Genomic DNA, 60,108 nt, shown 5'->3' on the forward strand with positions numbered 1-60,108 from the left:
CCAAATGATCATTGGATGGAGGCTATGGCTTTGGGAGTTATCATCGCAACAAGGTACAACCTTGTATTGCATACATTTGATGAGGATGTTTACGGTTGTTTTACTCATTTGCCATTGAGGTCCCCTCCAGTTCCAGTCGAATACCGTCGGGAAATTACTATTGCCCATGTTAACAACTATCACTTCGTGCAAGTTTTCTTAGAACCTCATTACCCTGTACCACCCATCCCAATATGGTGGAAGGAACATGCATCGGACGAAGCTAAAGGATGGGCTGCCAGTTATGGAACACGTTTGCAATTATGGTACGAAGTAATCGGTATAAGCACGCCGGGAGCAGCATTTGAAGGAGATATTGATTAGAATTTGTGTTTTTATGTGTTTTAATGTTTTGACAATATGTACTCAATTATAATAAAATGAAATTTTATTTCAATTTATTACTGTTCATTACAAGTTATTTTTATTATTCATTGTTAAGACTAATTAATTAACTAATTAAAATAATGTAAATTTGTTAAGTATAAAGTCAATTTTAATTGAAAATAGAATTTGAATTAACCAAAAAAAAAAAAAGAAAGGAGGTAAATGGGAAAAGAAACAAATAAAGAAAATAATTGAAAAATAAAAAAAGGATTCAAAGTGGAAGGAAATAAAAGGAAATAAAGAGGAAAAAAATGGGAAAAAAAATTCAGCCGAAAAGAAACAAAAGAAAATAAAGAGGAAAAAGAGAAGAAAAAAAAATAAAAGTAAATGGGGGGGGGGTTGGGGCGGCGGGCCTCGTTTGTTTTCTTTTGTTCGTGTTTGACGTTTTTTTTTGTTCAATTGTAAATTTGTATTTTTCTATTTTAAGTCTTTGTTTTTTTTTTTTCATTTTGTGCTGTGTATCTTCTCAATAGATTACCTCACACCAGTCTTAATTTTCAGATTCCATATACTTTGTTGTTTCACACATCTCCTGACTATAATTTTTTAAAACCTTTTGAATGTTGTTGCTTTCCTTGGCTAAAGCCTTATACGTCTCATAAATTGATGACCAAATCAACACCTTGTTTTTTCCTAGGGTATTGCCCTCACACCAAAGGATATAGGTGTTTTGAACCTAGCACAAACAAAGTATATGTGTCTAGGCATGTCAAGTTCATGGAAACAGATTTTCCTTACCCAACTTTTACTACCTCTTCTATTTCTTCTCCTACATCCTTTCATGTTCCTTTAACTGCGTTTGAAGAAATTACTATTCCTATTTCTTTATCTGATCCTGTTAACCTCCCTGTTACTCCTACTCCTCCTCTTATTGTTTTTTATGCTAATCCCTCTATTCCTACAGTTTCTATTTTCTCTCCAACTATTCTTGACCATCCTAGTTCTGTGTCTCCTTCAATCTCTCCAATTATATCTTCTGCTCAACCTTCTTCTTCCCCTTTGTGTCTTCTCTCACTGTGTCCCATTCAGAATCTGTTATTTCTGATCTTGGGAACAGTTTTCCTCAGTCTGCTGAAACTTTTGCTCCAATCTTATCTTCTCCTCTTGCTATTCCTAGCTTATCTCCCTATCATTCTATGGTTACCAGATCCAAAAATGGCATTTTCAAACCAAAAGCTGTTTTTAGTTTGAATGTAGTTGATGTTCCTGTTCCTTTGCTAGACAAGGAACCTGTAAATTTTTCTGAAGCTATTTGATATATTGTTTTGGCAACAAGCTATGAGTGAGGAATACACAGCCTTGGTCAAACAGGGAACCTGAACTCTTGTCCCTCCTCCTTTGGGTGCAAATGTAATTGGATGCCAGTGGATATTCAAAATTAAACGACATTCTGATGGAACTATTGCAAGATATAAGGTCAGATTAGTTGCTAATGGTAATCAACAACATGAAGGGATTGACTTTACAGAAACTTTTAGCCCTGTTATTAAACAGCCAACAGTTAGGGTCATTCTAAGCATGGCAGTTCATCATGCTTAGCCAATAAGGCAACTAGATGTGTCAAATGCTTTCTTGCATGGAGTTATTGATGATGATGTATATATGAGGAACCCTTAGGGTATAAGGATCCTAATCATTCTCAGTATGTGTGTAAGCTCTCTAAAACTCTTTATGGATTAAGACAAGCACCAAAAGCATGGTATTCTGGCTTTTCTGGTTTTCTTCTTCAAAGGGTGTTTCATCAAAGCAAAACTGATTCATCTTTGTTTATCAAGCAAACACCTACAGGTCTGACTTTGGTTTTAATATATGTGGATGATATTTTGATTATCGGAAGTGATTCCTCCTATATTACAGAATTCATCTCACTTCTCACTTCTAAGTTTGTGATGAAGGATCTTGGTGCACTTAGTTATTTTCTAGGGATTGAAGTTCTATATCATGGTTCTGATGTTCTTTTGTCTCAAACTAAATATGCCTCTGATCTCTTAAGCAAAGCAGGCATGTTGGACTGTAAACCCAGCCCTTCTCCTTCCTCATCCAAACCAGCAATTTATGATCCTGATCTAGATTTTTCTGATGTACATTGGTTTAGAATTATTGTGGGCTCTCTTCAATATTTGACTCTTACTGATCCTGAGATATCTTATGCTGTAAATGTTGCATGTCAACACATGCATAGCCTAAAGCATAGTCATTTTGTGGCTGTGAAACGAATTCTCAGGTATATCAAAGGCTCACTTCAACTAGGCCTGGTTTATACTCCCAGAAGTTTGTGTTTAACTGCATTTTCATATGCAGATTGGGCAGGAGATCGAATAGACAGAAGGTCAACTACTGGTTATTGCTTGTTTTTGGGCTCTAATCTTGTTTCTTGGAGTGCCAAGAAATAACACACTGTTGCTAGGTCTTCCACAGAAGCGGAATACAGATCCTTAGCTCAGACTATTGCTGAAGTTACATGGGTTCAGAATTTGTTGCTAGAACTTGGTATATCTGTTTCTGTTCCTCCAACAATATTTTGGTGTGATAATTTGTTTGCAATTGCCCTAGCTGCTAATCTTGTCTATCATGCTAGAACGAAGCATGTAGAAATTGATTATCATTTTGTTTGAGAGAAGGTTTTAGCCAAGCAACTTCTAGTTCATCATGTGGGCACTTAAGATCAAGTGGCAGATGTGTTTACCAAATCTTTATCTACTGCTCGTTTTCTTTTTCTTAAACACAAACTCATGGTTGTTGACACACCCATGAGTTTGCAGGGGCATGTTAGTAAGAGTCATTAAGTGAGTTGGTTAGTCGATTAAAACCATTCTAATATTAGTTAGTAGTTTGTTAGTTTGTTGAGAAAACGGTGCTGAGCTGTAGTCAGTTAGTGGAGTTGGTATATAGGGTGTTTGCTTATCTTCCTCTGTAATCGAGAATGACACAACACAAATTCAGAAAATTAAAGTTCAGTTTCTTTCTCTCTTCTCTAGATTAGGGTTTATATTTTCCTCAGTGACGATTGTGGTCATAACTCCTTTTCGCAACATTGTGGGGCTAGTGTATACATTTCTCTGCTAGGGGGTTTAACTGGCACCAATACTACACCTCCTTAATGGCGTTGCACTTCCTAAGCAGCGACGGTTCGCTTGTCGCCGACGTTTTTTTTATCTTACGGCGATAACACAAGTTTTACTTTTTTTTGTTATTAATAAATTTCTTACGCTTCCAAAAAAAATAAAATTTGGGCCCAAGTATTGAAATGTCATTATCTATGACATTGACAAGAAATAAGTATATAATAATTCTATAACCACAAACACTTACACAAACATTTACAGGGTCGTGTAGATCTACAATTATTTTATAACCATAAACACTTACAAAATCTAGAATGGTTTGTGCGGCAAACCAATTTATATATGACACGTCACCTAGTGGCCCATTTCAATGTAAAACGGCAGTTTTCCCTCGCTAATACTGTCCCTCTTAGGCTTCTGTAGAGCAAAAATTTATGTTTTGTTCTCTTTGCAATTTAGAAAGAATTTTCCAAAAAATTCCCCCTAGACTTCCCCTACTTTCAACATTTCTCTTTCTATCTCTACTTTCAACATTTCTCTCTCTATCTCTCTCCACTTATTACCCCTACTATTTTTCAAAAAAAATTTCAAATTCCAATCCAAACAAAGAATTAATTATGAGAGCCCTAAGGACAAAAATTAATTATGACTTTTTAGGATAAAATGATCATAAAAATAAGATCTTCGCACCGGTTCAAACAAATTGAAAATTAGAGCAGTTAATTTTCCCTCATTTTTTTAATATATAAACAGTTCGGAAAAGTTAATTGTTTTAATTTTCAATTTGTTTGAATCGGTGCAAAGATCTTATTTTTCAGATGATTTTATCTTAAAGGGTCCTAATTTATTTTTGTCCCTAGGTCTTTCATAATTAAGTTTATGCTCTACAGGGCCCTCATAATTACTTGGACTTTTATATTTTTACCTTGCACGAGTAACTCAACGCCGGCAATACTAAGAAAATTTTAATTTATATATGAAAAAATAATAAAAATTAGTGCATTTTTTGAACCCTTGAAACCTCTGGATTACATGTGTAGCCGCCTCTATTCCTAAGCACTCTTGAATAAAAGATGGCTGTTATATATTACTCCATCCGTTTATTTTTATGTATCATGCTTCGTAACTCCAACTTATTAAAAAAACATCATCATTACACCTTTCACACATCAATTTTTTCTTCCACTTTCTCTACTTACCTATTATTATTACACTTTTATTCACTAACTTTTCAAAATGAAATATAGTTTTAGGGGCAAAATAGACAATTCATCAATTTTTACCTCCTAACTTTACAAAATGGACACTTATTAAGGGATTGCCCAAATTAAAATATTGGACACTAAATACGGGATGAAGGGAGTAGATTTTTTTGTCGTTTGTTATAATGAAACCGAAAATTAAGCCAAAACAATGCCACTATTCTATCCAAATCTTATAGGAATTACTTTCCATTTTCTGAACATAAAAGTAAAAAGCCCTAAGTATATATATTACTCTCACACTACTTTAGCCGCCTATGTTTACTAATATTCCTAACTCGTAGCTGTCACACCTCTCTAGCTAGCTAGATTCCTAAGCTACGGCGGTTCATAAATACTAATTTTTATTTGATTGAAAATAAATTGAGTCCGATTAATTTTGTTTGGTTGTTATATACTAACTATATATTTACTCACATATTTAAATAAATTTTCACTTACATTGGCTATACTCAAATGACCTAGTGTAACAATAACAAATAATAATCAAATTACATTAAAAAATATAAAATCTTAGTGTATTTTCTTAACCCAATTGGTTCACTTGAACCCCCTAAAGTATTAGTAAAGCTGCCCATTCTTACGTCATATGATTGTAGCGAAGTTTTTTATGTATTCGTCGTAAACATAAGGGGAAAAAAATTTGTTTGTTACTTACGAGAAAAAAGAATAGTACTGGAATTGTTGATTTCATTTCGAGACCATGAAAGATATTTTGTGATAATTATGCCGCAGTTTCTTTTTCTCGAAACACTCATGCTCTAAACATATTGACATTAACTACTTGTTGTTCGAGAGGAAAATTATGTCATCTTTCATAAATGTTGAACACATTTCCACAGAGCAAATGTTGGTTGACCCACTAACTAAAGGTTTGGTTCCTAAAGTGTTGCAAGAGCATGCAACTCATATGGGATTAGTTGAGTCTTCTGTTGTTTTTGCTTAGTGGGAGTTTTGTATATTGTAATCAGCTGCTACTGTGTTAATGGTTATATTTTGGTTGATCATATTCTTGAGAATTTTGTATGCATGCTATGATCAATGTTTTGTTGCCATATTTGTTGTGCGCACAATTTTGTTAATTATGGCATTATTAGTGCTAGAATCTGAGATATTTTGACCCAATCTCAGTAGGCATAGTATCTTGGGCGGACACATGGATATTATGGAAATTTGATGTGTTGATCACCTTTGGTATATTTTCCACACCACACTTTCATACTACCATCTATGTCACAGGTTGTAAGTGTTTTGTTGTGTACTTTGCATCCTGTCGATGCATTGATTTACATGACCGGATACTTATGTACCCCTTATGGACATGGGAATGGGTTTGGGGTGCTGACTCACATTTGATAGTCTATGTTGTGGCCACTTGTTAGCTAATCCGGACATATGCTTATATAGTTATTTGGCACTTTTGTTACATAATGACATGCATATGTTGTCCAAGTGGGAGAATCTTAGTTTATTCCATATTTTGTGGACTAGCATATTTATTTATGTCAATAGTTCCGGATTAGTTCGACTATCAAATATATTGGAGTATTTTTTAGACCCATTTGGTTAGTGATCACCATTTTGTAATGGGTCATTTTGATGCACCAATTTTATTAGTATGTATTTTATTAAGTGTGAGCCTAGTGCTATATGGTTAATTTGGATCCATAATGAGTTGGGCAATTTTATTAAGCACAAAAGGAGTATCCTGCCCTCATCCTATATATATGTGTGTTTTGGCCTACTAAAAACACATGCAATATAGAGAACCAGGGTAAGGCCATCCATAGGGGTATAATAAAAAATGGATAACCAAAAGTTGACACATATCAGCTTTTGATTATTCATTTAAGAGGTTGTTAAGCTTAATAATGTTGAGGTTCACAATGGTAGCTTCTTGTCCATATCTAAAATAAAGGGTCCATAACAATTTCACTCTCTTTCTCCCTATTTGTTTTCCGCCATTTACGATCTCTTCATTTATGTTTTTTTGGGCAAAAATATATCGATGGAAAGAGGCCCACTGCTTTGAAAAGTTGCAATCCATGTTTGAACAGTTTGACATAAATGCCCAAGACATCAAAATGGAAACGGTACAAGACATTCTTACAAGTCAAGTATTTATGTAAAGGAGATCATGTCAACGAAAAGGGGAGACTTAGCCATAAGTCTTTAGCCGTCGTAAAAAAAATGGGCAATTCCAAGTTTGCGAAAATGATAAGAAATTTCACCTTGTAGACCACCGAAGCCGACGTCTTTGGTGACTTGTATTCGTAGAAAGGGGAAGCAATTAGTTGAGGGATCAGATCGAGAATCATTTTCTTAAGAAAATTAAGAGAGAAGGGATGATGAAAAAGATCAATATGTAGAGAGAACCAATTGATTGGTCAAGGTTTTCGGAAGTATTTTTGGTCATTTTAACGAATTTCATGTTTTCACTTTGTTTTAAAGCTCAATGGGTATAAGTAAAGTATCCAATAATGAAATGCAAGAGGTATAAGTTAAAAATGATTAAATTATACGGAGTGCAAGTAAAAATCGAAGGGTAAACTGGGCATCTTTGGATTCCCAAAATTTTGAAGCAAACAAAAAAAATCAAGACAAGAGAAATATTATACAAACATTAATCAGTTGTAAATTTAGTCCAAAGTCTCCAAGCTCGGCTATTGCAACTAGAGAGAAAAAAGAAAAAGTGTAATGATTGGGACACACCAATCAACAAAAAATGATTGGGGCATAAATATATCCGATGTTGTCGTTTGTGTGTAAGTATACATGGATCTTGTGTGGCCTTGCGCATCGTACGGCTTAGAAATGTGTAAATAGCATTTAAAATGAATATCTTTTCAATTTTGGCGGGGGTATTTATAACTTCATGCTTCCATCAAATACCTCGGCGGCAAATAAAGTCCATCATTCCTCCCTCGTACTAATAGGTTACATTACATGATATCGCTCTTAAAATTTGGAAACTCGGGAGTTCTCTGTCATACCTGATCCATGAAAGCACCAAAAATTTCATTGAGGAGCAACAAAAGCAAATTGGCTGAACGCGCGCGGCTCGTATCCATCGGCTAATAGTATAGGCCGTGATCCAGAAAAACAAGAGGCATCCATTAGAAAATCAGATGTAAAACACAACAGTTATGACATTTTTCAAACGGAAAAACAAAAACAAAAAAAATTCAACACCCATGCTTTGTCAGGAATCATTTAAAGGTTATGAAAGATATGGATAATAACCATTATATATTTATTGGACATTGGCATAAATCTTCAGCTGTACTAAAGATTTTGCAATTGTGAACGTAAAAGTTACTAAGAAACCGTTCAAATTAAAGATCTTTGAAGTGTCTAGGGATCACTATGTTCTTTCTGTTGGGAAAAAATATGCGGAATTTCCCACGAGTAAATCACGAAGGAAATAGAATAAATTCAGCGAACGTAATCCAAATGCGCAAATTACAAACCAAACGAACACAAGGAATTTTTACGTGGTTCCTCCAAAGTGTGAGGTACGTCTACGGAATCGGAGTCCGATTCCACTATCAATAAAGGTTCTTACAAATGAGTTTACAAGAGATACAAGATCTCAATAACACCCTAAGGTGTATCCAACAAATACAACAACTAAGAGGAGAAGACCTCACCAAATATAGATGAACCAAAACCCTCCAAAACAGAGCTGAAATGGAGAGCCCAAGTCTGACCAAATCTGCCGCAAATTAGCACGTACAAGATGCCGAGATTAGGAGTGAAAGCTGCACTTGGAACTTTTGCCCTTTTCCACCGAACTCACAAAACACACACAGTGCACAGCCGTATTTCTTTCTTTTCTAGAAGCTACAAATGCAATTCCTTTTTTCCCCAGGAGACTTGATCTCTTTTTAGCTTCCAAGAGAAGCTTACAAATCATGTGCCAATCATGTGCCACAAATGTGTAAAATATTCTACCCAAATATTAGCCCACACAAACAAATGATCAATTAGGCCAAACACAATTATTATTGGGCTAACAAAATATTGGGCTTCCACTAAGGAGGGAACCCAACATTCTCCCCCTTCCCGACTTAAGTGGAAGGATCGACCAAACCCGACAAAGCTCGAAATTTATCATGTTTGTCCTTAGATAAAACCTTAGTCATCATATCCGAAGGATTATCATCCGTGTGAATTTTCTCAAGTTGCAACAACTTCATGTCAAGCGTGTCCCGAGTCCAATGATATCTAACATCAATGTGCTTTGATCGAGAATGGAAAGTGAAATTCTTGCTCAAATGCATTGCACTTTGACTATCACAAAAGAGAATTTTCATGTGGAAACTTTATATCCATCTCAAAACTAATTGGCAATGAGTGGAGAGGTCTCAAATGTTATTAAGTGATCACTCATTCCACTCCTAAGCAATGTGGGATTCATTTCCTTAACACATACCTCACTTGATTCAAACCCAACTCTTGCAAGAATTTTTTCAACCACAACAACTCCTTGCAAGCTTCGGTAATTGCAATGAACTCCACTTCCGTAGTCGATAGAGCGACACATTTTTGCAATCTTGATTGCCAATTGACAGCTCCCCCTGCAAAGGTCATCAAGTACCCCGAAAATGGACTTCCGAGAATCAACATCACCCGCCATGTCGGCATCCGTGAATCCATCCAACACAGCTTTACCATTTCCGAAACACAAACAAACTCTAGAAGTACCCCGGAGATACCTGAGAATCCATTTCACAGCTGCCCAATGTTCTTTGCCTGGATTTGAAAGAAACCGACTAACAACTCCAACTGCATGACCTAAATCCGACCTAGTACAAACTATAGCATACATCAAAGAACCAACCGCTGAAGCATAAGGAAATTTTTCCATCTCCACCTTGTCTTTTTCACTTGTAGGACATTGTTTCGAACTGAGCTTGAAATGATTCGCAAGCGGACAACTAACAGGCTTTGCCTTACTCATGTTGAACCTCTCAATAATTTTTTCAATGTAGCTTTCTCGAGACAACCAAATCAGCCCCTTCTTTCGATCACGAGTAATTTTCATGCCTAAAATTTGCTTTGCCGGTCCTAAATTTTTCATAGCAAAGGATTTACTCAACTCCAACTTCAACTCGTTGATCTTCATATAATCTTGTCCCACAATGAGCATATCATCGACATAGAGCAAGAGAATAATAAAGTTCCCATCCGAAAACTTTTTCACAAACACGCAATGATCCGAAGCGGTTCTTGAATACCCATGCTTCATCATAAAGGAATCAAATTTCTGGTACCATTGCCTCGGTGCTTCTTTCAAGCCATACAAGCTCTTCTTCAACTTACAAACAAGATTTTCCTTTCCCTTTACTTTGAAGCTTTCGGGTTGCTCTATATAAATCTCCTCATCTAGATCACCATGAAAGAACGCGGTTTTCACATCAAGTTGTTCAACCTCAAGATTCAAACTTGCGGCCATACCAAGAACAACACGAACGGAGGACATTTTCACAACGGGCGAAAAAATTTCATCAAAATCAATACCCTTTTTCTGCCCAAACCCTTTCACCACGAGGCGTGCCTTGTATCTCAAATTTTTGCCATCATGCTTCAATCGATAAACCCATTTGTTTTTCAACGCTTTCTTACCCTTAGGTAATTTCACCAAATCGTAAGTGCGGTTGTCAAGCAAGGACTTCATTTCCTCTTGCATAGCCTTAGCCCACTCATTTTTCTTGTCATGCTCCACGACTTCTTGGTAGCTCTCGGGCTCCCCCTGTTCCGTTACCATCACAAATTCATCAGGAGACTACTTTCTTGACGGTTGCTTGTCTCTAACGGATCTTCTCAACTCCGGTTGCGGTGGTGGCTCTTGAATTGGTTACTCCCTCTCATTTTTCAACTCAACTTCATTCGGAACATCAACATTTTCACCAACTTCAAGAGGTGGCTGCACATCCTCCTCATTTTCGTCATGTACCGAAGGTGAAGGAATTGGCTCCATGTCAACAAGATCACTAGCAATTTCCTCCGGTTGATCATCCTTGTCAAAATCTTTAATTGTTTGATCGTCAAGAAAGACAACATCTCTGCTTCGAACGATTTTCTTGTCAACCGGATCCCACAATCTATAACCAAATTCTTCATGCCCATAGCCAAGAAAAATGCATTGTCTTGCCTTGTCATCAAGCTTGGACCTTTCATCTTTCGGAATGTGAACAAATGTCCGGCAACCGAAGACTCTCAAGTGATCATAAGTGACATCCTTGCCCGACCAAAATTTTTCTGGAACATCGCCATTCAAAGGAACCGAAGGAGACAAATTAATCAAATCAACTGCCGTCCTCATTGCCTCCACCCAAAAAGACCTTGGCAATTTTGCATGTGAAAGCATGCATCGCATCCTTTCCACCATAGTGCGGTTCATCCTCTCGGCGACTCCATTTCGTTGAGGAGTTTTCTTAACGGTCTTTGGTGTTTAATGCCTTGGCTACGACAAAATTCATCAAACGGCCTAAGATATTCACCACCATTGTCGGAACGAACACATTTCAACTTCTTCCCGGTCTCTCTTTCAACCTTGGCCTGAAAATCTTTAAACATATCTAAAACTTGATCTTTAGTTTTTAACGGATAAGCCCATAATTTTCTCGAATGATCATCAATAAAGGTAACAAAATAAATTGCACCACTATGAGATCTAACTTTCAAGGGACCACAAACATCCGAATGAACCAAGTCCAATACATTAGGTTTTCTAGTAAAAGATTTGAAACGAAATGCAACTCTATTTTGTTTACCGGCCAAGCAATGAACACAAGTTTTAAGAGGAGTACCTTTCATACCGGGTAAGAGCTCTTTCTTGGCAAGAACGTGCATCCCCTTTTCACTCATATGCCCAAACCTCTTGTGCCACAATTCGGTAGAGGAGCCATCGTCAAGTGTATTTACAAACCACTTGCTAATTTTTCCTTTCATCGTGTAAAGTGAGCAAGTTTTGTTTCCTTTAGCCACTACAAGAGAACCCTTCGTGAGCTTCCATTTTCCATTACCAAAATGGTTATTGTAGCCTTCATCATCCAACTTTTCGGTAGAAATCAAATTGAGACGAATATCCGGTACATGCCTCACATCTTTAAGCACCAACTTGCATCCAATACTTGTTTCCAAACAAATATTACCCATGCCAACAATTTTCGACAAACCTTCATTTTCCATTTGAACACACCCAAAATCTCCTTCATTGTAGGAAGTGAAGAAATTGGCTCTTGAAGTGACATGGAATGAAGCACCAGAATCAATCACCCAATTAGTATCTTGGCTAACCAAATTGACACAACTCTCATCACATACAACCACAAGTTCACCATCGGAAGAGACTGCCGTTGTGTTTTCTTGCTTCTTATCACCATGCTTCGCACGATTTTCCTCCTTGAATTTGAGATTTAGGCATTCCCGCTTCATGTGGCCTTTCTTTTTACAATAATGGCACTCTATATCTTGCTTTGACGGTGATCTTCCCCTCAAACTCCCACGGCTTTGATCACGATTGTGAGGAGTGCTACTTCTACCTCGAGATCTCCCTCTTGGGTTAACAATAAGTGCCTCCGAATGAGAAGAACCAGTGGATTTCCTTCTCGTCTCTTCATTCAACAAACTACTAGTAACTTGGCTCATGGAAACAACTCCATCTGGCGCCGAGTTACAAATTGTCACAACCAAAGTTTCCCAAGTCTCAGGTAGAGAACTAAGAAACATCAAAGCCTGCAACTCATTATCAAACACAATCTTCATAGAAGCAAGTTGATTAACAATGCTATTAATTTCATTCAAATGTTCCGCAATAGACTTGCCCTCTTTAAATTTCAAATTCACCAATTTTTTGAACAAGAATGCTTTGTTAGTGGCCGATTTTCTATCATAGAGACTTTCCAATTTCTTCCACAAATCATACGCCGAAGTTTCGATGGAGACATGATGAAAAACACTATCGTCAATCCATTGACGAATAAGCCCAACAACTTTTCTATTCAAAATATATGGTCCAATCCTCACGTTTCATATCGATGGGTTTAGCCGTATCACCCTCTATAGGCCCATGTAAGTCTCTACAATACAAGAGGTCTTTCATTTTAATTTTCCAAGTCACCCAATTGGTTCCATTGAAACTAATCATTCTACCCACATTTCCTTCCATGATTTACACCAAATTAATAAACCCTAGCCAACCGTAGGTTCTGATACCAGTTGTTGGGAAAAAATATGCGGAATTTTCCACGAGTAAATCACGAAGGAAATAGAATAAATTCAGCGAACGTAATCCAAATGGGCAAATCACAGACCAAACGAACACAAAGAATTTTTACGTGGTTCCCCCAAAGTGTGAGGTACGTCTACGGGATCGGAGTCCGATTCCACTATCAATAAAGGTTCTTACAAATGAGTTTACAAGAGATACAAGATCTCAATAACACCCTAAGGTGTATCCAACAAATACAACAACTAAGATGAGAAGACCTTACCAAATATAGATGAACCAAAACCCTCCAAAACAGAGCTGAAATGGAGAGCCCAAGTCTGACCAAATCTGCCGCAAATTAGCACGTACAAGATGCCGAGATTAGGAATGAAAGGTGCACTTGGAACTTTTGCTCTTTTCCACCGAACTCACAAAACACACACAGTGCACAGCCGTATTTCTTTCTTTTCCAGAAGCTACAAATGCAATTCCTTTTTTCCCTAGGAGACTTGATCTCTTTTTAGCTTCCAAGAGAAGCTTACAAATCATGTGCCAATCATGTGCGCCACAAATGTGTAAAATATTCTACCCAAATATTAGCCCACACAAATAAATGATCAATTGGGCCAAACACAATTGTTATTGGGCTAACAAAATATTGGGCTTCCACTAAGGAGGGAACCCAACACTTTCACATCCATTTGCCAATATGTTTTTTGCTGTGGTTTGGTAACATTCATTCTGAGTTCCAATTTCCAACTATCAGATGTCGCAGGTGCAGTAATGGAACATTGATAAGTCAAATTTGTCCATCAAAATTTAACAACTTCCCTGTGCATGTACAAAAAGTTTACAGTCAGAATACGTACGTACACAAGGATATACCATGATAAAGGAAAAATTGGAATGCAAGCCAAAAAGTGATTGTTTAAATCAGAACTCACCGAGACATGGTTATGTTCTGAGAACCTCACGGAGACATGGTTATGTTCTGAGAACGATTCTGAATCTGTCTGCTGTATATATCCATATCTACAATGGTGAAGCCAGCACCTCCAAACAAGGTTGACAAAAATTCTTCAGAGAAGTAAAAAGTGCTCTGAAGTGTAAACGGTCAACCGTCAAACCAGCTATACAAATTATTCAAGAAAAACAACAATGCCTTGGATATGGAGCACTTAGAGCATCTCCAATCCAATACTCTATTTAAGAGTATCAAAATACTCTATTTTATTCATAAAGTGATTTTAGAGGAAATTACTATTTATATTTACTCCAACCACAAACCCTCTATTTATTCATAAAGTGATTTTAGAGGAGATCCTCCATATTTTCTCCCATCCTTTAAATATGGAGGATCAAAATCTCATCCTCTCAACTAGAGGAGGCTTGAGAGGATGGGTTGGAGGAATTTCATACTCTCAAATAGAGGAATAGAGCATGGGTTGGAGATGCTCTTACAGTACCATCTCCCTTAATTTTTGGGGGGGAAAAGGAAAGAAAGAGAAATAGTTTCTGGGTAAAGTGAAAAATATATAGAGTTACCAATTGAAACATGCGTGTATACAAATTTTAAAACTAGTTAACTTATGTGATGTGGGGTCGATAAATTTTGATTATTGAAAAATGTTGCTAGTTTTGGTTATCCAAAGCTTAAAATTTGATTATTTCTAAGGATATTGTTAAGTTTAATTATATCATTGTAAACCATTTTTTGTACAAGCATTGTTAACTTTAAAAATAATTAGCTTTTAATTATACCACTGTGGATGGCCTAAGGGATAGTCTCTCTCTCTTCTCTCTAAAAAGGGGAAAAACATTGTCTGTGGTATTCGGCTCTTCATGATCGGCTCGATCGCTTCATAGCAGCAACTTGCCGTTACACTCAAGATGATGGGATCTTCATTTCTCACAGGTATGTTCTTGGGTTTTAAGGTTTATTCACATGCCATGGATTGGAGCAAGAAATTAGGACTTGTTATTGTGTAATTTTTCTAACATTAAATACTCAAAAAAAAAAAAAAATTTGTATTGAATGCTCAATGATCCATTGATCGTGTACATAGTACTCCAAGATACAAAGCAATGAACACTCTAGGGTGTTTCTGGCCTTCAAACCCTCAAGACGGCTGCTACGATACGCTCCACAAATGTACCTAAGTGATATATATATATATATATATATATACACACACACATATACAGAAATCTTTAGGTAAAGACCTTAAAATGAGGACCTTATATGCGGACCTCCAATTTCTCACCTTTCCCGATCGGACTTCGATGATCCGAGCCGCTCAATGTGTTCAGAACGTGATTTTAAGAATACTCGTGAGAAATCGGCAAAAAAAATGACCGGGAAGGACTTGATTTGAGCAGTTGTTATTTGAACCGTTAGATAAAAAACAAACAAAAACTGCTCGCATGAAGCCCTTTCCGGTCTTTTTTTTGCTGATTTCGCGCGGATACCCTTAAAATCACGTTCTGAACACATTGAACGGCTTGGATCATCAAAATTTGATCGGGAAAGGGAGGTCCGCATTTTATTAAAATAAGGTAGTCCTTATAAGAAGGGGACTCATATATATATATATATCGGGACGGTTCTAGGGACACCTAAAAAATATCTAAAAAAACACCTTAAATCTCAATCTCATAGTTTCCGATCAAATTTTTATAATCAGAATCGTTCAATGTATGTAGAATGTGATTTTAAGGGTGTACGCCAGAAATTAGCAAAAAATATGACTGAGAAGTGCTTGTTTTGAGCAGTTTTTAATTGAACCATTCATCAAATCTGAGCTAAAAATTGCTCAAATCAAGCTTTTTCCGGTCATTTTTTTTTGGTTGATTTCTCAAAGTACTCTTAAAATTACGTTCTGATTACATTGAGCGGCTCGAATTATCAAAATTAAATTGGGAACTATGAAATGTTTTTTTAAGTATCCCCGAAACCGCTATATATACGCGAAGAAGTTGCTCGAGCCAAATGTCCAGTAACTTGCAATAAGAACAGTGGGCTGGAAATGGGTCTGACAGTGGCTCAAGCCACTTCATGGAAAACCAAAATGATACTTCGATTGATACTTCTTGATGTCCCAAACCACGATGCACACTATGAACTATATCACCGCACTCATACACTCAATACATGTTCGAAATGATTTCTTTCCATGTAATCCCTAAACAAACTCGCTAAAATGTAAGTAAAATAAAATAGAACTTGATAAACGGGATACAGAGAATGCGTGTATTGCTAATAGAATTGCCGACACCAAAGAGCTCGGCTTTTTGGATCAGCTACACAAATTATTACTGAAAAGTCATGCAACAGGAAAACCCAAAAAACATCAAGTTCCTTGATCATGGATAACCCCAAAGCTATATAGAACATTCCCACCTTTTAAATCATTCACCTGCACCCTGCATAAACTCGAGAAGGCAAGCGTGGAGCGAGGACGACTTCAAGCGGCATTGCTTTGACATTGGTCAGTCCAAAGCTCTCCGTCATATCAACAGGCTCATTATCTGGTGTCGCAATCTCAAACGCATGTACCAAACTAGCGAGCGCGAACTGCACAATTTGAAGCCCTAAAGAGATTCCAGGGCATCCTCTCCTTCCGCTCCCAAACGGAAGCAGCTCGAAATGCTTCCCCCTCAGATCAACATCTTTGTGAGTCGTCAAAAACCTTTCGGGCCGAAACACCCACGGGTTGGGCCATACTAGGGGATTGTGATGAATCTTCCACAAGTTCACAAATAGGGTGGTGCCCGCGGGGACGTGGTACCCGCCCACTGTGCAGTCCTCTATGCTTTCCCGTGGGGGCATGAGTTGGGTCGGTGGGTACAAACGCAGGGTTTCCTTGACAATGGCTTGGATGTAGACTAGGTTTTTAATGTCTGATTCTTCTACTTGCCTTTGTCCACCAGTTTGGCTGTCTAATTCTTCTTGGGCTTTCTTTAGCACATGGGGATTGTCGAGGAGCAAAGCTACAGCCCATGTAAGAGTAGTGGTTGTGGTATCTGTGGCCCCTAAAGTAAGACCCTTCATATAGGGCCGTGAAAATGGAATTAAAAGTTATGCTTTTGTCTTGACAAGGGAAATAAAAGGATGGGGAATGCTGTCAAGCATTACCATGCAAAGCGGTCAATCCAATCACTTATCTCGGCAATCGGCAGCTCGGATCTTTACCGAGCAATGGACGATTTAGATTTATATTTGATTTGTATACTCAGATTTGATCCGAGCCATCTGTGATGAGATAAATGGCCGGATTAGCCGCTCTATACCCGCTCGGCAGGGAGCTGCTCAACAGCATCCTCTGATCGGGGAAATAAAAAACTATTGAAAGATATTGTCCGGAGTTATAAAATCCAATACCGACGAGTAAAAAGACTCAAAATTTGTCTTTTTCAAATTAGTTTCTGGTTACTGATCGGGTTTTTTTTTAAAAAACTTTTTTCATTATTTTTTACCGTTACACCGAATGACAATGGTAGACATAAAAAATGACATCTCACTTAATTTAAGATAGGAAATATGATCAAATAATCTTCTTCTTCTTTTTTTTTTATCAAATAATCAATATATATAAGGAAAAAACATTAAAAAAAAATTAAAGAAGCATTTTGTTTTTCATAAAAAAGAAATTAAGTGTTTCTTAAACATTTCCAAAAGGATTATCTTACCTGGCATGTAGCCTTGCTGACTGTATCAGCATCAAATTTGAGAGCATTATTTGTGCCACTATCAAAAATTTCCAACATCACGTCCATGAAATCTTTAACCGCCTCCGTCGCCTCACCAGAAATTTTTCGCCGTTTATGCTCGTCTAACCATTCTTGAAGAAGACCATCCATTTTCTTCCCAGTTCTCTTCATCTCCTTTTCGTAACCTCCCAAATCCAACCATCTTAGAAAAGGAATCGCATCTCCCACAGTAAACGCCCCCATCAACTCAAAAAATGCCCTAAACGCCTTCCGAATATCCTCATCCACCTCCGGTTGTCCATTTCCTGCGATAATTAATTGTTTTCCTGCTGGGTAAGAAAAGGGTGAATTGATAGAACGAAAATAAAAAAAGAAACCTAATCTCCTCCTCCCTTCTTTTGATCCATTTTGGAGATGTCACATGATTTCAAATACCAATTTTTCAAAGAAGTAAAGCTAGGTGCACGAAAGTAGAAAATCATATCCTTCCCGTACCTGACAGGGTATTCGACTTCCCACGTACCATACTCACTTCTAAGGGTAGAAGATCGGGTAATAATCTCAGTGGCGGCTCCAAGATTTTACAGAAGGGTGTTCAAAAATCACTTCAATTTTAGTAGCTCTATTACCCAATATTTGCTATTATTACTTATGGCGTGATAAAATTTTTTTTTTTAATAAGAATTGTAGTCCTGAGTTCTCATATTTTCAGCTACGCAGTATTAAAGAGGTACATTATTTCACTAATATGTCTTTATATAGAATATTGGGGTGAATAGGTTTTTTTTTGTTTTTTGATTTCTTGATCAACAAAGAATTTTATTAATCTTTGCCATGGACTTTTTTTGAGATATATTTCCTTTTTTTTTTCCCTACGTATTATTAGACTTATACGACAATATTTTTTTTTCTTTGCCATGGTCATAAATCCAAATGAAAATTGTTCAAGTCAACATGCAGTAATTCGCTTAGAAAATCCGCTAGTATTACTATCAACAAAAAAATTCGGCGAAGATGAATCTTACAACGTAGTTCAAAATAAAGATACTAAATCAATACATTTTCACCGTAGGCAATGTATATTGAGTCGATTGTTGGTTTTTTTTTTTCCTTTTTCTCGGCAAACGAAACTTTTATTAACTCAAAGAGGGTACATCGAGAGATCAAGTAAACGAAAAAAACAAAAACAAAACTATCCAACAAAAAGTAGGACGTTACACCACCTGAACCGCTACTAAATCCTTAGTTTTCGAATTCCATCCAAATAACCCTTAAACTCCTCCATTGTATATATTTTAATCTCAAACGTAGACTTCATTCATATAGCCACTTTAGTCTTCACAAGCTCACCCACCTCCCCAATACTTGTTATAGCATTGTTAAACACATAATCATTCCTTACTAACCACAAGGACTAGAGAGTTGCAAAAAAGGTAACTTCCCACATATGTTTCTCCAAATTTCCAAACCTGCTATCGAACCACCATAGTGCCAAATCTATCATAGCACAATACCGATACCTACAGATTTTATATTTTCTCTTCATTTAAATTTTTTCTAAAGAGTGTGAACTTTGTTTGAGCTAATGTAATATTATGCGTTTAACTATGAGTTACCTGGAGCAATGAGTGTCCATAATTCATTGAACACTATGTTCAAAAAGAACCTCACATAGTTATGTATAACTAGTATACCACTCCTTCCATTCATTTTTTTAGAGTTCAGTATTTCATTTATGGTTGTTCCTTAATAAGTGTCCATTTTTGTAAAGTTGGGTAAAAATTGGTATATTTTCATTTGGCCTCTAAAAGTATATTTCATTTTAAAAAGTTAGTGAATAAAAATGTAATAATAATATCTTCATAGAGCGTAAGCAAAAAATGGAGGTAAAGTTGATGTGAAAGATATAATGATAAAGTATTCTTAATAAGTTGGAATTATGAAATTGGACATTTAAAGAGGGACGGATGGAATAGTAAATTTCACGGAAGGGAAAAAGTTTAGTGAGTGTCCGTCAACTTATTTATAAAAAGTGAATCAATCAAATGAGTCTTATCCAATCTGATCTAAAATATTTGATTAGTTTAAAGTTTCAACACTATAAGAATAATCGTGTCGACCCAAACACGACACGGGTTGATCACACGATTACACAAAACTACCTTTGCTTTCCATTGACCTGTTTACATAACCCGATTGCAACTATTTGTCTTTTAAGTTTTCAACCAATTTCAATCCAACAGTTGGCCATTCTCAACCAATTTCAATCTAACAATTAGCCATTCTCAAGAACTGAATGACACTAGTGCTTGCATATTTCAACATTCAAGAAAAAACTACTGACTGACAATATATATAATGAATGAACCGGTTTGGGTTAACGTGTCAGATTTTGGGTTAAAAATGAGCCGACACGAATAGATAAATTAACAGATTAACTGTGTCATTTTCGGGTTTTGCGAGTTGAATCTGAACCCAATTCGTTAAGCAATCGTGTTCTCGGATCGTGTCATATACTTGTTTCCTATCAGAAATAATTAATTTTAACCTGCTAACTTCGTCAAAGGTAGATCCAATGTAGGCACAACATGGTCACGTGACCCTAGCTCCTAAAATTATTGGGATTTTTTGTGTGTAAAGCAAAACAATAAGTATTATATATTAAACTTGTTGCAAAAATAAGGACCAAACCAAGAACATAAACACACACAAGACAAGATTTACATGGTTCCCTTATGCATAAGGTACGTCCATGGGAAGGTGCAGGCGGATTTCTATTATAGAGGAGGAGGAGGATTACAAAATCACTCGAACTCACACTCATAGATTGATACAAATGCATATAAATGCTGCTCTCAAACTCTCTATGATTTTCAGATGTTCTCTCATTCTCTTTTTTGCAGATCCTCATAGGAGGAGCTTGTCTCCCTTTGTTAGGATCGACACACGCACACGATTTACGAGTATAAATAATAAAGAATCAACACAGAAATATACGTGGTTCTCCAAAACCGGGTACGTCCACAGGAGTGAGAGCGGTTGTTGTTCTTTATTATCACAGTATGAATTAGGGTTTACAATATAGAGTATTTATATTGACTCTATTTTAATCCTAATCTGGTATTTGGTCTGTATCCCAAAAATACCCATGTACGAATCCTACCGTACAACGCCCCTCGCACCCCCCAATAACATATGAGCCATAGTTCTAACAATCTCCACCTTGGCGAATTCACTCTCGCCCCTTCAGAAGATAACCATCACTATCCAGTAAGTTTGGGGGATGCCTCCCTTTTCCTAGCATTGGGAGACATTAACCAAATCCAAGCAATGTTCGAACTTGTCTGTAGTAACCGTCTTTGTCAACATATCAGCTGCATTCTCAGAAGTGTGCACATTTTTCAGTATCAAATCTCCTGCATCAATCAACTCTCTCACCTTGTGAAATCTCACGTCGATATGCTTGGTTCGAGCATGATACACCTGATGCTTTGCCAAATAAATGGCACTCTGACTGTCACAATGCAACTGAACTCCACCTTGATCTATGCCAAGCTCCTTAACAAATCCTTTCAACCACAATGCTTCCTTGGCTGCCTCAGTCACCGCCATATACTCAGACTCAGTAGTGGATAAAGCCACCAGAGGTTGTACCATGGGTCTCCAACAAATAGGCCCACCTACAAGTGTAAACACATAACTAGTTATAGACCTTCTGTCATCCAAACCCCCAGCATAATCCGCATCCACATACCCAACAACTGAAGTCTGACCCCGTTGCCTACCAAACATAATTCCACTATTTGAAGTACCTTTCAAGTATCTGAACATCCATTTGACTGTCTTCCAATGCTCTCTGCCTGGTTTGGCCATGTACTTACTGACTGTGCTAACTGCATGTGTCAAATCAGGCATCGTACAAACCATTGCATACATTAAGCAACCCACTGCACTTGCATAAAGCATCCTTGACATATCCTCAATTTCTTCATCTGACACCGGACATTGAGCTCAAGATAATCTGAAATGACTTGCCAATGGAGTGCTGACCGGTTTGGCATTATTCATACTAAACCTCTCCAACACTTTCACCACATAATTCTTTTGAGATAACCATAACTTACCAGTTGACCTATCTCTGCGAATCTCCATCCCAAGTATCTTCCTAGCAACTCCTAAATCCTTCCTGTCAAACTCTTTACCCAATAAAAACTTCAACATGTTTACCTCAACCATACTCTTTGCAGCAATCAGCATATCATCCACATAAAGAAGCAAGAAAATATAGGAACCATCATCAAGACTCTTAACATAAACGCAACAATCATACTCATAACGTATGTACCCAATCCATATCATGAAAGAGTCAAACCTCTTATACCATTGTCTTGGAGACTGTTTCAGTCCATAAAGGGACTTCTTCAACTTACAAACAAGATACTTAGTCTTTGACTGCTTGAACCCCTCAGGCTGTTCCATGTATATGACTTCCTCCAAATCACCATGGAGGAATGCCGTTTTCACATCCATCTGCTCCAACTCCAGATAATAGCTAGCCACCAATGCCAAGATAATCCTGATTGACGTATGCCTCACCACTGGAGAAAAGACCTCATCAAAATCAATCACCTTCCTCTATGAATACCCTTTTGCCACTAACCGAGCATTGAACTTTTCCCTCTCCTTTTCTGTTGCTGCCTCTTTCCGTTTGTATACCCACTTACAACCCACTGGCTTCTTTTCCTTAGGTAGTTCTTTCAACTCCCAAGTCTTATTCTTATGCAAAGACTTCATTTCCTCTACCATGGCTTACATCCATTGGTCCGTTTCAGAACTCGTAATAGCATCCTGAAAAGTAGATGGATCCCCACTAGTAGTAGTCAATGCATAAGAAACCAAGTCATCAAACCCATACCTCACTGATGGCTTGATAGTGCGCTTGGTTCTCCCAACGGCCAAGCTTTGCTGCTGCTACTGCTGCTGCTGTTGATCAATCTGTTCATTTGGCTGAGTATCACTTATATCCAAACTCTCCAGCTCAATCTATACGCCCTGCTGTTTGCTGTTCACTTCCTCTGACTCAGAATTTTGAACCCTCTGATGTACCTTGAACATAGAGTCCTCATCAAATATCACATCCCTACTAATCACCACCTTCTTTGTCTCTGAATTCCAAAGCTTGTACCCTTTGACCCTTTTCTTATAACCAAGAAAAATACACTGTCTAGACTTCGCATCAAGCTTTGACCTCTCATCACTGGGAACATGAACATAGGCCGGACACCCAAAAATTCTCAATCCTGAGTAGTCAACTTCTTTCTATGTCCATATCTCATCAGCTACCTTTCCATCCAAAGTAGCACTCGGTGACCTGTTTATAACAAAGCATGCCATACTCACTGCTTCTGCCCAAAAAAGCTTCAGAAGTCCTGCATTCAATCTCAAACACCGTGCCCTTTCTGCATTGGTTCTGTTCATTCTTTCTGCCACCTCATTCTGCTATAGTGTCTTCTGAACTGTAAAGTGTCGCTGAATCCCATGTTCCTCACAAAACTTCAGAAAAGGCCCATTCTTGAATTCTTTCCTATTATTTGTCCTGGGGCACTTAATCTTTTTCTCTATCTGGTTTTTCACTTCAACTTTCTACACTCTGAACTTAGGAAAGACTTCAGACTTGTGCTTCATGAAGTACACCCAAACTTTCCTCGAAAAATCATCAATAAAGGTCAAGAAATACAGAGATCCTCATTTCGAAGCTACCCTCACTGGCCCCCAAACATCTGAATGAACGTAGTCAAGAATTTCCTTCGTTCTGTGAGTTGCATTCCTGAACTGCACCTTACACTGTTTCCCAAGAACACAAAACTTGCAGAAATTCAATTTACACGATTTAACCTCTTTCAGCAGATTCTTTTTATGCATCTCTAACATCCAACGCTCTCTCATATGTTCCAACCGCATATGCCAAAGCATAGTATCATCAATATCGTCTGTTGTAGTGGCAGCATCTATTGTAGTGGCAGCAGCTCCACCTACAACTGTACTCCCTACCAACTTGTAAATATTATCAGAAACTTTATAAGCCTTCATCATCACCATAGCATCATTCGTTATCTTCATGACTCCACTTTCTGTTTTACACCCACAGCCATTGGAGTCTAAGGTTCCCAATGAAATTAAATTCTTTCTCAATTCTGGAACATGTCTAACATCCCCCAAAGTCCTCACAATACCATCATACATTCTGATTTTAATTGTGCCTATTCCTATAACTTTACACGATGCATCGTTACCCATAAGAAACATTACCACAATCCACTGACCTGTATGTGTTGAACCATTCCTGGATAGGAGATATGTGAAAAGAACATGCTGAATCCATAATCCACGAATCTACCATGTGATCTGAACTTTCTTAGACCGAAAGCATATCACCATCATCTGACTCCTGCTCCACAACGTTTACAGAAGTTGATCCATCTTTCCTCTCCCCTGCCTTTCCCTTCTTTTTCCAGTCAGTTCCCTTACTCTTCTGCGGACAGTCTTTCTTCATGTGCCCTGGTTCATGACACCTGTAATACTTGAACTCAAACGTGCCCTCGGACCTGTTCTTTGACTGAGACCTCCCATGCCCGAAACTGATTTACCCCTCTCATTCTTCCTGCCATGATCCCCGTACCCCATAACCACCAAACCTTCACCCTGCAGCAATTCTGTTTGTTGCTTGCGTTGATTATACGCCAGAAGAGCTGCAGTAACTTCCTCCAGTTCTAGGATTTCTTTCCCCCAGAGTAAGGTTGTAACTAGGATTTCAAGAGAAATCGGTAGTGAACACAGTAACATCAGCGCTTGGTCTTCCTCCTCAAATTTTACGTCAATCCGTTGCAGGTTGCTCACAACCTGATTGAATGTGTTGATATGCTGAATCAGATCAGCACCCTCGGCCATCTTCAACCCAAACAGTTTCTGCTTTAGAAACAGTTTGTTCGCCAACGATTTTGACATATACCTGCTCTCCAGTTTAGTCCAGACCCCAGCCGGCGATTCATCACCCAACACGTGATACATAACTTCATCTGCAAGACACACACAAATCGTACTCACCGCCTTCATATGGAGTTCTTCCCAATCGTCGTTAGACATGGCTTCTGGCTTTGACCTTCAATCCCTTGTACAAGCCCTACTGCACCAACAGATCCTTTACCCGTTGTTTACCCGCTGTTGCCACAATCCGAAATTCGAAGTTCCATCGAACTTCATCACATCGAACTTCGAAACAGACGAACTAGATGACATCGTTCTTCTGTGTGATCTAAAACAACCGGTAGCTTTGATACCACTTGTTAGGATCGACACACACACGCACACGATTTACGGGTATAAACAATAAAGAATCAACACAGAGATATACGTGATTTTCCAAAATTGGGTACGTCCACGGGAGCGAGAGCAGCTGCTGTTCTTTATTATCACAATACGAATTAGGGTTTACAATATAGAGTATTTATATTAACTCTATTCTAATCCTAATCTGGTATTTGGTCTGTATCCAAAAAATACCCCTGTACGAACCCTACCGTACAACGCCCCCCGCACCCCCAATAACATATGAGCCATAGTTCTAACACCCTTCCGAAGGAGGAGCCCTCACACTGCTCTACTCTCTCTACGCTGTCCGACTCTCTTTTATGGTCTCTCACTCAAGAGAGATACTAAACCCAAAGCAGAGGACTCCAATTTATAGCCAAAACTTGGAGCCCTGTTCATGCTCAGGCTCATTTACTGCAATCCCGGTATTTTCCAGATATAGGTGTGCCTTTTGAAGGCTGCCATGCCAATCCAAAACCTTGACTTCAATCACCTATACTTGGGTGAATTTCAACAAGTGAACAGGAGTATTGGAGCCAACAAAATCAACAAAGGCTGCCAATCTTTATCCAATTTTTGACCAAGGAGAGGATTTTGAGCCACATATTCCAACAAAACTACCCCAGATATATTGGGCAGGACGCTTAAATCAAGTGGTAAGGTCTTCAGTTTTCCACCCGATTGGACGTGTGTTTGAAACGTGGTACCGCCTTTGGTTATTTCTTTTTAACTGACTGCGTTTGTAAAAAAAAACTATCTCCTAGTTGGGGTTGAACCAGGTTCATTCTAGTTCTAGGCTTAAGTAGTTGTAATACCACAAAATCAAACCATACAATTCTACCGATTACTCAAATAAAAATGTGATAAACGAGTAAAAACACTAGTGCATTCATTTTTTATTCTCGTTATCTTATTTTTGAACGGATATTCTCTTTATATATTAGATTCTGAGTATTTTATTAAGTTTATATATATGCTCGAAAGGTGACCCATCTATCCGAAATTTCTAGACCTACTACTGAACTTCGTGTCGAATTCTTGTCGTGTTATCGTATTCGCATTATGTCATATATATTCTCACCCTACAGCACGTGACTCCTACGAGTGTACGTACTATGAAATTCACATGCATCAGACACATCTGCATGTGAATGTTTTCATCTGAAGCATTATTACATTACGAGACAACTGAAAATGAAAAAACTCAAGGAAAACGGAAAAGGGAACGTAATAGTGAATCAGTACGTAAACGAAAAGTAATGGGACAGAACTCCTGTCCAGTTTTTGTAATTTTCAGTCCGGTCCAGTTTTGGGTCTTTATTGGCCCCACTTAAGCGTACAAAAATGATCGGAATCATTTATTTTTAAGAGCTCATCGAGTAAATTATTCACGTTCAAAATTTTCTTGATTGAACATTGATATGTATATGTGAAGGAAACAGATTTGTTCAAGAAAAAGGAGATGACAAAAAAATAATTTGAAAAATAATTTTGGCCAGGAGAGATAATTACTCGACGAGTTTTCAAAAATAAACTTTTCCGATCATTATTGAGGGTCCGACAAAATCGCCCAAAATTGGATCCAACTGGACATGCACCACAAAAACTGGCCAGGAAGCAGTCCAAAGGAGTGAGGCTCAACACAAAACCTGCAATAAGTCGAACAGCCAATTTCAAGATCATGTCCTCAAACCATCTCTTCATCTCCACCAAACAACTGCCCTCCTTCACCCACTTCTCATACACCTCCTTCACCGAATTTTTCACCTCCGACTCCCACACGTGGCTAAGCATCGCGAGCCGGTGGTTTGACAGAAGCTCGAGCATCGCGATCTTCGGCACCTCGCGCCAGTAGGGCCCATACGGGCTCAACCCGAGATTTGCGTAGTTATGAGACAAGTGCACCGCCGCTATGGATTTCGGCCGGTTCAAGAAAACCTTGTCGTTTGAACCGGTGAAGCATTCTCTGGCTATTTCCGAATTGCTAACTACGATGGCTCGGCGGGCCCCGAGGCGGATTGTGAATATCGGCCCGTGTTTGTCGGCTAAGGCTCCCAGCACCTTGTGGGCCAGTTTGCGGCCAGCTAAGAGGGGGAGGTGGCCTATTATAGGCCACCCGCCCCCGGCTTCCGGTGGAGCTCTTTCGTTGGTGGTTGTAGTGTTTTTGCGAAGGAGGTAGTAGATAAAGAGAAAGGAAATGATTATGGAAGGTATAAGGGTGATTTGGGATGGAAGGAGGAACTCCATATATGGGTGGTGATTTAACTTAAGGTTAATGAGATATGTGGTCTGTTTCGTGTGCTTTTAGCTAGTGACATGAATTTATAGCAATCTAGTAAAGGAGAAATTTCTGGGTACCGAGTGAGTATCACGTGGCCGTGCCCATCACGTAGTGTCCGAGCAGCCCATCTAAATCGTACAAAAGTGTGTTGAATGACCACCAAAAATGTGTTGAATGACTAAGATTGAAAACTTCTCTCCTCTCACACCACCACTCTATCTCCTCTCTCTCTCTCTCTCTCTCTCACTCATGTTTCTCTCTCCAAATCTGAGCTGTCCAAAATCAGAATAGACGGTGCAGATGCATCGAGCAGGCGCCACGTAGTAGCCACCATGAAAAATTTCTCCAAAGGGAAAAAAAATATGGCGTCAAGTAAAGAAACGAGAACATTTCAGAACTGCTTAAATCATCTTGGGACCCATCAAGTGTTAGTGATACCTTCTTTTTGCAGAGTTTGATAATTGGTCTTTGGCGATACAGTCATGCTATTATCAATATCAAAATGTTGTTGTTAAAATTAATAATGTTTGTTTGAAAAAGTGTTCGTATTGAAATAATTAATTAAACTTAATAACTTCTTAGCAACTTATTAAATTTTGACTTTTGAATAATCAAAGCTAACAACCTTTTATCAATAACCAAATTTTATCTTTCTTAATAAAGTACACCATAATTACAAAAAAACCTTTTCTCTCTCTCAACAATATTTTTAAAAAATAATTTTATCTCTCTCAATTAAGTACACCATCATCATATGCTACTAACAACCCCAAAGAGAGGGATTGGCAAGAGTAACATGTCACCCACAATCGTACTTACCATATGTAGTAAGTTCTTCAATTGCTCTCCATTTAGCTGTTTGGATTATTTCGAAAATGGGAAGAGTAAATTTTCTCTTGGTCCAGGGACCATGTTTGGTGTTGTCTCCATTAGCTAGAGCCTTTCAATTTTGACAATGGACGACTCAGATTTTATTTCAACAATTAACAGATGGACGATTGAGATATGTTCAGCTGAGAAGAAATTTGAGCCGTCTATTGCTGAAATGGACAGCCCAGATGGAACCAAGTTCGGTTTTAAAAAGTATGTTTGTTTCTGGTTTTTTTGGTGGTTACCATGTTTTTTAAACTTGAATTCTTGATAGAGGGTCGGAGTCAAACTAACGAGTTGCAACAATAACTTGAAGAGGAGACTGAGGAGTTGCTTAGAAAGGTTTTAGTCCATCAGTGATCACTCTCAAGTCGTGAAAACTAGGAAATTGTCCGTTATTGAACAATTCAGATTTGGTAAAATTGCCATTACAAAATACTTATTTAATTTGAGCATATATAAATCTATGGCGACCATCCATTCAATATCACCATATTGCCAGGTACTTTATTGTACCTTATTTTATTATACTCACTTCAACTATTCATAATGAGTAGGAGCCAAACGATGTGCAACCAGTACTTCAAGGGGAGTGGCTTTCTTATTCGTTAGTCCAGCGCTCTCAGTCATGTCAACCAGCAGCACATTGTTCGGTGTCGAAATCTCAAACCCATGGAGTAACGTAGAAAGCCCAAAGTTCAACATTTGGATGCTATACTCAATCCCAGGGCACGCCCTTCTACCCGCTCCAAAAGGGATCAGGTCGAAATAGCCCATTCACATCGACATGTTTGTGTGTCGTGAGAAACCTCTCGGGCCTGAATTCCAATGGGTCCGCCCATATCTTTGGGTCCCTTTGGATCTTCCATAGATTTAGAATAAACCGTGCGCCTTTGGGAATGTAGTAGCCGTCAATTGTACAATCTAGCTTCAGTGAATTCTCTTGGGCCTGATAATTGACCCGGATACAAGCGTAGCGTCTCCTTGATTATGGCTTGGAGGTAGAATAGTCTGCTGATGTCTGATACTTTGCACTTGCCTTGCCTTGCCAACGTGGATTTCCAGCTCTTCTTGTGCCTTCTTTAACACGTGGCGGTTGTTTATTAGGAGTGAGAGTGCCCACATCAGCATCACTGAAGGGGTGTCGCCTCCCCCGACGATCATATTCTGCAAATTGTAAAGCCAACAGCACTTGGGAAATTAAACTTTTTACTAAATGAATTTAAATTAATTCCAATTTTGCGATTGGTTTGGTTCCTATATTATTTTTTTGTCAAAATGTCTATAAACATAACTACGTTCAAAACCGTGTGATGGATGCGTACTCATGTACATCCAACAACAGCTTCGAACACAGTTTTGTCCGGAATTATGTTTTCTAAAGTAGTGTTGGTATCTTTGCTCAAAAAAATTACGCACCAAGCATGTAGCTTTGTTGATGGTTTCTGCGTCAAAATCAGCAAAACCCCTTCCTTGAAGAGTTGAAAGCATGGTGTCCATAAAGTCTTGATCACCCTTATAACCTCCGCCGGCCAAGTTCTCTCCTCTGTCGATGTTCCTCCAAAAACTCAGAAATCAAGCTATTCATTTCTTTGAAAGCTTCTTTCATGGCCTTTTCGTGTCCACCTAAGTCCAACCATTGCAGAAATGTAATGGCGTCGCCAACTAGAAACAATCCCATGAAGTAAAAGAAGTCCTTGAACACCTTCTGGAATCGCCGCCCCTCCTTTCCATTGCCGTCAGCATCTACGCCAAAGTACCTCTTCCCGACGACTATCTTGACCATCACGTTCATGGTCAAGTCCGCAAACCACTGCTTCATCTCTACCAAGACATGTCTGCTAGAAACATTATGGGGAAAAACTCAGCCGGACATTTTGGGGCCTCAGGCAAAATTAGCAAAAGTAATTGTGCTTGTATAATCAATTTTCATCGGATCGACATGCTCATTTTGAATGAATATAATTCTACAGAGTAATATTTACTTAATACTATAAATTTTTTTGGAGCCTCCCATTTCAGTGAAATTTTGGGAGTCGATCGCCATGTTGGCCTTTTGCTTGTTGGGTTTCTCCCCATGCTTCCTTGTTTCCTTTTGTCCCTTTTCTGCCTATATGTATGAGAGACCAGAGAGAGGTGAGATAGAGTGGTGCAGCCATGTGAGCGAGAGGGTGAGGAGAGTGCGGGGAGCCACAACCTGCTCTCCAGAGTGGAACTAGCTAGTTGTGGTTCCCGGAGAGTTTTTGTAGCTTTGTATATATATGAGTTATATATAGATCGAGTGATTTTCGCTCAATCTCTCGTGCATGTGTGTTTGTGTGCGTAGAGGTATGGATCGGAGTCGGTCTCGACCCAATATTGCTCATGGCCGGCACTGGAAAAGCTGACATAACATAAGACCATGTATGAGGAAGTAACAGGAAGATTCAATTTGGCCTTTCTTTCTGTATTTTTGAAGTGAAATTGTATGAAGAAACCAGCCAAAAGGATCGAGGGAATAGCCTTGGAAAATTCCAACAAACAAGCACCATAACCAAATAAATTACCACCAAAGGTCAAACAGCCAACAAATGAGACATACTCAACAGACAACGATAACTAAGCCATGGCTAAGCTAAACTATTTACTACCTCCGTCCCATAATATTTGTTCGATGTGCAAAATGAGAACAAAAAAATAATACAATTTTGACAAGAAAAATTCGAGGTGATTTTTGCAAAAGTTATTAATAATACCTTGAGCTGATTTCTCTCTCTGTCCACTGCTTGTGAAGCTTTTTCATAGAGGTCTTAGTTTCAGAGACTCGCACATGCTCGAGCAACACAAGCTGACGGCTCCCCAGTAAATTGGTCGAGACTATCTTGCGTAATTCACGCCAGTACGTTCCGCCATACGGAGAGAAGCAGAACATGGCGTAGTCCTAGCCCAGATGATAGCTGGCTAGAAGTTTCGGCCGTGACAAGAGAGCGTTACAGTACGTAGTGAAACATTCCTTGGTTATTTCTGAATTACTCACCACCACGGCTCGGTGCATCCCGAACCTGAGAGTGAAAATGGGTCCGTATTTATCTGCCATGGCTCCCAAGGTTATGTGGGGGAGCTGATCAGAGGTTCCTAGGAGGTGGAGGTGGCCTATTATAGGCCATGCGCCGCCAGCTTCCGGTGGTGGAATACTTTCGAAGTTTTAGATCTACTAAGTACAACTACATAGTAGAGAACCACAAGTAGAGGGATGAGTCCGGCTATGGCAGTGTTGATGTGTGGGAAGAAGAATTCCATGCTGGCTTGAAGCAAGCAGTTGGAATGATGTTGGTTTGGTTATGAATATGGTACTCCCTCCGTCTCATTTTATTCTTCGAAAAGTTGAAAAACAAACCTGTCGTGATCTTGTCGCAGCATAAGTACCGCGATATCGGCGACTTAGGTTGGTTGGAGATTGTTGTTCTAAAAAAAAAAAAAAATTCCTTTGCGATTCCCCTTTCGTCGTTCACTCTTGAGTTGATGTGACAAAATTAGTTCTCGTAAAGTTCAAGTTTGTAAAATGCATATTTTCTTTATTTTTGCATTCATTAAAATAGACAAATAAAATGGGACGAATGGAATATGGTTTTGTTGCATTAGCGCGTGATTGGATTCACTATGCTTTCCAGCTTTGGTTGGATGTATTCTTTTTTCAATGATGCTGGTTTTCTCCCAAATAAAACAAAATTTTACCTATAAAAAAATTATTTATACTCAGGATGAGTGTGGGGTACATGAGAGTATTGGAGGTTTGTCCGCTCGTTAACGTTAAGACTCCAAAATTAATCGAGATAAACACAAGTTGACACGCAGATCCGGTTATAAAAAAAGAAAAAAGAAAAGAGTGCTACGTAGGGCTTACATACAAGCATTCATGAAACCGGCAGGCCTCTACTCTGGTCTTAGCTTCAGTTTGAAAGTGAAGGAGACTAATTGTACAATCAGAAGATTCGAAATATATAGATTTGATCGAGATCTATACTTACAACCATGCACAATTTTATTTATTGTTAAAGAAAGACAATTAGGTTTATGTCATCAATGCTGAATCAATTTCTTTTTCTACATCTGCCGCTTTGTCTTTTCTTTTTTAATGATGTCTGATTTCCCATCTTTTTTTTATAAGCAACAAAATTTTATTAGAATTCGACAAAATTTTATTCTGATTTCCCATCTTACTACTTAGTAGTAGTTAATTTAATTAATTCTCTTTCTTCAAATTTTCGTGAACCCGAAAAGAATCGCACTCTATATGCAAAAAGTTGCATCTTTGTTCATTATCGGCTAAAATAACTAAATAAGTACACATTGAATTGTGTTGAAAGACTAGTGTGGATCAGCGAAAAAAAAAAATTAGATTTTGAGATTTTAGATTTTAAAAGTTATTGTACATTTTGCTCAAAAATTCTTGTGACAGATTTTTGGGATTCTAGAGATTTTTAGAAGCCGAAAATGGTTCTAAATCTGATTCTTGAGAAATTGGATTTTAGATGGCTTTCGGATCATATTTTCATTCCAACACAGCTCAAGAGAAGTCATATCCTCATGCCAATAGCACAATAGAAACAAATTAAATCACTTCAAAAAATTGTTCTAATCAAATAAAAATAATTTTAGTATATCTTTTCAATGAAATAAATCCATCCAAATGGTTTTTTTCAAATGATAGTTGGCACTGGAAGGAAAAAAATGGAATTCTTTTTTTAATTTAAAAATGAATACTGTACACGTGATACGGATACAATCAAGAATTCAAGATGAGATTAAATTATTTACACCGCCGGGGTAAATATTTGCTTCCTCCAAATCAATTATATTGCGCCACATCATTAAAACAGTGGTCCCAATTATTTGAACATGGTGACGTGGCGTGGAAAAAATAAATGTTTACACCGGCGGTGTAAATAATTTAATCTCATTCAAGATCTATCAATCCTAGATGTCGAAAAAGAAAAGGATGACAGGCACCCCCCTTATCTATCATGCTTTATCTCTAAACAGCCCTAATCTAATATTGGTTTTCTGTTTTGTATTATTTTTTTATGATATGGAAACCTTTTTTTGGTGATAAAAAAAAAAATCGACATTTTTTAGATGAGGGGTGTTTAATTAGTGATAAAGTTTGATAGAGGGGGTGTCTGATCGTTGGCCGGCCCATAGAGCAAATTACAATGGAGTTCTTATTATTTGATTAAAAAAGGAGATTTAGACATGATAAAAACAAAAGTAGAGTTGACGTATGATATGAATATAATCAAGATACCAATCCTGAGATAAGCAATCAAAATCAAATATCAGTCCGTATTTTTATTTTTTTATTTTTGATAAACAACAAAATTTTATTAAGAACTCGACAAAGGGTATATCGAGGAGAGACCAAATACACGCCACGGAGAAAGAGATACTGTAAAGGCCTGCAAAATCAAATATCAATCTGTATGTTAGTCAACAGATAGTTGGCTGGCCCACAGAGCAAATTAAAACTATGGAGATCTTTGGCTAATGATTATAAACTGGCCTTGTTAATTTGTTTGGGAATTTTGAGGAAGGTTTTTTTAGAGTCATAAGTGAAGAGAGATGAATAAAGGCAGTTTATAATTAGAGACCGTGTCTAGGGGATTTGAGTCCCCCAAACGAACAAATATTATACTGAAGCTACTTAATTGTGAAAAAGGTAATATTTACAAAGATTGCAAGTCTTATAAAAATAGATGTATTAAAATGTTATGCAAATCACTATGAGCATACGAGCAAACACCAAAGGTGGTTATGATAGAAAACAAGATTTGCCTGGTTATGATAGAAATAAACTATTTTCAAAAAAAAAAGATAGAAATAAACTATTCTTCTTGACCAACCAAGTATTAAAAGTAAACTAAATCAACTATAATTGATAAACTAATCACTATAAGATACATGCTTCCCTAACTCGAAGGCTCACAACAAGATATTGAAATCAAATATACTAGTTTCTTAATTAATAGAATACTAATTTTGAAATGATAAACTAAAAACTCCTACATTTTTAAAATAATTAAAAGATTAACCTGCATCGCCTTAACTATTGATGAAGACTAGGAGCTAAACGAGGTACAACAAGTACTTCAAGAGGAGTGGCTTTAGCATTTGTTAATCCAACGCTCCCAGTCATGTCAACTAGAGCATCGTTTGGCGTTGAGAGCTCAAATTCCTGGAGTAACCTAGCCAGCACGAAGTGCAACAACTGGACACCTAACGCGATACCAGGGCACATTCTTCTACCTGCCCCAAACGGGATCAACTCAAAATGTTTTCCCCTCACATCAACATCCTTTTGTGCCGTGAGGAACCTCTCGGGCCGAAACACCGACGGATCATCCCACTTCATTGGGTCCCGATGGATCTTCCACAAGTTTGAGATCAGCTGTGTTCCTTTGGGGATATGGTAGCCACTTATTGAGCAATCTTCTGCGAATTCCCTTCGGCCTAGGGGCCCTGCTGGGCATAATCGTAGTGCTTCTTTGACTACGGCTTGGAGATAGAAAAGTTTGGTGATATCTGATTCATCTACTTGTCTTTCCTTGCCAATGTAGAGATCCAATTCTTCTTGTACCTTTTTTAACACTTGGCGGTTGTTCAATAGGAGTGAGAGTACCCACGTCAACATCACTGAAGTGGTGTCGGCTCCAGCCATGATCACTTGCTGTAAATTGTAAAGCCAAAAGCACTTGGGTCGTTTAGGTACTGTAAATTAGTTCATTTTGATGAGATGAGTCAATAATCCGTAAAATATTTTTGAAAACTTGGTCCAGATTGCAAAAAGTACGTACTAAAGGTTTTGCATGCTTACATGTGCAAATAGATACGCTAAAAAGAAAAAGCAGTACATTATTCGTACCAAGCATGTAGCTTTGTTGACGGTGTCCGCATCGTAACCAGCAAGACACTGCCCTTCAAGAGTTGAAAGCATGATGTCCATGAAGTCTTGATCACCCTTATAACCACCTCCCGGTTCTCTCCTCCGACGATGTTCCTCCAACCACCCGGAAATTACTCGATCCATTTCCTTGAATGTTTCTTTCATCGCCTTTTCATGTCCCCCCAAGTCTAACCAACGCAAAAAAGGAATGGCATCCGCGGGCAGAAATAGTCCTCCATAGTGAAAGAAGTTCCTAAATGCCTTCTGGCAACGCCTCCCCTCCTCCTCATCAGCGTCGGCAGCAACACCGAAGTACCTTTTTCCGGCAACCATTCTGACCAGCACATTCATGGTCAAGTCAGCAAACCACTTCTTCATCTCCACCAAGACATACCTATGAAGAAGATAAGAGGATAAAAATGAACCCATGGCATATATGGCGACACAAAATAGAGACGGAGCTAGGATTTAGAGAGGAGAGGCTGCGACTTAGAATCCCACATATTCACATTGTTTTTTATTTTTTAGTTTTCCTCACACATAGGAGTAGTTACTGTAGTTTAAAATTCAAGCATGAAATCTGAGAAATAAAATTCTACATGCAAGAAAAATAGTGACTTTGTATTCATACTTTTGCAAAACACACATATACAGATAAAAGAAAACTAAAGAAGCTTTTCCATCCATAGTGGCTACTGGCTAACCATTTTTTCTGTTATAAATAGTAGAATCGGGTACGTAATGGTATCGTTCACAGTGTAACGGTACTATAAGAAGTAAGTATTAATACATAGCAAGAATCGGTTGTAACGGCAGTAAATTTTTGGAATAATTTTTTTATAACATAAGAAACTTTTGAAAGTGCTTAAATCAGCCTTAGGGGTTGAGTTTCGGTTATGCAGTTGTGAACCGATCCGTGAGTCATAAATTAACAATCTGTTATCATGTATTGGGAACCAAGGGATACGTACATGCCATTTTTCAATCTCACTGAGCAAAACAGTGCAATATAGGCCAATGCGCTACGTAATAGCCTATATTTAAAACCTTGGTTTGCCCTCACTAGCGGTCAGATGTAATGGAAATTTATTTAATGCCGCTCTTCGACTAAAAGAAAACATCTCAACTTTTAATTTGTAAATGACACCATACTTATAAATTCCTAGAGTCGCCACTAGCTGCGCGTGAATAAAATGGAAAATTCTGGGAATCCATAATTAGTATGGAATGAAATGAGAAATCATTTAATAATATTTGGACCTCCCTTCAAAAGTACAATTCCGTCAATAAAGTGAAGAACAACGTTGCTATAAATATTTAACTATAATAATACTAAATACATCCAACTAAATTGTTAAAAACCACATAGAATGCAGTCTAAAATCAATAAATAAATAAAAATTGCTTTATAAAGTTTACTAATAATGCGTACCCAGAGTTGGTTTTGGCCTCTGCCCAAAGCTTATGAAGCTCTTTTATAGAGTCCTCCGTTTCAGAAACTCGGACGTGCTCGAGCAACTTAACCCGGCGGCTCCCGAGCAACTCGACCGAGATTATCTTGCGCACTTCACGCCAATAAGCACCATAGGGAGAGAAGCTGAACATGGCCTTGTCGTAGCTGAGATGATCGGCAGATATAAACTTGGGCCGGGACGTGACAACCGTGTCATGCGTAGTGAAACACTCCTTGGCTGTTTGCCAATTACTCACCACCACGGCACGTTTCAACCCAACCCGGATGGTGAAAATGGGTCCGTATTTATCGGCCATGGTTCCCAAGTATACGTGGGTGAGCTGATCGGACATTAGGTGGTGGAGGTGGCCTATTATAGGCCACGCACCGCCGGCTTCGGGTGGCGGAATATGTTTTGGAGTTTTAGATTTCCCTATGAAATAGTAGAGAAGTACAAGTAGAGGAAGGAGTCCGGCCATGACAGTGCTCGTGTGTGGAAAGAGGAACTCCATGGCCGTGGGTATTATGGGAGTTGATCGATCTTGGTTATTTTGTGGGATGCTTTTGTGATTTATATATAGCTAGGTTGCATATAATATGACAGAGGATTGATACGGTATGCACACAAAAGTATTCCATGAAAGTATACACGAAAAAAAAATGGACGGTTCATATTCACATAACTATCTGAACCATTCATTTTTTTCGCGGATCAAAAAAAAAAAAAAACCATTCATTTTTTTCATATACACTTTCAGGATACTTGCCTTTTATGTATCCTAACATTTTGGAGTATGATATGATTTTGTTGCAAGAAGAGAAGTAAAACGTAGAAATAATTTATGTCACAATTTTTTATTCAGAATTTAGGATATTTAATGTTTTCGAATGAAGATTGAAAGATTGTATCAAAGGCTTACATTTATCTGATTGAACTGACTTTTGCAACGGCACGGAAAAATTTATTTTCACACTAATGAACGGTTCAGATAATTTATGCGACTCTAGAGTGGGTTTCATAAGTCAATCTGTACGCTATCGGTGCATTCTCGATCGATATCCATAGTGGAGTTCGTGCACTATACTGTAGTACCAATTCCGACTCAAGCAAGAACGTGATTAGCTAAAATATGATTTTGTCTAGTACATATGGCAAGATATAGATGCTTCTGGCAAGATATTCAGCCATTTCCATTAAATGGCAAGTTTTTTTTTTTTTTGGAAAAAAACTGTAATAGTCCTTGTAGTTTAGTGTTCGTGTCAATTTGGTCCCTGTAGTTATAATTGGCTCGATTTACACTCTGTACTTTCCATTTTGTTTCAATTCGGTTCAATTACTAACTTTCGTTAGTTCGCCGTTAGTCCTTTAAATAAAAAAATCATATGGCCCCCTTTTTTGGGGTTAAAACAGACCCATTCGGCTAAATAAGCCAACTTTCTTATTTTTTGTTCTTATTCAAATTTTTTTTCGTATTTGTTAGTTTTTCATCAATTTTTTAGGAGTTATTGCATCTTCATGACGAGAAGAATCTAAAAAGTAAAAAATTATTATCGAAATTCAATTTTTTTTTGAATAAAGACGAAAAAATTGGCTTAGGTTTATTTTTCAACATTCCTAGTCAGGAATCAGTGTATGAGCCAAGTGTAGGAAAATGAATGGAATGACATGGTACTGTTTTTTGTAACCACTTGAGCTGTTAAGTTAGGTTTATTGTAACCTAGTTGAGTGATTTGTTATGTCTATGTATTAGGTTATGACATGGTAAATTTGGAACTGGGTTTATATAATATTCTGACTTTTGGACATGGTTATTTATCATGTTGTGATTTTTGGATCTATATCATGTTGTGACTTTTGGACATGATTCTATATGCATTTTCAGTACTATGCAGAAAAATAAGGCATCTCAGTATTTGTCCACAAGTTGAATATGTAGACAATATCAGTGGTTATGATGTCTCATGGCTGATCATGAAAATGCTAAATTCGATGACAACTTTTTGTAGAAAATTATAACCAAATTTCTTCCCAAGTGCCTCCTTATCAATGGAGAATGGAAGAATGAGCTGTATTTTGGTTCAGAGGTATATTAGGGCAAGAGGGGAATGAGTAACTCTATTCAGCTAAATAAACTAATTGGCTAATTTTTTTGTCCTTATTCAAATTTTTTTATATTTGTTAGTTTTTCGTCATTTTTTTGGGAATTATTGCATCGCCATAACAAGAGGAATCTAAAAAGTAAAAAATTATGATCGAAACCTAATTTTTTTGAATAAAGATAAAAATAAGCCAATAAGCCAATTTTTTCGTCTTTATTCAAAAAAAATTGGATTTCGATAATAATTTTTTACTTTTTAGATTCATCTCGTCATGACGATGCAATAACCCCAAAAAAATTGACAAGAAACTAACAAATACAAAAAAAAAATTCAATAAGGATAAAAAATAAGCCAGTTGGCTTATTTAGCCGAACGAGTCTATTTTAACCCCAAAAAAGGGGGCCATATGATTTTGCTGTTTAAAGGACTAACGGAAGTTAGTAATTGGACCAAATTAAAACAAAATGAAAAGTACAGAGTGTAAATCGAGCCAATTACAACTACAGGGACCAAATTGATACAAATACTTAACTACAGGGACTATTTCAGTTTTTTTCCCTTTTTTTTTTTTTCAAAATGGGTGCAAAACCCATAAAATGCCATTTGGTGAATTTATCCGATGGGGGTGCAATACGTGGCAATGGCAATTGCAAAACATGGGCGCAGCACCCTTGTCATTTTTCTGGCGAGATAACACTCTTCATTACCCAAAATTAAAATGACATTGGTATATATATTTGGCTTCATAGGTGTGGATGCTCTCACGGAGAGGATTCAAAAGTCTTTTTTCGCCAAGAGTCTTGTCTTTTTATTTTTTATTTTTCTCAACTGTGGTCATAACTCCTTTTAGCAACATACTTAAAAAAATGTAGGGCTAGTGTATACATTTCTCTGCTAGGGCCTAGGGGGTTTAACTGCCACCAGTACACCTCCTCAATGGGGTTGCCTGATATTTCGGACTCATTTGGCTAAATAAGTTATTTGGCTTATTATATTGTTTTTATTTAAATTTTTTCTCATTTATTAGTTTTTCGTCGATTTTTTTAGGATTATTATTTTGTCATAACGAAATGAATCTAAAAAGTAAAAAATATCTATTTTTTTAATGAAGACGAAAAAATTGATTCATTGGTTTATTTTCGTCTTTATTCAAACAAAATAGATTTTGATCGTAATTTTTTACTTTTTAGATTCATCTCGTCATGACAAAACAGTAATCTTCAAAAAATCGACGTAAAACTAACAAATGCGAAAAAAACTGTATAAGGACAAAAAAAAATTGGCTTATTTAGCTGAATGATTCCAACTCTTATGCCTTGTTTGGATTCAAATTTGAGTTTTTTTGGGGTTTGATTTTTGGGATAATAAGTAGAAAGAGAAATTAGGGTAATAATTAGATATACGGGTAGTGGGCGGAGAGAGATAGCGAAAGAAATGAGATATAGCTAGATTCCTAACTAGTACAATAAACACTCTTTAATAAAAGATGGCTGTTAGATTATTTTTGGGGAGTGATTTTACCACTCTCTTTTTTATTAATGTCACTCTCCCTTGTTTCTTATTAGATGATTTGTTTTGTGAGAGAAGGAGAGTAACATTAACAAAAATGGGAGTGACAAAATTAATTCCAATATTTTTTTTTCTTATAATTCAACAGAGTTATTGGGCCAGAACAATACCCCTAACTCCATTTGACTTTTCCAATCACAATTAACGTCTATAGAATATGATCCAACCGAATTCCATACAATGCAGGGGAAAATTATTGCATGCTCGTCTTCCCCTCGCTTAAGATGGGGGCTCCCGCGAAACAAAAATGTAGGCTCCACATGTAATGTGGGAGGAGATAGTATACACCTGGAGTACTAGGGAAGTTCTGAATAATTACAATGCAGTGCACCTTTCGGTTGTTTGCATTGAAAAATGATCCTGAGTTTCTCGGGCGTATGAAACTTGGGTGCATCCTTCCCTGTAAAGTTAGGTTAATTTGGCTCCCACCATGCAGGTATTTTACTTGGGGGCTGGGTACTCCAACAATTCTACCAATCTAATCTTGCCGTGGGGTATGTGTAACAACCCGGCCATACGAAAAAATATTGACATATTTTTTGATTCTAACTTCTAAAAATCAATTTAGAATTTTGTAATTTTTTTTTTTATAAAATTGATTTTTAAGAATCTACAGCTTCTGAGAATCTGACTATGGGTACAACATTTAGTAAGTTGAGCAAAGAGTAGATCAAAACCTTACCGATATCCAACTGAGTTGATTTTTTATAAGAATCCGTAGAAAAAATATTTTAAATAAATTTACCGACTCCGATCATTTGTATAGAATGGTGTACCCATAGAAGGTCTCATTAGACAATGATACAAAAAGCACAATATCATAGTTAATGCTGCCCACTAAATTAGAAACCTCTGGTTAATAAAATTTTCTCTGTCATTTAAAAAAAAATGCTATCCATTAAATTAGAAACCTACCTCATCCGTTATTTCATAGTAATGGCTGCATTAAATTAGTCAATGTTATTGGTCCCCATATTAGGATTACTGTTTTTAAAAAGTGATAAGGAAGAACTTCATCCATCCCAATTTCTTAGTTCATTTTTGGAGTACTTGCATTTCTAAATTTCTTTTTATCGACAGAAAATTTTATTAATCTCTGCAAAATTACATCGATTAAAAGGACGAGGACATAAAGGAAATTAAAATTACTTACTTGCATTTCTCAATTGATTATATCTTGTAATCTATATTTATTTTAGGTGATTTTTAAAAATTTTGTTATTAAAATTAATTGAGATCTATGAAACAAAATCTTTATTGCATGTAAAAAGTATGAACAATTAAAAATAAAACAAATTTTCTATCAAGTTGGAGTAGAAGGAAGGGGGAAAAATTGGGACGGAAGGCGTATATTCCAACAAAAGCGAAATAAATACATACGGCTCATTGAAGTGAACTTACCCATTGAAAAGTCCAACAAGTCTAGCTAGCTGAACATGGTCAATCAATGTGAGGACTCATTTCTAAACTGATCTGACGGCTCACCAGGTTAATTAGTTTTCTTATTTTTGTTCAGTTCTTTTCGGTCCTTTGTGGTATTTAAGAGACCGGTGATTCTCTTGCATGTACTGTTTGATTTATGATGAATATAATTCTTCTCCTCAAAAAACAAGAGTCAGTTTATTTTTCTATTTTCTTAAACAATTAAATAAATACTATAGTTGTGTCTCAGGCTGTGGTTATTTGGTTATTCGACGGACGCGGGGTTTCCTATTGCCCTTGCGGCTAAGGCAGGGGCTACTGCCCCTCACACGTATGGCACCATTTTGTGCATTAATAATCCATTTCTTTTTTCTTCTCTTTGGACTTGGTATTCATTAAATGGGGGGGGAAAGAGCATTAAAGCTCCTTCATGCAAACATAAATTAAACTGCTAGAATAAAGCACACACACCCGTACAAATTACAAAAATCTTGGGACACCCAACATCTTTATCCACTACACCTTTTTGTGGGACTCAGTACTAAGTGTATGGATCCTACAAAAATGTGCGACGGATAAAGGTGTTTGGGTACCACATGTCGGTATCTCAAGACCATTGAATAATTACTCATCAATGGTAAATAATTCATCACTCTCAATATAAGTAACCAAGCAATCATTCATTCACTTAGAGCATCCGCAATGGGAATAATCAAAATGTGTCACGTCAGCATTTGATTATCCATTTAGTTTATAATCAAACTTAACAAACTTTACCTCCACATTGGTTATTTTTACATCCCTATAAAAAAAACCCCCACAATACGCAATGCACCTATGTCCAATTACAAACGAGTTCTAATCACGCACCCGACCACACCAAATTATTCTTCTCGATGAGACGATTCTAATGTGAGGTGTTTTTTAGTTTTTTAGTTTTTAATTTGGTTATTGGGTTTGATTATTGAGTTTTGGTTATTGGTAAAAGTTGTTAAGTTTGGTTATGGAATGGGTGGAATTTGGTTATTTGCTAAAAGACTTGTAACTTTGCTTATTACAATGTGAGGTGTTTTTTTTAGCATTTTTGTTAAGTTTGTTTATCCATACCAATTTGCTTATTACAATATGGATGCTCTTATTTTCCAACTTTAATTAGTTGGGTTGTTTACATTGCATTGATTTGTGAATTGAATTTTTGGTTGGGATTTAAATATTTTTTGGTTGGGTGTTCAAAATTTTTTTGAGTTGGGTGTTCAAGAAGGGCTAAACTAAAATAAAAGTAAAAATATTATATGTATTCCAACAACAAAAAAATTTGGGGGTGCGCCTATCATTACATGTGGAGCTGCTAGAGCTAATATTTATGGTTGCACATCCAAGTAAATATTGCGAGGGTGGTTGGTAATAGTAACAAAGATGAGATGTAAATCTAGGCATCCGGAGTTCAAAACTTTGGCGACCTCTTGGGTACAGGCCACAAAAGATTCTAGTCACGATGTGGATGAGCCTGACTCTGGCCGGAGAAGAGATTAGTCGAGGTGCATGTAAGTCGGCTCAGACAACCCCTGACACTTGATAAAAAAAAAATATCCCAAGCAATTTTCAATCTTAGATCGATGATACATACTACTTTGTGAGTATTCTTATTGATAATTACCGGTGGATACGGATATATATAGCATAATTATGTTTTTCAAAAATCTGAAATTGGTAGCAAACAAAAGAACATAGAGGTGCCATGTGAGGGGCAGCAGCGCCTGCCTTGGCCACAAGGGCAGTAGGCACCCCGCGTCCATTCCGGACTATCTGCCAAAGAATAAAAGTAAATAAGTTAATGGTTAACAAGTTAAGTTACCGGCCTAACAAGTTTAGTTTAGGAAGCCGATAATGCCACGAGGCATTACTTTAATTAATGTCACGACAATTTCTGTTGTTTGACGTTAATAACCCCGCATTTCCTAAAAAAGTTTCCCATTTGGGCGTTGATATTACTCTCTCTGTACCAAATTGTCGGTCCTTATTTCCTTTTTTGGATATTCCAAAATACTCCGTAATGTTTAGTGTCTTGGAAAAGTAAGACTAAAAAAAGAGTACTACTATAAGTACCAACCGGCTGGGAAGGGAAATCATACCGACGGCCGTGCCGGGCCGTCTTCGGCCATCGGACGGCCGATCCGAGCCGTCCAAAAATTCTATAAAAAAAATCGAGGGGCCCATGCAGGAATCAACGGCATCCAAAGTGTGTAGGATGCTTGATCCGAGCACCCTTTTTTCGTGTATATATGTATATACGTGTATATACACGAAAAAGAGGTGCTCGGATATACATATATACATGAAAAATGGGTGCTCGAATCAAGTACCCTATACACCTCGGATGCCGTTGATTTTCACGTTTAGCCCCTCGGTTTTTTTTTATAGAATTTTTGTACAGCTCGGATCAACCGTCCGGTGGCCGAAGATGGCCCAGCGCGGCCAGTCAGTACGATTTTCCTCCCCAATTGTCGGTACCTATATCATTATTGCTAAAAAAAACTTTTAGTTTTCCCAAATTATCCTTAAAAAATAGTTATCATTGTGCTGAAAAGATACAATACGTACGAAGGCAATGTCGTAAAGTCATGCCTCACATGTGAGTTTGGGTTGTGTGTGTATTCTGGGTGCGTATGTGTGTGTTTCTGGGGGTGGTGTTTGGGGCTTTCTGGGTGTGTGTGCATGTCTTCCTCTTCTCTTCTCTACATGGGAGTCACATTTGGTGGATAGTCAATTCTTCAAGGTTGAGGCATGCATGTGATGGGGCTGATCATTTGCTTTTGATGCCTTTGCTGGTTGCTGTGTCTGATTATGCTTCCCCACTTTTTTGGCTACTGAGTTCACTGGTGGCCAATGATGTCATTGGGAAGCATAAATTTTTGGTCCAATCTATAATGAAGGGGCATATGATGGGGCTTGCAGGCCTTTGATGCTTAGGAATCAGCTGGATGGCTGCTGATCGATCGATCTCTTCTCCCCCTTCCCAACCTTGGCTACCATCGCAAATGGTAGCCGTCACTGTTTTGGGGGAGATTATGTCTTTTGAATAGGAAAGTCGATCTACTGGAATAACTCTGGAACACTTCGGATGTTTTTTTGATCAAATCAATTCACTTGGATTCTGTTGTCTTGGCTGTTGCTACTCAATCTGGGTAGTGACAATCAGTCAAAGCTTGGAAGGTCTCAACCATGAGGGAAAGGATTTCTTGGTATAAAACATGGACAAGGGAGTACTGCTACTTCAATCAAAACTGGAAAGGTCCATGCATATATGCATGAGAAATTCGAGCTTTATGGTGACATACACATGCTTCAGGGGATTTTCTTGACATTGACAATGTCAACAACGTAAATCTTGGGATTCTGTAGGCCCTGGTCTTTTGTATTTTGTTTTCCTCATCAACTTGTGGGCTGAGGTGTAGATGAATGTCGCTAGGTAGGGTGCCAACATAATTGGAATGCTACTTTGGCACGTTGTGATGCTTTTTCCTTCTTGCCCATTCCTCTGTACTCTTTTCTATCTCTATTTTGTCAATAATACTAATTTCTTCGCCGTTCAAAAAATATAAGTTATGCCTCACAATTTGAATTTGGTGCAATCATTGCTTGTTCTGTTAGGCCTCGTTTGATTCGCGGATTAATTGTCTGGAATAGAACTAACAGTAGCTAATCCCAAGAAATCCCTAACTTTAGTTTCCAAAATGACTATCGGGATTATCATCCCTATATTAATTTTATCTCTATATGTGGGGTACTAAATAATCCCAAAAAAGAGGTGGAATTGAGTAGGATTAACAAAGACCACCGTCAACGAGCCTCGCCTTCCCCTTCCCTCTTTCCCTCATCCCTGTTCACTCCTCTGTTCTCCATTTTTTCTTGTATGTACTACATATCAGGCGCAGTAAATAATTGGGTACCCTGTGTTGGAACACACGAACAGTACGATTTCGCTGATTACAGGACCGAGTATCGGACGGAGGGAATATATATGGTTGAGGGAAAGAGGAAAGGTGGAGCTGAGTTTTTTTTTTTTTAACAGCAAAGAAAGAATTTTATTAATCACATGTAACTTACGTGCTCTTTAAATCCACAATAATAATAAACAAATTAGACTTAACTCGCAAGAAATACATCTAAAGTCGATTGAGTGATTGAATGCAAATATATGAAACAAACTATTCTTCTTGACCAAGTAAATACTAAAAGTAAACAAAATCAACAATAATTGAAAAACAAATCACTATAAGATATTTCCCTAACTCCAAGACTCCCAACAAGATATTGAAATCAAATATACTAGTTCCTTAATAATATACTAATTTCGAAATGATAAACTAAAACCCTTATATTTCTAGAATAATTAAAGATGGCCTGCATCACTTTAACTATTGATAATGACTAGGAGCTAAACGAGGTGCAACAAGTACTTTAAGTGGAGTGGCTTTAGCATTTGTTAATCCAGCGCTCTCAGTCATGTCAATTAGAGCATCATTTGGTGTCGAAAGCTCAAATCCCTGGAGTAACCTAGCCAGCACGAAGTGCAACATCTGGACACCTAAGGCGATCCCGGGGCACACTCTTCTACCTGCTCCGAACGGGATCAACTCAAAATGTTGTCCCCTCACATCAACATCCTTTTGCGCCGTGAGGAACCTCTCTGGGCGAAACACCGACGGATCAGCCCACATCATTGGGTCCCTATGGATCTTCCACAAGTTTGGAATCAGCTGTGTTCCTTTGGGGATATGGTAGCCACTTACTGAGCAATCTTCTGCGAATTCCCTTTGGCCGGCTAGCGGACCTGCTGGGTATAAGCGTAGTGTTTCTTTTACTACGGCTTGGAGATAGAAAAGTTTGGTGATATCTGATTCATCCACTTGTCTTTCCTGGCCAACATGGAGATCCAATTCTTCTTGTACCTTTTTCAACACTTGGCGGTTGTTCAATAGGAGTGATAGTGCCCACGTCAACATCACTGAAGTGGTGTCGGCGCCTGCCATGATCACTTGCTGTAAAAGTTAATTGATTCGCAAAAGTTTAGCACAAAATTAGCAAACTCAAAAAAGCCAAAAAGTACTTGGGTCATTTAGGTACTGGAGTGGTTTAAAAAATACATGAATTTTACTACGTCGGCTATTATTGCCAAAAGATATTTTTAATAAGAACGAAACACCAAAAAGTCCCAAAAACTCATAGGAGAACAAGGCTTTAGTGCCATTGCAGTTCAAAAACTTGGTGCAGATTTCAAAAAGTACCAAAGGTTTTGCATGCTTAGCATTATACGTACCAAGCATGTAGCTTTGTTGACGGTGTCCGCATCGTAACCAGCAAGACACAGCCCTTCAAGAGTTGAAAGCATGATGTCCATGAAGTCTTGATCACCCTTATAACCACCACCCGGTTCTCTCCTCCGGCGATGTTCCTCCAACCATCCGGAAATTACACGATCCATTTCCTTGAATGTTTCTTTCATTGCCTCTTCGTGTCCCCCCAAGTCTAACCAACGCAAGAAAGGAATGGCATCGGCCGGTAGAAACATTCCCACAAAGTGAAAGAAGTCCCTAAATGCCTTCTGGCAGCGCCGCCCCTCCTCCTCATCACTGTCAGCAGCAACACCGAAGTACCTTTTTCCGGCAACCATTCTGACCAGCACATTCATGGTCAAGTCAGCAAACCACTGCTTCATCTCCACCAAGACATACCTGTTTGGAACGATAAGAGGATACAAATTAATGAACCCGCTTAATATACGATTACGTGGAAAGAACCAAAAGATGTGGTTTATGATACTTAGATATCTAATTATAATGATTAAATATACCCAACTACAATATTAAGAACCACATCGAATATATCCAACTATATTTGATGTGGTTTTTTTTTTGTAGTCAGAAGTTGGTCTGCTCAATGTACCATTTGTCAAGTTTTAATAAATCTTGTTGCCTAGAAAAAAAATTAACCGCATCCAATATAGTCTAATTTTATAGGGATTAAACAAGTAGATAAGTTAACACAACTATAATTAAATTTTCTAAACAAAAAAAGTTTTAGCTTGCTAAAATTTACGAATAATACCCTGAGTTGGCCTTGGCCTCTGCCCAAAGCTTATGAAGCTCTTTTATAGAGTCCTGCGTTTCAGAAACACGGACGTGCTCGAGCAACTTAACCCGGCGGCTCCCGAGCAACTCGACCGAGATTATCTTGCGCACTTCACGCCAATAAGCACCATAGGGAGCGAAGCCGAACATGGCCTCGTCGTAGCTGAGATGATCGGCAGATACAAACTTCGGCCGCGACGTGACAACCGTGTCATGCGTAGTGAAACACTCCTTGGCTGTTTGCCAATTACTCACCACCACGGCACGTTTCAACCCGACCCGGATGGTGAAAATGGGTCCGTATCTATCGGCCATGGCTCCCAAGGATACGTGGGGGAGCATCTGAGAGGACGTTAGGTGCCGGAGGTGGCCTATTATAGGCCACGCACCGCCCGCTTCAGGTGGCGGAATATGTTTTGAAGTTTTAGATTTCCCTAGGAAATAGTAGAGAAGTACGAGTAGAGGAAGGAGTACTCCGGCCATGATAGTGCTCGTGTGTGGAAAGAGGAAATCCATGGCGCCGTGGGTGTTATGGGAGTTTATCGATCTTGGTATTTATAGTATAGGTTGCCTAGCTATAATAAGATATTATTTTGTAGAGTGAGTATTCCACAAGCAGGGCCCAGCCCAGGCCAGGTGTGGAAAGTTGAACGACTAAAATTTATTTGGACTAGATATATATAAAGAGCAAATAAAAATTTGTTGCAAGAATAGAAGTTAACGTGTACATAAGTTATGTCACAGTTTTTTATTCAGAATTAAGATATTCAATTTCGAATGACGATTGAAAAATTGAATCAAAGACCTATATTTATTTGATTGGGCTGATTTTTGTGACAGCTCGCGACAAATTATTTTGACACTAATAAACATCACGAATCATTTATATGTGATTCCATGAGAGTGGGCTCCACACAGCGAATTGATATCCATGGTGGAGTTCGTGCACTATACAGTAGCACCAATTTCGGCACAATAAATTGCGAACAAAACACAAATTAACTTGCTCCCCAAGACTTTCTGCAGCTTAGGTCCAAAAATCCAGCCAGTCATATGCCAAAATTGCTCCCCAAGTTTGAAACTTCTAAATTCTAATTAAGATATTAGATTAACTGATGACAGATGGATAGAAATATGACGTCTAATTAGACCGAGATGGGGCCCAGGGGTACTGCAGTGCGTTGCGGGCACAACAGGGTGTTGTACATGTGTTCTTGCTTTCAGTTCCAGGATGGAGACACTAGCTAGTAATATCCAAATTGTTTGTTTTATTTAACTTCCCAAGTTTGTTGTCCACACCAAAAATTAGTTTGATCGGACGTTGACACCCACAAGTAGAAAACAAAAATCGACTTGAAGTCAACGTAAAAAAAAAACTGAAATGTAATCCTAATTCTTCTACACCAATTTTCCTAATGAAATTGAAAGATAAAATCGAATTAAATTGCAAAACAAGATATTTCCAGGCTTACAAATACATTCCTAGCCAGAATCTAATTTTCCTACATCACAATCGTACTACAAATAAGTTTTTTTTTTTTTTACTACAAATAAGTTCAGATTTTATTTAATAACGGTAATTGGCACAGGGATCAAACACCAAATATATAAGTTCAGATTTTATTTAATAACGGTAATTGGCACAGGGATCAAACACCAAATATATATCCTCCTTAATTACTAGAAAAAAGTACAATTTACAGAGAAACTATTCAAGTTGCAACGAATATCAGAAATATGCAACCATCCATGAGATACATATCACCGTATTGCGGCTTTCCCCACATAATCTTGTGATTCTGTTCATACTCTAACTATTATTCAAGAGTCGGAGCTAAACGAGGAGTAATAAAAAACTGGGAAAGTCTTCAATACACACCCCTTTAAGGTGTGTATCATATGCACCTATTGTGTGGTTTATATTGTGCCACCTCATAAAAAATTACTTGTAGGACCGGTCATTCATAACATTTTATTTTGTGTCGTAACTTTTATACTAAAAATTCGTAACTTTCATCAATATGATTCATAACTTTTTAACAATAGATTCATAACATTTTGGAGATCGTAACATTTTAGTGTGTTTCAATAAGGATGCATATGATACACACCCAAATAAAAGGTGTGTATTGTAGCACTTCCCAAACTGGGAGAAACTTGTTTCCCAAGACTTTCTGCAGCTTAGGTCCAATTATTCTTGTGTTATTAATAAAAAAATCTTGACTTTTATATGTTTCTTTTGCTTGAATCAAAAGATATCCAGTTTAATAATTTCCTAAAGAATGAGATTGATCGGACGTTGACACCCACAAGTGGAAAACAAAAATCTAGTCAAAGTTTTATTTTTTTGCTCGGTAAAGAAAACATTTTATTAGAGAAATAATTATGTGGGGGAAAGAGGAAGGGAACACCAACTAAAAGGTGTGAATGTGTATTAAAAGGTGCAAAAAGTATACAGAATTATGTATTTTTCTTGTTTTCTAGTGTACTTATCGTCAGCCCAATGAGCTGACAATAGCAAGACCGTTCTTATAAACTTAAAGTCTGAAAATTATTTTGGCAATTTTTATTTTTCGTAACTTTTTGTTGAGTTTTTTGTCGTCATTTTTGACAAGACGAATCAAAATAGTATAAGAATATAGACCAACGTTGGAAAACTTCAAATAAGACGACAATCTAGACAAATAAGACAGTTGTTTAATACTTTTTTCGTCTTTAGTGAACGTTTCTGTGCTTTTGGTCATAATTTTTTTTAAAACTCTTCTCATTGAGATGAACGATTACTTCAAAAAATATCACACCAATCTAACGAAAATTCAAAAAATAAGAACAAAACAAACAAAACGACGAAGAAAAATAAATTTACAAGAATGGAGCCTAATCGATCATGTATAGAAAATAAAGTGTGAAAGACTAATGTTGCACAATTTTTTATGTTGACTTTTTAAAATGGACATTCATTTTGAAAAATCTATAGAAAAAAATAAATAAAGGGACCAGCAGCTTAGCACGGAGGGAGTAATAAATTAGCAGTGTTGGAAAAGTAATCGAAGTCAAGCAAGATTACGCAATTTTATAACTTGTAGTATTTACTATTATTCATCGTAAAATGACCGCACTCCCATCCACGACCCCTTTAATAATACACAGCCAGTCATATGCCAAAATTGCTTCCCAAGTTTGAAACACAAACTTGTTTCCCAAGACTTTCTGCACCTTAGGTCCAATTATTCTTGTGTTATTAATAAAAAAAAAATCTTGACTGTTATATGCTTCTTTTGCTTGAATCAAAAGATAACCTGTTTGATAATTTCCTAAAGAATGAGATTGATCGGACGTTGACACCCACAAATGGAAAATAAAATCTAGTCAAAGTTTTATTATTTCGCTCCGTAAAGAAAACATTTTATTAGAGAAATAATTATGTAGGAAAAAGAGGAAGAAAACACCAACTAAGAGTTGGATGCATCAAAGCGAGCCAAAACCCAAAATCCTAAAATCAGAGAAAGTGCCAAAGGCCCAAACTCATCCCAATAACCCAAAACCTCACCTAACCGCCATCTCTCAACACCGGCCGCCACCATCCCCCTAACCCAAACCACTCAGCAAAACAACCACCACCTGAAAACCCGAACGGGCCGAGATGAAGACCACCAGACTTCGGCACAACCACCACCGATGCCGTTGACTCCTAGATCGCAATGATGGCCTCCAACAGACATGCCGGAGCAGCACTCAGGACCGGCCTGAGACAGCAGACACGTCGGAGCCATCGAACCAAAGCCACCCAAGAAATCCCAGATGCTGAAGCCCAAGCATCCTCGACCAACAAGCCCAGGCATCCTCGACCAACAAGCTGCCGTGAGATCCTGATGCTGTTAGACCAAAAAACCCAGCAGTAGATCGGTTGAGAATCAAACGCGAGATCACCTTCGAATCCACCGCACCACCCTCGCTGTTAAACCCAAACCAGAATCACCAAAAATCGACTCAAAGTTAAAGTTAAAAAAAAAAAAAATCTGAAACGTAATCCTAATTCTTCCACACCAATTTTCCTAATGAAATTGAAAAACAAAGTCGACAAAAAAGATATTTCCAGGCTTACAAAAACATTCCTAGTTAGCCAGAATCTAATTTTAAGTTCAGGTTTTATTTAATAACGGTAATTGGCACAGGGATCAAACACCAAATATACTCCTTAATTACTAGAAAAAAGTACAATTTACAGGGAAACTATTCAAGGTGCAACGAATATCAGAAATATGCAACCATCCATGAGATACATATCACCATATTGCGACTTTTCTCACATAATCTTGTGATTCTGTTCATACTCTAACTATTATTGAAGAGTCGGAGCTAAACGAGAAGTAATAAGAACTTGAAGTGGAGTGGCTTTAGCATTTGTTAATCCAGCGCTCTCGGTCATGTCAACTAGCGCATCGTCTGGTGTCGAAAGCTCAAACTCGTGGAGTAACCTAGCCAGCACTAAGTGCAACATCTGGAGAGCAAACGCGATCCCCGGGCAAGCTCTTCTACCTGCGCCAAACGGGATCAGCTCATAATGTTGTCCTTTCACATCCACATCCTTTTGCGCCGCAAGGAACCTCTCAGGCCGAAACACCAGCGGATCAGCCCATTTCATCGGGTCCCTCTGGATTTTCCACAAGTTTGGAATCAACCGCGTGCCTTTGGGGATATGGTAGCCCCTTATTGTGCAATCTTCTGTCAATTCTCTCGGGCCTGATAGTGGACCCGCTGGGTATAAGCGTAGCGTTTCTTTGACTATGGCTTGGAGATAGAAAAGTTTGTTGACATCTGATTCGTCCACTCGTCTTTCCTTGCCAACGTGAAGATCAAGCTCGTCTTGTGCCTTCTTTAACACGTGGCGGTTGTTCAACAGGAGTGAGAGTGCCCATGTCAACATTATGGAAGTGGTGTCGGCTCCCCCGCCAATGATATTCTGCAAATTGTAAAGCAAACAACACTTGGGAAATTAGAATTCCAATTTTGCGATTGGTTTGGTTCCTATATGATTTTTTTTAACAAATCAGATGCAATAAATTAGAACACAAACATGTGCAAATTAAGTAATGACCACAGTGTGGCTACAGAATAATGAAAAAATAACACATTGTGAAATATAGTTTCCTGCAGGTATATAAGTGCATCAACAATGTCATAACCAAAAGCAACATGTTTACGAATATAGCAATATTATAGTTTCAGTGAATTCAATAATCTCAAAGAATAATATTCAAACTCAACCTCCAGAGGCGTTTAGAGCAGTCAAGTGATGTGTTCACTAACATGTTAGTTAGGGTGTTTTCAGTCGGGTATTACTTAAGGATCGATCACTCTTGTCGTTAAAAAATGTCAAGTTATTTTCACTAATTAATAAGTTGTAAACAACATATTAAAATGTCATAACTTGTTGCCCAAAATAATTAGTACTGAAAACATAGCCTAAAAGTAAGACTGTGTCCGTGTCATGCTACATTTAAACGTGTCGTGTTGTGTTGTACCCGTGCCAGCGCAGCCCGTCTGACACCTCTAATATATACATACCAAGCATGTGGATTTGTTGATGGTGTCTGCATCGTAACCAGCAAGATCAGTCCCTTCCAGAGTTGAAAGCATCACGTCCATAAAGTCTTGATCCCCCTTACAACTCTGTTCCGATTCTCTCCTCTGTCGATGTTCGTCTAACCACCGGGAAAACAAATTATCCACTTCCTTCAAAGTTTCTTTCATGGCCTTCTCGTGTCCGCCCAAGTCTAACCACCGCAAAAAGGGAATGGCGTCGGCCGCCAGAAATAGTCCCAGAAAGTAAAAGAAGTCCCTCAGCGCCTTCTGGCATCGCCGCCCCTCCTTCTCATCGCCGTCAGTAGCAATACCGAAATACCTCTTTCCTACAACCATTCTGACGACCACGTTCATGGTCAGGTCAGAAAACCACCGCTTCATCTCCACCATGACACCCCTGTGAGAAGAATAAGTACTAGAGACGATAAAAATCAATCCATCACAGATGCATTTACGTGAAAAGAAAGGAAAGCTATGGTTTATGATGCTTAGAGACGTCTAGCTAGTTAACATGTTGTTCCTGGCAAGCTTGCTTAATTTGAAGATTCAATTGGAGTGAAACTGTTCAAAACACAACTTGAGTGCATGTATCTTATAGAGTTCTTGAGCAATGATTTCAAATCTAGATATGTATCGTGTATCATTTTTTTCATTTTTTGGATTGTATCGGGATTCATATTGGTTATTGCAAGATAGTTAGTAAAAGCTAATATACGATTAAAAATTAGTTATACCTAGTTACAACTTACAAGCTAAAAATCTGTTGTATATAAGACACATAAGTGTTTCGTAAATAAAAAAAGAGTTTTTCAGAATGAAAATTTTCAAGTCTCTCAAGTGCGGTCTATGACATTGAAATTTTATTGTTTCTTGGTGAAGAGAAGAGAAAGAATAGTCTTATGTGATTCATGGAAAACATGATTGAAGACCCAAGGTTTCCACCCCAAGTGGAGAGTTCAAATTTTTTGGAAACCTTGGGTTTTCATCAAGACCCATTGTGAGCCCCACTGTGCATATTTTGATTTAATTTGAACCGTTCGTTATGTATGACTCGCAGAGTAGTATATTCACGACTTAAAGAATCATCCTCAAGTGCCACTCTTGGTAAGTTTTCATCCAGCACTTTTTTTGCACTTATGATTTCATCCTCATTTTTTCAAAATGCCAAGACTGTCCCTATATATATATATGAGTTAGATTCCGGTGAGGGATCCCTCATTTTATTAAAATGCGGGACTCCCCTTTCCGATTGAATTTCGATGATCCGAGCCGCTCAAAGTGATTAGAACGTGATTTTAAGGGTCCTTGTGAGAAATCAGCAAAAAAAATGACCGGGAAGGGCTTCATCCGAGCAGTTTTCATTGAACGGTTCAAAAAAATTGCTCAGATGACGCCCTTCCCGGTCATTTTTTTTGCTGATTTCTTTGGGGAACCCTTAAAATTACGTTCTGCACACATTGAACGGTTCGGATTTTCAAAATTTGATCGAGAAATGAAAGTCCCTCATTTTAACAAAATGAGGGATCCCTCACTTGAAAATTCCTCATATATATATATATATATATATATATATATATATATATATATATATATATATACGGAACGGTTCAATGGACACCCTAAAAAAACACCCAAAAAAACACCCATAATCTCATTCTCATAGTTCCCGATCAAATTTTTATGATCCGAACCGTTCAATGTGTGCAGAATGTGATTTTAAGGGTGCCCGCGAGAAATTAGCAAAAAAAATGACCGGGAAATGTTTGATTTAAGCAGTTTTTATTTGAACCGTTCAATAAAAAACCGTTCGAAACTGTTCGGATCAAGCCCTTCCCGGCCATTTTTTTTGCTGATTTCTTGCGGGTACCCTTAAAATCACGTTCTGATCACATTGAGCGGCTCGGATCATCAAAATTTGATCGGGAGCTATGGGGTGTTTTTTTAGGTGTTTTTTTAGGTGATATATATATATATATATATATTCGTTCTTATAAGGACCTCCTTATTTTAATAAAATACGCGGAATTAGCAAAAAAAAGACCTGGAAGGGCTTCATTCGAGCAGTTTTTGTTTATTTTTTATCGAACGGTTCAAATAAAAACTGTTCAAATCAAGCCATTCCCGGCCCTTTTTTTTTGCCAATTACTCGGTGGTACCCTTAAAATCACGTTCTCAACACATTGAGCTGCTTGGATCATCAAAATCTGATCGGGAAAACCAAGAAATGGGGAGGTCTGCATATAAGGTCCTCATTTTAAGGTCTTTACCTGAAGAAATATATATATATACATACATATATATATATATACATACATACATATATATATATATATATATATATATATATGTATATATATATATATATATAAGAGGATGGGAACATAAAACTCCAGTCCCTGCACTAAAATTGGTGGTCATCATTTGACCCAAATTCAAAAAATTTCATATTAGTTTTCAAAATCCCATAAATCTCGCCCATTTCCTCCCAATCCCTCTCTAAAATCTCCAAAAAATGTCGTTCAAACCTCCTCCGTGTGGTTCTTTTCCTTCTCGACATCGCTTGGATTTTGCGTCTCTGGAAACATTTGGGGGCTGTTATCTTCCAAATCCATCACCACATCAGTAATGAGATTAGTTTTTTAATCCTCTTGCATGCACATCCAAGTTATTGCTCTTTATTTTCTTTGTGCTTCTCTCCAAATGGTCTAATTCCTCAGTCGAATGAACTAGCGGTACGGAGGAGGTTCGCTCATAACCAACGGGTTCCAAATCCATCACCAAATCTGAATCTCCTCCGGTTTGAACAAGCACAGAATCTCCTCTGATTTGAACTATGGGTTCTTCACGTCCAACAAGTTGGCCGTGTTCAAGCCTGGTATCGAAGTGCAAGTGCCTAAAGAGGAAAGGTATAGGCTCGGGCTTTTGGATTTTGTCCACGCTGGTATGTCATGATTGGGTTGGGTTTGTTTGTAGCGAGTTATTTCTTGTGTTTTTTTATTTTCATGATTTTTCATGTATTCCGATATGAATAAATACGTTTTTCGACCACCGGTGAGAATGTCATTTGTAATCATGTGTTTTTTTTTTCATGGTGTATTCATGTTTTTGATGTTTATTTATGTGTTTTCATGAATAAAGCATGTGTATTCATGTTTTTTCATGGTGTATTCATAAAAAATATGATCGATTAACTTTTTTTTTTATGGTTGATTAAAAACATAGTGTAGTCATGGTTTTTTGATTAATCATTCATGTTTTTCATGAATAAAACATGGTGTATTCATATTTTTTAAATAAATTTAGTGTAGTCATAGTTTATGAAAATTCACAAAAAATAAGGATTTGAATATTTACGAAATTAAGGAGAGAGAATGGTTTAGAATATATTCATTAAGGATTTGAAATTTGAAAATTCCCCCCATTCCTATCCATTAATCATCCCATGATTTTAGGTAACTATAATTACTATAATCTCACTAATTTAGCAAGAAAATATACACCTACATATGAATATCTTATTAAAAGGGTAATATAGAAAATTCACCGCCTAAAAAGGTGAAAACATAAATGTTCAAAAAGTACTTGATGAATACTTACGTAGAATGAAATATGAGGATGAATATTTAAAAACTCCTAAATTAATTTGCTTGATCAGATATTAGTAGGTATATCAAAAATAAAATTTATACTCATAAAATAGACAATCATTGACAGTTTAACTTCAAAATATATGATCGTCCATTTTGTAAGCTAAATTTCATTTTTGATATATCTATCGAAAATCAAGTTGATTTTTATACATAAATATACTAATTTGTGAACCCTCCAGGATGAACAATTCATATTTCTACCCAAAAAAAAAAAAAAAGGTCAAGTGGGACCCATAGATGGTGACGGAAACTCTGGCGTAGAGAACTAATTAACCTCATAATTTAACATGGTATTGCCACATACAATACATGATATACTCATTACGTACCTGATAAGAAAATGATCTCACGTGTGACGTAGTCTTGAAAGTTAATTTAGTTACGTGGAATTTGGCCTAAATTAATCTTTTGTTTTTTTTAATTAAGTGAATTTTTTTTTTTAAATTTTGAATCAACCATCCATCTTGACAGAAGAAATCTAAATAGTAAAATTTCATGATCAAATGCTTATGAAGTAAAATTTTATGGTGAAATACAAAAATCTTCGGATTAGATTTGTCTTTTGTATACATTTCTTTAAAAAAAAAAAAAGTAAAATTTTATGATCTAATATATTATTCCCTTCATTCCGATTTGTTTGTCCTTTTTTTGACTTATACATGTCACAAATTGACTGTCTAATTTAAAAAATTTCAAAATCAATAGCTTAGATTATATACATTTTCAAATCAATAGATTAGATTTGGTTTCCTTAATAAATTAGAAACCCAAGATTGAACAAACAAATCGAGACGGTGGGAGTATGTTAGTCCGAACTCCAGCAAGATACTTTACTCAGATTCATTCTCAACCCAGAAATTATGTTTTCAATCTTCTCTTAATAGCAGTTAATCCCATAATCTCATTGCTTCTAAGTGCAGCTACCCAATTGTTGGGGACTTGTCCCAGCAGTCAGACATGTCAATTACGTCCGCCAATACACCAATGAACGACATTGATTTAGCTATTTTGTTGGAAAACGGAAGCGACTACAAACACACATACCATCAAACAAAGAGACAATACAAATTTTATATGGTTCCCCAATTTGAGTACATCCACGGACAACGAATTTTACTATGAAATTAGGGAGGAGGATACACAAATCACTCGATCAACTCAACCTCACACTCTCACCGCTCTCTTTCTCTCTATTTCCCACTAGTGGCGGGGGGGAGTTCTCCGAAGGGGGCTCCCTCTTTCTCACGTCTCTCCCTCCCATTTCTCTCTTTCACTTTCCACATCTTTACACTACAACTTGTACATATATATATATATATATATATATATATATATATATATATAATATAAGCTCTAAATCAGACAAAAGAAAAATCTCCGAAAATCACCCGTGCGCCTACCAATTTGGACTTTCAAGACCAAATCTTATCCAATCAATCTTTGACAAAATCTCTTAGTTTGATCCAAATCCTTGAACATGTTTTTCATGTGTAAGTCAAGCTTATCATATTTCAACACACGTACTCCACTAAAATAGTAAGAACGATGTTGAATTCGGTCTTGTTTAGGAGTAATTATTCAATAGTCCGGATGTACCGTCACATAATTAATATTTCGGACTACTTTACGACCACAGATTCCTACAGAGTTGATAGACTTGGTGGTAAATCGTACAAAAATGTGTGATTATAAAGGGATTTTCACCTGGTTTATGGGAAATTAAGTGGATTAGTCAACATAACATTTGTTATATGTATACTTTAAGAAAGAAAAGATTTTTGTAAACAATACCCTGAGTTGGTTTTGGCCTCTGTGCAAAGCTTGTGAAGCTCTTCTATGGAGGCCTCGGTTTCAGAAACCCGTACGTGCTTCAGCAACTCAAGCCGGCGGCTCCCTAGTAACTCGAGCGAGATGATCTTGCGTATCTCACGCCAATAAGCACCATACGGACAGAACCCGAGCATGGCGTAGTTGTAGCAGAGGTGATGAGCGGCTATGAACTTCGGCCGCGATGAAACAATCGTGTCGTGCGTGGTAAAACATTCCTTGGCTATCTCCCAGTCACTCACCACCACGGCTCGTTTCAACCCAACACGGATGGTGAAGATCGGTCCGTATTCATCCGCCATGGCTCCCAAGGTAACGTGGGGGAGACGATCAGAGGTTGTTCCTAGGAGGTGGAGGTGGCCTATTATAGGCCACGCGCCGCGGGCTTCGGGCGGTGGAATATGTTTTGAAGTTTTAGATCTCCGTAGGAAATAGTAGAGAAGTAGTAGCAAGGGAATGACTCCTCCGGCTACGACAGTGTTGGTGTGTGGAAAAAGGAACTCCATGGCCATGGGTGTTACTAATGGGAGTTGATCTTGTATATGTTGTGGGATGATTTTGTGCCTTATAGAGAGAGAGCGCGCACGCTTGCATAAAATTTGATAGTATTAGGGTTGAGGCACCACTCGAATAATCAGTAAACAATTCAATTTCCACCTCCTAACCTCTTAGGTCCAACCATTCAAGCTATTTTTCCACAAGGCAGGGCCCAGTTGATTTCGTCTCATTGTGTGGAAAATTGAGCAACTGAAACTTGTTTGGACAGGATAAGCAAAAGAGTGTCTTTTTCATCGAGCCTCCGTGAACAGCTGTTCGATCTTGCGCATCCATTTCGGTTTTGAATGATTAGAATTTTAATCAAGTTTTTTTTGGAGAAAAGTTAATTACAATCAATTATTATCAGTCATAATTGATTTTCAATCCGAATTTTTCAAAAACACTTTAGATGATCGCGATTGAGCTCCGTAACTTTTTATTTACGAAACAGCCGTAAAGAAGATTTTCTCAAAAAGCAAACAGATTTGGTGGAAAAGTAGAACAACAAAGCAAGGAAGTAATGGGACGATGACTTTGTAGCACCACTACTAGTCCACGAGGCAGGTCGACCCATGCAAGTTGATTTCGTCTCATTGTGTGGAGAATTGAACTGACTAAAACTAGTTTGCACTGGGATAAAAAGCTCTAAATCTCTGGAGAATTCCTTTGGCATGTCTTTGCATTCCGCTTGACCGTTAGGTTATTTGTTCAAAT

The 60,108-nt window shown here is 37.7% G+C and overlaps 4 protein-coding genes and 1 pseudogene across 6 annotated transcripts; all 5 read right to left on the minus strand.

The window, feature by feature from the left end:
- Positions 1-16,166: 16,166 nt before the first annotated feature.
- Positions 16,167-43,494, minus strand: LOC131331119 (demethylepipodophyllotoxin synthase-like). Of its 2 annotated transcripts, XM_058364957.1 has the most exons (4): positions 43,490-43,494; positions 26,699-27,320; positions 17,661-17,986; positions 16,167-17,016 (listed from the first exon to the last, which is right to left on the minus strand). In XM_058364957.1, the coding sequence occupies exons 2-4, from the start codon at positions 27,294-27,296 to the stop codon at positions 16,384-16,386; spliced, it is 1,557 nt and encodes a 518-aa protein (XP_058220940.1). In that variant the 5' UTR covers positions 27,297-27,320; positions 43,490-43,494; the 3' UTR covers positions 16,167-16,383. The 2 variants fall into 2 exon arrangements, with proteins under 2 accessions (XP_058220940.1, XP_058220942.1); XM_058364959.1 differs by lacking the exon at positions 43,490-43,494 and having other exon boundaries at positions 26,699-27,334.
- Positions 28,651-31,554, minus strand: LOC131331122 (flavonoid-6-hydroxylase-like; annotated as a pseudogene).
- On the minus strand, positions 34,257-37,100 carry LOC131331118 (cytochrome P450 CYP82D47-like). Its single transcript, XM_058364956.1, has 3 exons — positions 36,552-37,100; positions 35,099-35,513; positions 34,257-34,903 (listed from the first exon to the last, which is right to left on the minus strand). The coding sequence occupies exons 1-3, from the start codon at positions 37,082-37,084 to the stop codon at positions 34,283-34,285; spliced, it is 1,569 nt and encodes a 522-aa protein (XP_058220939.1). The 5' UTR covers positions 37,085-37,100; the 3' UTR covers positions 34,257-34,282.
- A 2,330-nt stretch (positions 43,495-45,824) lies between the features above and the next one.
- LOC131331115 (cytochrome P450 CYP82D47-like) lies at positions 45,825-48,333 on the minus strand. The gene is made up of 3 exons (XM_058364955.1): positions 47,772-48,333; positions 46,984-47,398; positions 45,825-46,705 (listed from the first exon to the last, which is right to left on the minus strand). Exons 1-3 carry the CDS (start codon positions 48,308-48,310, stop codon positions 46,082-46,084), a joined length of 1,578 nt encoding a protein of 525 aa, XP_058220938.1. The 5' UTR covers positions 48,311-48,333; the 3' UTR covers positions 45,825-46,081.
- Positions 48,334-51,974: 3,641 nt separating this feature from the next.
- On the minus strand, positions 51,975-59,581 carry LOC131331114 (cytochrome P450 CYP82D47-like). 2 transcript variants are annotated; one of them, XM_058364954.1, is made up of 3 exons: positions 58,822-59,581; positions 53,363-53,777; positions 51,975-52,757 (listed from the first exon to the last, which is right to left on the minus strand). In XM_058364954.1, the coding sequence occupies exons 1-3, from the start codon at positions 59,367-59,369 to the stop codon at positions 52,137-52,139; spliced, it is 1,584 nt and encodes a 527-aa protein (XP_058220937.1). In that variant the 5' UTR covers positions 59,370-59,581; the 3' UTR covers positions 51,975-52,136. The 2 variants fall into 2 exon arrangements, with proteins under 2 accessions (XP_058220937.1, XP_058220936.1); XM_058364953.1 differs by having other exon boundaries at positions 53,363-53,795; positions 58,822-59,476.
- Between the last annotated feature and the right edge of the window lie 527 nt (positions 59,582-60,108).

This window comes from Rhododendron vialii, chromosome 6a (assembly GCF_030253575.1).
Source record: "Rhododendron vialii isolate Sample 1 chromosome 6a, ASM3025357v1".
Lineage (NCBI taxonomy): Eukaryota > Viridiplantae > Streptophyta > Magnoliopsida > Ericales > Ericaceae > Rhododendron > Rhododendron vialii.

Bases quoted from the DNA above. Each gene is read 5' to 3' on its own strand.
- LOC131331114 (XM_058364953.1), bottom strand. From the start codon at position 59,369: ATGGCCATGGAGTTCCTTTTTCCACACACCAACACTGTCGTAGCCGGA. The intron at 53,796-58,821 runs GTATTGTTTACA...TATCGTCTCTAG, and splicing joins GAGGCCAAAACCAACTCAGG to TACTTATTCTTCTCACAGGG. The intron at 52,758-53,362 runs GTATGTATATAT...TACAATTTGCAG, and splicing joins TCAACAAATCCACATGCTTG to AATATCATTGGCGGGGGAGC.
- LOC131331119 (XM_058364957.1), bottom strand. From the start codon at position 27,296: ATGGAGTTCCTCCTTCCATCCCAAATCACCCTTATACCTTCCATAATC. The intron at 17,987-26,698 runs GTTTTGTGTTGA...TAATTATCGCAG, and splicing joins GGCTGTTCGACTTATTGCAG to GAAATGGACAACCGGAGGTG. The intron at 17,017-17,660 runs GTAAGATAATCC...CCCTATATGAAG, and splicing joins TCAGCAAGGCTACATGCCAG to GGTCTTACTTTAGGGGCCAC.
- LOC131331115 (XM_058364955.1), bottom strand. From the start codon at position 48,310: ATGGATTTCCTCTTTCCACACACGAGCACTATCATGGCCGGAGTACTC. The intron at 47,399-47,771 runs GTATTATTCGTA...CGTTCCAAACAG, and splicing joins GAGGCCAAGGCCAACTCAGG to GTATGTCTTGGTGGAGATGA. The intron at 46,706-46,983 runs GTACGTATAATG...TAACTTTTACAG, and splicing joins TCAACAAAGCTACATGCTTG to CAAGTGATCATGGCAGGCGC.
- LOC131331118 (XM_058364956.1), bottom strand. From the start codon at position 37,084: ATGGAGTTCCTCTTTCCACACACGAGCACTGTCATGGCCGGACTCCTT. The intron at 35,514-36,551 runs GTACGCATTATT...TCTTCTTCATAG, and splicing joins GAGGCCAAAACCAACTCTGG to GTATGTCTTGGTGGAGATGA. The intron at 34,904-35,098 runs GTACGAATAATG...TACAATTTACAG, and splicing joins TCAACAAAGCTACATGCTTG to CAAGTGATCATGGCTGGAGC.